Consider the following 72,089-nt stretch of genomic DNA (forward strand, 5'->3'; position numbering starts at 1 on the left):
AGGATTTGATAGGGTGAATAGAGGGAAACAATTTCCTCTCGTGGATGAGTCCAGAACAAGGGGGCATAACCGTAAAATTAGTTCTCGTCCGTTCAGGGCTGATGTCAGGAAGCATTTCTTCACACAAAGGGTAGTGGAAATCTGGAGCTCTCGCCCCAAAAGGCTGTTGAGGCTCGGGGTCAATTGAAAATTTCAAAGCTGAGATTGACAGATCGATGTTCGGCAAGGGTATTAAGGGTTAAGGAACTAAGGCGGGTAGATGGAGTTAATATACAGAGTAGGCATGATCTAATTGAATGACGGAACAGCTCGATGGGCTGATTTATCCTATTCTCATCAGAAAGATTGAACGAATCCATCCTGACAGATGCTGAACAGAGATTGTATAGTTATTTTATTAACCACACCCAAACTCTAAATGAAAAAGAGCCTGATTGAATTTGTTTAAACTAACAAGTTCTGCTGTTCCTACATCCCGCAGATGGGCAATCATCTTAAAATGTTTGAGAAGGAAGGCATGGCAAGCGTAAATATGAAAACATTTATTTGGTACAGTATGGGAGATGTAATGAAAACTCACTTACTTTACTTAAGTTCAACCCTCTAGTCGTGAATAAAATAAATAATAAACTACACAGTCCTGGTCAGTGGACGAAATGCACTCACGTTTAGCCCATCTTACATTGAAATAGACCAACTTTTCATGGGCTTGGGCAGCGCTGGTTTTACAATAGAATGCCAAGGTCTTTCATGCCTTTCATTCAGCAAATCATCCCAACTGACTGACCTTTAACATGTGTTGACTTCTCCTTTCTGTTACTTCTGACCACAGGAAATGTGTGAGGCTGTTCCTCTGATTTCTTCCCCATTTACAGGTTCACCAGTTCCCTTTCAGTAAAACCAATTACCTCTACCCCCAAGAGTGGATGCTTGGCAAACACGCCGTACTAGGCTTATTGTACATAGGCAAGAAAAACCCAACATGGTTTACAGGCAGAAGCTCAGTTTCCATGACCTCTCGGAGGAGCAGATCTTTAGGAGGCTTCGGATGACAGGGTAGGTGATCGCAGGTGCAGGGTGCCATAGATTGCACACACATGGCAATCAGAGCACCCCCCGAATAGTCAGGAGGGTTCGTGAACCCCAAGGGCTTCCACTTCATCAATGTTCAGCTTGTCTGCAACCAACGAAATAGGTTCTTGCAGGTCTGTGTATGATTCCCTGGATCTTGCCATGATGCCACCATGCTGTGGCAGTCGACTATCCCCACAATGTTTCTACCTGGGACCAAGCTGACAGGATGGCTGCTTGGGGACAATGGTTACCCTCTTCAACTGTGGCCCATGACACCTATGAGGATCCCCACCACTCAACCGCAGGAGAGGTACAACGCCAGACAAATCACCATGTGAAGCATTATTGAGCAAGCCATAGGAAGGCTGAAGTTAAGGTTCAGATGCCTTGACAGGTCTGGAGGTTCTCTAAATTTTTCGCCAGCCAGGGTGTCGCAGTTCATTGTTTCATGCTGCGTCCTACACAACATAGCGCAGACAAGGGGTCTGTAGGTTCAGGATCAAGATGGCATTTGTGACTCCTCATCGGATGAGAAGAACAATGATAATGGAGAAGATGGGGGTCCGAACGCACGGCCAGCAGAACATATTGCTGCCCAATACACAAGGGCTGCTTTAATAGCACGTAGGTTCAGTTAGACAAATGTCTACTGGACTGTCACCCTAGCAACCATACCCCCTTGCACAAGTTGTTCTGTGACCCTCATTGCACTGGTCCAAAATCCCCCAACTTGTGAGATTCAAAACACATCTCCACCTTCCACACCCATTAAATAAATACCTGACTGAGACATTTGTATTCAATCATGGGACACATGGGAGTGGTCTGAATTACAAAGGTTTAATGTGCTCAACAAATTAAAGGATCCAAACAAAAACTGGACACCCTTCTGTTAACCCTATGTGATCTGGATAGTCTGTCTCATTTTATGCCTGACACTTCTATGTAGTGCTGCCACTGTGGCTTCAGCAGAGATGGTGGAAGGATGCTGTACACCTTTCTCAGTCTCATGAGGTGTTCATGGCTGACAAGCTCTGATCTTTGGAGCCTGTGAGGACCCTGCCACTGACTGCTCCTCCTGCACTTGCTCAGGGCCCGTGTGGGCCAGTTGGAGTGGTGGCACCATTTTAGGTATTGGTTGAGAGGATGGCAATGGACAAGATGTGCAGACATTCTGAGAAAGGTCTGTACTTGCTTCTCCAGTTCCGTCATTCTCACTCCCCTGGGGCAGCAGGACATCAGTCCTCCCGGTCTGCGTGAGAGCAAAGTGGAGGACATCAGTGATGCCATTGGAAGCCCCGATCTAGTTTGGTTACAATCTTATCAAGACCAGTAGAGATATTCACAAGACAGAGACTGCGGAGCCGCCGTCTGAGCCTGCATGAAGGCCACAACGACTGACAGCATTGACTCATGTGAGTGCCTTGCTACAATTTCCATAGTGATCACCTCATGCTCCATGGTGGATTGCAGTGTTGAAAAACCAAGCGACATCACCCCACATATGCGAGACTCTTCCATTCTCTCTGGGTCTGTGGACAATGTGCCTGGCAGGCCTGCCGATATCTCACACTGTTGCAGCTGTGCCTCCAGCTTTCTTCTTTTCGGTGCTGGCCCCAGGGGTTCTACGTGTCTGTCCTGTTCAGCAGAGCTTGGAGTGGATGGAACCCTCCGGCACATAATCTCATCAGCTGTCCTTGCCACCAATATCTGCTCTTGCTCATTTGTGCCATGGGAGTAACCAAGTGCCGTCCCATCTACCTGACTAAGAGGTCCAAACGAGGTTCTGGTATCTGCACTGGTGCCTGAAACGCTTGTTTCCTGTGACGGTTCATCCTCAGCAGGTGTTAGTTCCTCTGAGGACTATCGATCCTCTCAAGGCAGGAGCTCTTGGTCTTTTTATGATGGACCTGGAGGAGAGAAGAAAGGGAAAGAGAAAACAGGGAACCATAGGCCAGATAGCCTGGCATCTGTAGTAGGGAAAATGCCAGAATTTATTATTAAGGATATAGTTACAGGGCAATTAGAAAATCATAATATGATAGGCAGAATTAACACAGTTTTACGAAAGGGAAATCGTGTTTGACAAATCTAATAGAATTTTTTGAGGGTGTAACTAGCAGGGTAGATAAGGGGGAACCACTGGATGCAGTATATTTGGATTTTCAAAAGGCATTTGATAAGGTGCCACACAAGAGATAGTTACATAAGATTAGGGTTCATGGGGTGGGGGGGTTATATAATAGCGTGGATAGAGGATTGATTAATGGGCAGAAAAGAAAGAGCAGGAAGGAATGGGTCATTTTCACGTTGGCAGGTTGTAACTTGTGGCGTGCCGCAGGGATCAGTGCTTGGACCTCAGCTATTTACAATACATATCAATGACTTAGATGAGGGGACCGAGTGTAACGTATCCAAGTTAACTGACAATACAAAGCTAGGTGGAACAGTGAGCTGTGAGGAGGATGCAAAGAGACTACAAAGGGATATGGACAGGTTAAGTGAGTGGGCGAGAAGATGGGGATTGAGTATAATGTGGGGAAAAGTGAAATTATCCACTTTGGTAGGAAGAATAGAAAAGCAGAATTTTTTTAAAGGGTGAGAGACTAAGAAATGTTGGTAGTCAGAGGGATTTGGGTGTCCTTGTACATGAATCACAGAAAGTTAACATGCAGGTACAGCATGAAATAATGAAGGCAAATGGTATGTTGGCCTTTATTGCAAGAGGTTTGGAGTGCAAGAGTAAGGAAGTCTTGCTGCAATTGTACAGGGCTTTGTTGAGACCACACATGGAGTGCTGCGTACAGTTTTAATCTCCTTCCCAAGAGGCAGTGCAACAAAGGTTCACTAGATTGATTCCTGGGATGAGAGTGTTCTCCTATGAGGAGAGATTGAGTGAATGAGCTTATATTCTCTGGAGTTTAGAAGAATGAGAGGTGATCTCATTGAAATGTGTAAAATCCTTAAAGGGCTTGACACGGTAGATGCTGAGAGGCTGTTTCCGTGGCTGGAGAGTCTAGACCTAGGGGTCATAGTCTCAAGATAAGGGGTCAGACATTTAGGAATGAGATGAGGAAAAATGTCTTCATTCAGAGGGTTGTGAATCTTTGGAATTTTCTACCCCGGAGGGCTGTGGATGCTCAGTTCTTGAGTATATTCAAGACTGAGATTGGTAGATTGTTGAGCACGAAGGGAATCAAGGGATATGGGGATAGGGCAGGAAAGTGGAGTTGAGTTTGAAGATCAGCCATGACCTTATTGAATGGTAGAGCATGCTTGAGGGGCCATATGGCCTACTCCTGCTCCTATTTCTTATGTTCTTATGTTCTTAAGTGATGGTACATTGAGAATATTGATCAACAATTCATCAGAGTTGCCAACGTTCTGAGATTCACAGAAGGTGAAATTGCTTTGTGGAAGATGCGGGTCTGAAAGATTAATGTTGTCACCCTTCTCCACTGGAACACCAGCCTTGCCATCACCAACGCTGAGGGAGCTTCAGCTGCCTCTTATCTCTAATACCTCTTCCTCTGCTGGGGAAAATTTAGGACTTGGTGTGGAATAGGATACGGGCATCTGAGCTATGGATGAGCTGAGGTTTAGAGAGGGTGTGGGAGGTTGACCAATAGAGTATTGCATTAGCCACGTCTGGGAGATGACAAAGGCATGGATGAGAGTTTGAGCAACAGATGGGCTAAGTCAGGGGCGGAGATGGGAGAAGTAGGAAGTCTTTGAGATGGAGATGGATGGAGCTTGGTGCTGAATCAGACGGTGCGGAACAGTTTGATTTAATTTGAGACAGTGGCCGTGGAGGGGGGTGGAATGGATGGCAAGAATATGTAGTTTGTGGCATGGACCAATGATGATGCTTTTCTCTTCCCAACGTTTGACTGGAGGAAATTGTGGCTCATCCAAGACTGGATGTCAGACAAACAGTCTGACAGCACACAGGCAGTGGAGGGGTTGAGGGAGGTGGTGAAGAGATAGAGCTAGGTGTTGTCAGTGTACATATGGACGCGCCCACTGTCATTTTTATGATGGCGGAAATCGTAATGTTCAAGTATCTCACTGTGGAGAGGCGGGATGTTCATTAACATTGGTAAATCAGGCTCCTTTAATGCTATTGGGAGCCCGATTTGGAATTAACGGCTGCTGCACGGGTTTCCCGACAGTGAAACGGGGTTGAGATTGCACGGCACTTTATCGGGTGGTTAAAGGTCAGGAGGCCAGTTCTTAATAAAGGTTCAGTGCTCACAGCTGCTTTCTCCGTTCCCTCTGGGACATGGTTTGTTGAGAGAACCTGATTTGAGAGAATCATTTGGCGAGTTTTGAGCAGTTCAGATAGAGAAGCTCATGATGGGTGGGCACCATGGCAGCTTTTAATTGGACTTCGGAAGAGGAGGAGAATGAGGATCAACAGCAGCAAGGTCATGCTGTGGAGGGAGCTGCAGGTGGCCAGCAGAGAAGGGAGCAACACAGGGCTCGAGCTCGCAGGAGGCACTACCCACCTAACAGGGACTACAGACAGAGGCTGAGCAATCTTGACCTGTCAGAGGAACAGTACTTCCTAAGGCTGAGATTGTCATGTCAGGTGGTCACAGACATCTGTAGCCTCCTAGAAGATGACTTGATGCCTGCTGGACCTGGTGGCCACGCATTACCGGTGGTTGTGAAAGTCACCACCGCCCTCAATTTCTTTTCCTCCGGTCCCTTCCGGGCCGCGAGTGGAGACATAGCAAGGGTCTCGCAGTCGGCTGTATGTAAATGCATAAGGCAGGCGGCTGATGAATTGCTTGCCAGGGCTGGGAGTAACATAAACTCCCCCTGTGATGACAATAGCCAGAATGAACGGGCATTGGGATTTGCGTATCTTGAAGGCTTCCCACAGGTACAGGGTGACATCAGCTGCACACACGTGGCAATCCAGGCACCTCCTGTAAAAAGAAGAGTCCGAGAGCGGGAGGAGAGTCCGAGAGGTGAGTGCAGTGTAAAAGGATAGTCCGAAAGCGGGAGGAGAGTCCAAGAGGTGAGTGCAGTGTAAAAGGAGTGTCCGAGAGTGGGAGGAGAGTCCGAGAGGTGAGCGCAGTGTGAAAGGAGAATCCGAGAGCAGGAGGAGAGTCCGAGATGTGAGCATTTTGTAAAAGGAGGGTCCGAGAGCGGGCGGAGAGTCCGAGTGGTGAGCGCAGTGTAAAAGGAGAGTCCGAGAGCGGGATGAGAGTCCGAGAGAGGGCGGAGAGTCCGAGAGGCGAGCGCAGTGTAAAGAGAGAGTCCGAGAGCGGGATGAGAGTCCGAGAGCGGGAGGAGAGTCCGAGAGGTGAGCGCAATTTAAAAGGAGAGTCCAAGAGCGGGAGGAGAGTCCGAGAGGTGAGCGCAATTTAAAAGGAGAGTTCCGAGAGGTGAGCGCAGTGTAAAAGGAGAGTCCTGAGAGCGGGAAGAAAGTCCGAGAGGTGAACGCAGTTTAAATCTAAGGCAATTCATGGAAGCAGAGCTGGCACCCGTGATATGCTCCTGCTGCACAATGTGGGAAGTCATGGACACTGCAGGTGTCCCGGGCGACCATGTGTGCAGGAAGTGTGTCCCGCTGCAGCTACTGGCTAACCGCATTTCGGAGCTGGAGCAGCGGGTGGATTCATTATGGAGCATCTGCAATGCTGAGATTATCGTGGATAGCACGTTCAGTGAGGTGGTCACACCACAGGTAAAGATAACGCAGGCAGAAACGAAATGGGTGACCGCCAGGCAGAGTAAAAGGACAAGGCAGGGAGAGTAGGATTACCCTGGGGCTATCTTCCTCTCAAACAGATATACTTCTCTGGATACTGTTGAGGGAGATGGCTTATCAGGGGAAAGCAGCAAGAGCCAAGTTCGTGGCACCACGGGTGGCTCTGCTGCACAGGAGGGGAGGAATAAGAGTGGCAGGGCTATATTGATGGAGGATTCAATTGTAGGGGAAACAGATAGGCGTTTCTGCAGACGCAAACGTGACTCCAGGATGGTATGTTGCCTCCCTGGTGCTAGGGTCAAGGATGTCACGGAACAGCTGCAGGGCATTCTGGAAGGAGAGGGTGAACACCCAGTAGTCGTGGTCCATATCGGTACGACGACATCGGTTAAAAAAAGGGATGAGGTCCTGCAAGGTGAAGTAAAGGAGTTAGGAGATAAATTAAAAAGCAGGACCTCAAAGTTAGTGATGTCAGAATTACTACCAGGGCCACATGCTGGTGAGTATAGGAACAGGAGAATAGACCAGAGGACTGCACTATGGCCCTGTTTTTTTATTGCTCTTGTTTTCTCTGCCTTCCACTTTTGCTTCTTCCCTTTCTGTCTTTTGTTTCCATCCTTGTTTTAGATTGTAGAGTGGAAACTTTGCGGATCTTTGGTTTTCTCCCGAGTTGTTTTTCTTTGGTCGCAGTGGCCCAATATTACCCGGTTGGTTGGTGGTAATATTCGGTTGGTTGTTTCGTAAGGCTCTTGTTGCCGCGAGGTGCCCGATGGTCATTGGGGCTGTTGCTCTGGTTTCTTCTTGTGTGTCGGCCTGCTTCTAGAGCTGCTGATCTTCCCTGTCGAACTGCCTTCCCTTCACCTTGTTGTTTGCTGGAAACTGCTCTTCTTTCCAGACACAGGCAGAACCAAGACAAGCAGCCCACCAGAGCCAGCAAGCCAGAGAGAGAGAGAGAGAGAGAGCGAGAGAGAGAGAGAGAGAGCGAGAGAGAGAGAGAGCGAGAGAGAGAGCGAGAGAGAGAAGAGAGAGCGAGAGAGAGAGAGAGAGAGCGAGAGAGAGAGAGAGAGAGAGGTTTCAAGTTTCCACTTGTGGATGTCTCCCTTACAATTGGTCTTCGACACTTTAAAAAAAACACTTCATGTCTGTTTAAACAGTTCTTACAAAGTCCTTGAGAATCTTTGATGGCTTTTTGATGGTCCCTCATCATGTTTGTAAACAATTTTACAACACCAAGTTACAGTCCAACAATTTTATTTGAAATTCACAAGCTTTCGGAGGCTTCCTCCTTCCTCAGGTGAATGTTGTTGGACTATAACTTGGTGTTGTAAAATTGTTTACAATTGTCAACCCCAGTCCATCACCGGCATCTCCACATCATCATGTTGCCATTGCTTCTCCCGATGGGTCATTGTTAATTCTGATTTACAGATCTCCTGGTATCCAACGTCCGAGGTGTTGATAGGTTTTGCATTAAAACAAAAACATGGCCCCACGATGTCTGGAGCAGTTGCCTCTTTCAATGGCTGACTGCCTTTTGAATTCGTGCTGAGTGTCGACCACCTGCTGTCGGTTTTGCATTAAAACAGAGTCATGTCTGAAGCATTAATTCTCCGAAGTTCCACGGTGTGTGTGTTGTTGATTTTGTCTGGTGACCGCTCAACTATCCTTCCATTTTAGGATTATAGTCAATGGCCAAAGTTTTCACATACTCAGGGTTTTTTAGGGTTTTTCTCCGGGTTTTGGGGGATCTGTGAATTTTGAGAATCTTACACAGAGCAGAACCGGGACCGATATCCTCGCGGGGGTGTTTGCTAGTGCTGTTGGGGAAGTTTTAAACTAGAATGACAGGGGGATGGGAAACTGAGCGGGGAGTCAGGGGAGGGGAAAACAAGGATGGAAACAAAAGACAGAAAGGGAAGAAGCAAAAGTGGAAGGCAGAGAAAACAAGAGCAATAAAAAAACAGGGCCAGAGTGCACAGATAGACATTAACAGTGATGATCTCGTTGCGATTACGGAGACATGGCTGCAGGGTGACCAAGGATGGGAACTGAACGACATGGCTGCAGGGTGACCAAGGATGGGAACTGAACATCCAGGGGTATTCAATATTTAGGAAGGACAAGCAATAAGGGAAAGGAGGTGGGTTGCATTGTTAATGAAGAAGGAAATCAATGCAATAGTGAGGAAGGATATTGGCTCGGAAAATCAAGATGTGGAATCTGTACGGGTGGAGCTAAGAAACACCAAGGGGCAGAAAACTTTGGTGGGGTTGTCCACAGGCCCCCAAACAGTAGTGGAGATGTAGGGGAGGGCATTAAACAGGAAATTAGAGACCCATGCAAGAAGGGTACAACTATAATCATGGGTGACTTTAATCTGCATATAGATTGGTCAAACCAAATTAGCAATAATACTGTGGGGGAGGAATTCCTGGAGTGTGTACGTGATGGTTTTCTAGACCAATACATTGAGGAACCAACTAGAGAACAGGCGATCTTCGATTGGGCATTGTGCAATGCAAAAGGATTAATTAACAATCTTGTTGTGTGGGGTCCGTTAGGGAAGAGCGACCATAACATGATAGAATTCCTCATTAAGATGGAGAGTGAAGTAGTTGAATCCAAAACTAGGGTCCTGAATCCAAATAAAGGAAATTACGAAAGTGAGTTGGCTATGATAGATTGGGGAACTCTACTAAAAGGGATGACGGTGGATAGGCAATGGCTAATATTTAAAGAATGTGTGCAGGAATTACAACAATTATTCATTCCTGTCTGGAACAAAAACAAAACAGGAACCGTGGCTCAAACGTGGCTTACAAAAGAAACTAGGGATAGTATTAAATCCAAAGAGGAGACATATAAAATTGCCAGAAAAAGCGGCAAGCCTGAGGATTGGAAACAGTTCAGAATTCAGCAAAGGAGGACAAAAAGATTGATTAAGAGGGAAAAAATAGAGTATGAGAGTAAACTAGCAGGGAACATAAAAACTAACTGTAAAAGCTTCTATAAATATGTCAAGAGAAAAAGATTAGTGAAGACAAATGTAAGTCCCTTACATTCAGAAATGGGGGAAATTATAATGGGGAACAAAGAAATGGCAGAACAATTAAACACATACTTTGGTTCTGTCTTCACAAAGGAGGACACAAATAACCTCCCAGAAATGTTAGGGAACCGAGGGTCTAGTGAGATGGAGGAACTGAAGGAAACCAGTATTAGTAAAAAAATAGTGCTAGGGAAAGTGAACATTCAGGTGCAGCAAGCAGTTAGGAAGGCGAATGGTATGTTGGCCTTCATTGCAAGAGGATTTGAGTACAGGAGCAGGGATGTCTTACTGCAGTTATACAGGGCCTTGGTGAGACCACATCTGGGGTATTGTGTGCAGTTTTGGTCTCCTTATCTGAGGAAGGATGTCCTTGCCATGGAGGGAGTGCAACAAAGGTTTACCAGACTGATTCCTGGGATGGCAGGACTGACGTATGAGGAGAGATTGGGTCGACTAGGCCTATATTCACTTGAGTTTAGGAGAATGAGAGGTGATCTCATTGAAACATCCAAACTTCTAACAGGACTAGACAGACCAGATGCTGTCTGACGAGATGTTCCCGGTGGCTGGGGAGTCCAGAACCAAGGGTCACAGTCTCAGGATACGGGGTATGCCGTTTAGAACCAAGATGAGGAGAAATTTCTTCACTCAGAGGATGGTGAACCTGTGGAATTCTCTGCCACAGAAGGCAGTGGAGGCCAAGTCATTTGATGTATTCAAGAAGGAGATAGATATATTTCTTAATGCTAAAGGGATCAAGGGATATGGGGAAAAAGCAGGAACAGGGTACTGAGTTTGACGATCAGCCATGATCATTTTGAATGGCAGAGAAGGCCCGAAGGGTTGAAAGGCCTACTCTTGCTCCTGTTTCCTATGTTTCTATGTTTCTCTGTACACAGTACTCCAGGTGTGATCTCACCAAAGCCCTGTACAGTTGCAGCAAGTCTTCCTTACTCTTGTATTCCAACCCCCTTGCAATTAAGATCAACATACAATTTATCTTCCTAATGCTTGCTGAACCTGCATGTTAACTTTCAGTGTTTTGTGTACAAGGACATCCAAATCCCCCTGAACACCAACATTTAATAGTTTCTCACCATTTAAAAAACATTCTGTTTTTCTATTCTTACGATCAAAGTGAATAACCTCACATTTCCCCACATTATACTCTAAATGCCTTCTTGCCCACTCACTTGACCTGTCTATATCCCTTTGCAGACTGTTTATGTCCTCCTCACAGCTTACTTTCCTACCTAGCTTTGTATTGTCAGCAAACTTGGATACATGACACTCGGTTCCTTCATCTAAGTCATCAATAGAGATTGTAAATAGCTGAGGCCCAAGTGCTGATCCTTGTGGCACCCCACTAGTTACAGTTTGCCAACCTGAAAATGACCCGTTTATTCCTACTCTCTGTTTTCGGTCAGTTGACTAATTCTCTATCCATGCTAATACATTACCCCCAACCCCATGAGCCCTTATCTTGTGTAACAACCTTTTATGCGGCACCTTATCAAATGCTTTTTGAAAATCCAAATATACTACATCCACTGGATATCTTTATCTACCCTGCAAGTTACACCCTCAATAAACTCTAATAGATTTGTCAAACATGATTTCCCTTTCATAAAACCATGCTGACTCTGCCTAATCATATTATGATTTTCTCAGTGACCCGTTATCACATCCTTAACAATGGATTCCAGCATTTTCTCTCCCTCCTTTCTTGAATAGCAGTGTTACATTTGCTACCTTTCAATCCACTGGGACCATTCTCGAATCCAGGGAATTTTGGAAGATCACAACTGATGCATCCACTATCTCTGTAGCCACTTCTTTTAGAACCTTTGGATGTCGGCCGTCAGGTCCAGGGGATTTGTCGGTTTTTAGTCCCATTAATTTCTCCACGACTGCTTCTTTACTAATATTAATTATTTTAAGTTCCTCACTCTCATTAGACCCTTGGTTCCCCACTATTTCTGGTTTGTTTTTTGTGTCTTCTGCTGTGAAGACAGTTCGGATTTGGAGCCTGGCTCCAAGCCGCCGATTCCGGGCTCCCCATTGACATGTCCAGGTGCGAGCGCACCTTCCGAATGCAATTAAAGCCAGTGGGATGATACTTTACACAGTTGTTCAGGTACTTTAAGTACTTGAGGTACATAATTTTCTCCACATTTTGGCAGGGGGACGATTTTGAAGCATCCTCAGCGTGTTTCCCGTGCTGTGGGATACACTCCATGTTGCAACAGACGTGTTTCAGCCAGCAGCCAGTGGGAGATTCAAATCCTTAATTGAAAGATGGGGAGAAAAGGTCACTTATTGCAGCAGGGCACTCAGCTCTTGCAGACAAAGTTTTGGCTGCAAGATCTTTGTGTTTGCACTGAAAATTCTTACTTTCCACTCAAAATTCTGTTGTTCAAACATATTTAATGACCCTCAAATTCACATTGTCAGGATGGGGACACCATGGCTGCATTCACCACCACATCTGAAAATGAGCAACATCACCAGTCTTGCCAGGCACGGCATCCACCTCCACCACGTGGAGCTCCACAACACAGTGCTGCACCACAGGCACCTGCACAAGATCAGAGAGGGCAACAACAGAGAGAACAACGTAGCAGGAGGCACTGCCCTCGCCACAGGGTCTACAGATCGAGGCTCAGTTTCCTGGATCTCTCTGAGGAGCAGTGCATATGGAGGCTCAGAGTCAGTCACCAGGTAGTCGCAGACATCTGCAGCCTCCTTCATGCTGAGATGCTCTCGGCTGAGTCGAGCAGCATCCCTTACCTGTCGCTGTCAAAGTCACCACTGCCCTCAACTTCTTCGCCTCCCGATCATTCCAGGGTGCCAACGGGGACATTGCCGTGGTCTCTCAGTCATCTGCGCACAAGTGCATAAGGCTGGTCACCGACGGCTTTTTTCACAGGGTCTCGCATTACATCAACTTCCCCATGGACAACCGCAGCCAGACGGAGAGGGCAGTGGGATTCCACTCTGTGGCTGGCTTCCCAAGGGTGCAGGGTGCAATGGACAGCACGCATATAGCAATACAAGCACCTCCACATGAGCCAGGACTGTTCTTCAACAGGAAGGGCTATCACTCCATCAACACTCAGCTCGTTTGTGACCACCGGAAAAGATTCCTTGACATGTGCCCCAGATTCCCTGGCAGCTGCTCCGATTCCTTCATCCTCCGAGAATCCAACATCCCGTCCCTCTTCCACGCACCGAGCACCCGCAAGGGCTGCCTCCTCGGGGACACGTGGCTCATGACACCTCTGAGGAACCCCACTACCGAGCAACAGCGTTGTTATAACGACAGCCACATTGCCACCAGGTGTACAATCGAGCGGGCTATAGGGCTGCTCAAGATGCAATTTAGGTTCCTTGATCTGGGGAAGCACTTCAATACGCACCAGACAGAGTGGGACGCATTATAGTCGTGTGTTGTGCCCTGCACAATATGGAACAACAGATAGGGGCGCTGCTTGAGGAGGCCCCATCCACATCTTCCACCCACGTTGAGGAGGAGAAGGCAGAGGAGGCGGAGGAGGAGGAGCAGCAACCCATGGGCAGAGCAATGGCTCACCTGGCTGCTCGTGAGGCCAGGGAGTCACTGATATGTGAATGTTTCTCTGAACATCAGACAGTGTGAAGAGTCCAGTCCTCACACCACCGCATAGAGCAGTGCCCACACCAGCAGCCCCCACCCCTTCCTGGACAAAACAGTCCTGCAAACACACATATACCCACTGCAGAGTGACCCAATGGGTGGCATCAAGTGTTGCTGCTTATGGTGAACCTCATGAAAGGGCCCTATTATAGAAGCCAGTCATGAATTGCCAAGACGTGGCAGTAATGATGACAATAATAATATTTAATATGAGTTTAACAAAAAGCAAAGATAATATAAACTAGGACCCACCGAAGTGTGTGTATCTGCGTTGGTGGATGGCTCATCAGATGTGACGATGCACCCTCAGAGGCCGGCAGGTCCTCGGAGGAATTGCCCTCTGCCGTCACAGCGGTCGCTAAAAACCCTCTCAGAGAACAGAAGGCAATATTAAGTGTAATCACAGATGTGTCATGTTGCGATGAGCATACTGAGGTGCTGAAGATGGCAAGGCGTGTTAACATCAATTCATATTGTGTGTGCTGAATGTTAAAGTTCCGTCACACGCCATTTGTCGGGTGCCAGTCTCGCGTCCTTGACGGACGGGCACGCGAGGGTTCTACTGAGTTCCAGCACCTCCTACTTTGCGTCTGCAAGGACGATGATTTATTGCACCCCCCCTCCTATCCTCGCCCACTTCCGTGCATTCTGGGCTCTCGTCTCCTATAAGGAGAGAAAGTACAGACGCGTGAGTGAGTGATGGTGACGTGGCCAACTGATGAATGCTTTGGTTTGGGTGTGGCTGATGGTGAAAGAGATGCATCAGAGGACTAGGAAGAGACAGAGCCATGACATTGTATGAGGATTGGTTTGAGTGGTAGAGGTGCAGTGACTAATGGGGAAGTGAGGAAGTGCTGAGGAACTGCAGGTAAGTTGAGGATGAGCCTTAAGTGGGTGTGGGGAGTGATGTGAAGAGTAGTGTTGGCAGTGCAGAATGAGATGGGGGGTAGGGACGGTGATGTGGAAGATGGAATGTAGGAGAATGAGTAAGTGTACTCACTTTGGCTGACCTAGTTAGGTCATTGAAGCACTTCCTGCACTGGACCCAGATGCGGGAGATGTTGCTGCCGCTGGTGACCTCCTCTGCCACCTCGAGCCAGGCCTTCTCGGTGGCAGAGGCAGGCCACTTCCTCCTGTTGCCGGGTAGAACACATCCCTCCTCCTCCTCACCCCATCCAGTAGCACTTGCTGAATCTTGGAGCAGCCTTTCCCCTGGGCTGCTCCATTGTGGTGTGTGGGTGTGTGCTCCAGGAGCAGCCATTGGAGGACTGCCCCTTTAAATAGAGCTCCTCCAGTTGACAGCCTGTGATGCGAGTGCGCAGTCCGCCCGCTGCGCAGCTTTCGGACGGCAAACCCGGAAGCCACGTTAACTGGCTCCACCTGGCTTGCGATCGCGTGGAAAACGGGCGTGTTTATTGGGCGGGTTACCCACGCACCCAATCACTGCCTTCCCCCGCCGCTGCAAACCTGCCTTCCCACTAATATCGGGGCCAAAATATTTGCTTAAAGTCTCTGCCATTTCCTTATTCCCCATTATATTTTCTCCTGTCTCAGCATCTAAGGGACCCATGTTTAGTTTTGCTGCTCTCTTCCTTTTTACATACTTGTAGAAGGTCTTACAATCTGTTTTTACATTTCTTGTTTGTTTCCTCTCATATTCTATTTTCTCCCTCTTCATCAATTTTTTGGTCATTCTTTGCTGGTTTCCAAAACTCTCCCAATCCTCAGGCTTCCGACTCTTCTTGGCAACATTATAAGCCTCTTCTTTTAATCTAATATTATCCTTAACTTCTTTATTTAGCCACGGAGGGATCACTTTTCCTGTGGAGTTTGTATTCCTCAATGGAATGTATATTTGTTGCGAGTTATGAAATATTTCTTTAAATGTTCGCTATTCCCTATTTAGAGCCATATCTATTATTTGAATTTCCCAATCTACCTTTGCCAACTCGCCCCTCATACCAGTGTAATTTGGCTTCATTTAAATTTAAGACCCTAGTTTCTGACTTAACGACATCACTCTCAAAATCAACATGAAATTCTATCATATTATGATCACTATACCGCAGAGGATCCTTTACTATAGGATTACTAATTAATCCTGTCACATTACACAAGACTAGATCTGAAACAGCTTGTTCCCTGGTTGGTTTCACAATGTATTGTTCCAGGAAACTGTCTCGAATGCATTCCATGAACTCGTCCTCCAAACTACTTTTGCCAATTTGATTTGCGCAGTCTGTATGAAGATTAAAATCCCCCACGATTATTGCATTACCTTTGTCACAAGCTCCTCTTATATCTTGAATAATACTCTGTCCAACAGTATAACTACTGTCAGGGGGCCGAGAAACTACTCCCACCAGTGTTTTCTGCCCCTTGTTATTTCTTATCTCCACCGGTACTGATTTTACTTACTGATCCTCCGAGCCGAGATCCTTTCTCGTAACTCTCTTTATGTCATCCTTTATTGTCAGGGTTACCCCTCCCCCCACCCAGCTCCTTTTCCATTTTTCTGTCTTTTCCAAAAGTCAATTTACCTGGAATATTTAGTCCCCAATCTTGGTCACCTTGCAACCACGTCTCAGTAATTACTATTAGATCAAACCCATTTATCTATATTTGTGTCATTAATTCATCTATCTTGTTGCGAATGCTTTGTGCATTCAGATAAAGCGCCTTTAATTTTAGCTTTTTACTATTTTTCCCTGATTTGACCCTTTTCACAGATGCACTTTTCCCATTAAACTATCTGTTCCTTCCTGGCACACTCTCGTTATCTTTACCCAAATCACTACACTGCTCTCTGGCCTTAACTTTACTCTTTCGATTTATAAATTTACCCTCCCCCTGCCTGAACCCTCCCCCTGCCTTTTTGGTTTAAAGCCCTATCAACCGCCCCAGTTATTCGATTCGCCTGGACAGTGGTCCCAGCTCGGTTTAAGAGGAGCCCATCCCAACGGAACAGCTCCCTCTTTTCCCAGTACTGGTGCCAGTGCCCCACGAATCAAAACCCCTGACTCCAACACCACTCTTTGAGCCATGCATTTATCTCTCTAATGTGTTTGTCTCTATGCCAATTTGGGCGTGGCTCAGGCCGTATTCCAGAGATTATTACCCTTGAGGTTCTGCTTATTATTTTGGACCCGAGCTCCTCAAACACCCTCAGCAGAACCTCATTCCTAGTTCTACCAATGTTGTTGGTTCCTACGTGGACCACCACATCTGGATCCTCCCCATCTCATGCTCCAAGTTCTTCTCCAGCTGCGACGTGATATCCTTAATCCTGGCACCGGGCAGGCAACACAGCCTATGGGACTCCCGGTCACGTCTGCAGAGAACAGTTTCCATCCCCCTGACTATACTATCCCCGACCACCAACACATTCCTTTTCACTCCCCCCATTTGAATGGCCTCCTGTACCATGGTGCCGTTGTCAAATTGCCCATCCTGCCTGCAGTCTTTGTTCTCATCAACACAGGCAGCAAGTACCTCGTATCTGTTGGACAAGGGCAAAGGCTGAGACTCCTCCATCACTGCATCCTGGGTCCCTATACCTGCCTGACTCACAGTCACATCCTCCTGACCCTGACCGCTGACCAAATCTAAACTACTACCTAACCTGAGGGGTGTGACTGCCTCCTGGATCAAAGTGTCCGGGTAACTCTCCCCCTCCCTCATGCATCGCAATGTCTGCAGCTCTGAGTCCAGCACAACAAATCTGAGCTGAAGTTGCTCGAGTTGCAGACACTTACTGCTCAGGATCTCACTGGTCTCCACCAACTCCCACATGCTGCAGTTACAAAACATCATCTGCCCTATCTAACCTTGTTTTATATATTTAATTAGTTAAAGCTTTTATTCACTTGATATTTTTAGATTAATAACTAATTAGATAATCTAGTTTAGAAGGGAAGTGAAAAGGGAAATAAGGGGAGCATAGAGCTGACATAAAAGTGAATCCAAATGTCTTCCACAGGCATATAAATAGGAAACACAATTTGCCTTTAACAAATCCTTGCTGGCTTTCCTTAATTAATCCACACTTGTCCAAGTGACTGCTAATTTTGTCCTGGATTATTGTTTCCAAAACTTCTCGACCACCGAGATTAAACTGTCTGGTCTGTAGTTCGGTTTATCCTTACACCCTTTTTTTGAACAAGTGTGTAAAATTTGCAATTCTCCAGTCTCTGTCAACGCCCCCATAGCTCAGCATGATTGGAAGATTATGGCCAGTACCTGCACAATTTCCACCATTACTTTCCCCAGCAACTGAGGATGCATCCCATCAGGACCCAGTGATATATCGACTTTAACTACAGTTAGCCTTTCTAGTTATTCCTCTTTATTAATTTTTAGGCCATCCAGTATCTCAACTACCTCCACTTTTACTGTGACTTTGGCAGCATCTTCTTCCTTGATAAAGATGGAGGCAAAGTAATCATTCAGTACCTCTGCTTCCATGGGTCGGTCTCCATTTTGGTCCTTAATTGGCCCTACTCCTCCTCTTACTACCTGTTTATTATTTATATTCCTGTAGAAGACTTTTGGTGTCCCTTTTACGTTAGTTGCCAGTCTTGTCTCGTATTTCACTTTGCCACTCTCCTTTACTTTTTCACTTCCCGTCTGAGCTTTCTATGTGTGAATAAGTAGAAAATATGTGAATAAATGTGAATAGATCATGAATAAGTTTGAGTAAAACAAGGTCAATAGATTTTTTACCTGTCAATTGAGCAGTAAAGGATTCTTTACAATAGTAATTGAGTTGTATCCCTCGGTTTGCAGGTTGTAAGTGCCTGTCCACAGGTTCAACTTACAGACTGGATTTTATATGAGAGCATGCAATGAGAGAAGGTCATCACTCCAGCCCATCCAGCCCGTTCTTCCCACAGACGATGTACAATTTGCTCCATCACAGACTACAACCAATTCTTTGGATTTCTTGAGAGAAGCTGAGAGGAGCCGAGCGGAGGGAGCGTCCGGTAAAAGGTGGGATTTCAGAGCGCTGAGAACAGCTGAGAGGAGCCGAGCCGAGCGGAGGGAGCGTCCGATAAAAGGCACGATTTCAGAGCGCTGAGAACAGCTGAGAGGAGCCAAGCGGAGCGGAGGGAGCGTCCGATAAAAGGCGGGATTTCAGAGCGCTGAGAACAGCTGAGAGGAGCCAAGCGGAGCGGAGGGAGCGTCCGATAAAAGGCGGAATTTCAGAGCGCTGAGAACAGCTGAGAGGAGCCGAGCGGAGCTGCGACCGAGTTCGAAGTGACGTCAGGAATCAGATCGGGACGCGACACAGGGGAGGCACCTGATTGGTGAGTAGGTTCAGGTGAGTATTTCTACTTATCCACAGTAACTAAAGTAAAAAGAAAGGGAAGGTCTGCAGGTCTTATAGGAAGTAGCGTTTATTTTTTAGTGAATCAAGGTCCCTAGTGTAGTTAACATTCTCTAAATTAAGAATAATTTAAGGAATAAACTCCTTAAAGGGAGTGGTAAGTAGTTTTTCTTTCCTTTTTTTTTCTCTTGACATTGTCGTTGTTGTTAAGCTAACTTAAGGGTTAAGTCAAGGCAGGAGATCCCACAGCCGTGTCATGTTCCTCTTGTGGGATGTGGGAATTCAGGGATCCTTCCTGTATCCCTGATTCCTTCACCTGCGGGAAGTGTGTCCAGCTGCAGCTACTGTTTGACCGCTTGACGGCTCTGGAGCTGCGGATGGACTCACTTTGGAGATTCCGCGATGCTGAGAAAGTCGTGGATAGCACGTTCAGTGCGGTCATCTCCCTCCAAAACAGGTATACCGTTTTGGATACTGTTGGGGGAGATGGCTCACCAGGGGAAGGTGGCAGTGGCCAGGTTCATGGCACCGTGGCTGGCTCTGCTGCACAGGAGGGCAGGAAAAAGAGTGGCAGAGCTATAGTGATAGGGGACTCGATTGTAAGGGGAATAGACAGGCGTTTCTGCGGACGCAACCGAGACTCCAGGATGGTATGTTGCCTCCCTGGTGCAAGGGTCAAGGATGTCTCGGAGCGGCTGCAGGACATTCTGGAGGGGGAGGTTGAACAGCCAGTTGTCGTGGTGCATATAGGCACCAACGATATAGGTAAAAAACAGGATGAGGTCCTACAAGCTGAATTTAGGGAGTTAGGAGTTAAACTAAAGAGTAGGACCTCAAGGGTAGTAATCTCAGGATTGCTACCAGTGCCACGGGCTAGTCAGAGTAGGAATGACAGGATAGCTAGGATGAATACGTGGCTTGAGAGATGGTGCAAGAGGGAGGGATTCAAATTCCTGGGACATTGGAACCGGTTCTGGGGGAGGTGGGACCAGTACAAATTGGACGGTCTGCATCTGGGCAGGACTGGAACCAATGTCCTAGGGGGAGTGTTTGCTAGTGCTGTTGGGGAGGGTTTAAACTAATATGGCAGGGGGATGGGAACCGATGCAGGAAGTCAGTGGGAAATAAAGTGGTGACAGAAACAAAAGGCAGTAAGGGAGAGTGTGCAGAACATGACCGGACAGATGGTCTGAGAAAGCAGGGCAAAGACCAAGGGAAGTCTAGATTAAACTGCATTTATTTCAATGCAAGAAGTCTGATGGGCAAGGCAGATGAACTCAGGGCATGGATGGGTACATGGGACTGGGATGTTATAGCTATTACTGAAACATGGCTAAGGGAGGGGCAGGACTGGCAGCTCAATGTTCCAGGGTACAGATGCTATAGGAAAGATAGAGCAGGAGGTAAGAGAGGAGGGGGAGTTGCGTTCTTGATTAGGGAGAACATCACGGCAGTAGTGAGAGGGGATATATCCGAGGGTTCGCCCACTGAGTCGATATGGGTAGAACTGAAAAATAAGAAGGGAGAGATCACTTTGATAGGATTGTACTACAGACCCCCAAATAGTCAACGGGAAATTGAGGAGCAAATATGTAAGGAGATTACAGACAGCTGCAAGAAAAATAGGGTGGTAATAGTAGGGGACTTTAACTTTCCCAACATTGACTGGGACAGCCATAGCATTAGGGGCTTGGATGGAGAGAAATTTGTTGAGTGTATTCAGGAGGAATTTCTCATTCAGTATGTGGATGGCCCGACTAGAGAGGGGGCAAAACTTGACCTCCTCTTGGGAAATAAGGAAGGGCAGGTGACAGAAGTGTTAGTGAGGGATCACTTTGGGACCAGTGATCATAATTCCATTAGTTTTAAGATAGCTATGGAGAAGGATAGGTCTGGCCCAAAAGTTAAAATTCTAAATTGGGGAAAGGCCAATTTTGATGGTATTAGACTGGAACTTTCAGAAGTTGATTGGGAGAGTCTGTTGGCAGGCAAAGGGACGTCTGGTAAGTGGGAGGCTTTCAACCAGGGTTCAGGGTAAGCACATTCCTTATAAAGTGAAGGGCAAGGCTGGTAGAAGTAGGGAACCTTGGATGACTCGGGAGATTGTGGCCCTTGTCAAAAAGAAGAAGGAGGCATATGACATGCATAGGCAACTGGGATCAAGTGGATCCCTTGAAGAGTATCGAGATTGCCGGAGCAGAGTTAAGAGAGAAATCAGGAGGGCAAAAAGGGGACATGAGATTGCTTTGGCAGATAAGGCAAAGGAGAATCCAAAGAGCTTCTACAAATACATAAAGGGCAAAAGAGTAACTAGGGAGAGAGTAGGGCCTCTTAAGGATCAACAAGGTCATCTATGTGCGGAACCACAAGAGATGGGTGAGATCCTGAATGAATATTTCGCATCGGTATTTACGGTTGAGAAAGGCATGGATGTTAGGGAACTTGGGGAAATAAATAGTGATGTCTTAAGGAGTGTGCATATTACAGAGAGGGAGGTGCTGGAAGTCTTAACGCGCATCAAGGTAGATAAATCTCCGGGACCTGATGAAATGTATCCCAGGACGTTATGGGAGGTTAGGGAGGAAATTGCGGGTCCCCTAGCAGAGATATTTGAATCATCCACCGCTACAGGTGAGGTGCCTGAAGATTGGAGGGTAGCAAATGTTGTGCCTTTGTTTAAGAAGGGCGGCAGGGAAAAGCCTGGGAACTACAGACCGGTGAGCCTGACATCTGTAGTGGGTAAGTTGTTAGAGGGTATTCTGAGGGACAGGATCTACAGGCATTTGGAGAGGCAGGGACTAATTAGGAACAGTCAGCATGGTTTTGTGAGAGGAAAATCATGTCTCACGAATTTGATTGAGTTTTTTGAAGGGGTAACCAAGAAGATAGATGAGGGCTGTGCAGTGGACGTGGTCTACATGGACTTCAGCAAAGCCTTTGACAAGGTACCGCATGGTAGGTTGTTGCATAAGGTTAAATCTCATGGGATCCAAGGTGAGGTAGCCAATTGGATACAAAATTGGCTTGACGACAGAAGACAGAGGGTGGTTGTAGAGGGTTGTTTTTCAAACTGGATGCCTGCGTCCAGCGGTGTGCCTCAGGGATCGGTGCTGGGTCCGCTGTTATTTGTTATTTATATTAATGATTTGGATGAGAATTTAGGAGGCATGGTTAGTAAGTTTGCAGATGACACCAAGATTGGTGGCATTGTGGACAGTGAAGAAGGTTATCTAGGATTGCAACGGGATCTTGATAAATTGGGCCAGTGGGCCGATGAATGGCAGATGGAGTTTAATTTAGATAAATGTGAGGTGGTGCATTTTGGGAGATCGAATCGGGCCAGGACCTACTCCGTTAATGGTAGGGCGTTGGGGAGAGTTATAGAACAAAGAGATCGAGGAGTACAGGTTCATAGCTCCTTGAAAGTGGAGTCACAGGTGGATAGGGTGGTGAAGAAGGCATTCGGCATGCTTGGTTTCATTGGTCAGAACATTGAATGCAGGAGTTGGGATGTCTTGTTGAAGTTGTACAGGGCATTGGTGAGGCCACACTTGGAGTACTGTGTAGAGTTCTGGTCACCCTATTATAGAAAGGATGTTATTAAACTAGAAAGAGTGCAGAAAAGATTTACTAGGATGCTACCGGGACTTGATGGTTTGACTTATAGGGAGAGGTTAGACAGACTGGGACTTTTTTCCCTGGAGAGTAGGAGGTTAAGGGGTGATCTTATAGAAGTCTATAAAATAATGAGGGGCATAGATAAGGTAGATAGTCATAATCTTTTCCCAAAGGTAGGGGAGTCTATAACAAGGGGGCATAGATTTAAGGTGAGAGGGGAGAGATACAAAAGGGTCCAGAGGGGCAATTTTTTCACTCAAAGGGTGGTGAGTGTCTGGAACGAGCTGCCAGAGGCAGTAGTAGAGGCGGGTACAATTTTGTCTTTTAAAAAGCATTTGGACAGTTACATGGGTAAGATGGGTATAGAGGGATATGGGCCAAGTGCAGGAAATTGGGACGAGCTTGGTGGTATAAACTGGGCGACATGGACATGTTGGGCCAAAGGGCCTGTTTCCATGTTGTAACTTCTATGATTCTATGATTCTATAAGTTGGATAACCAGAGGCAAAGTGTACAGGAGCAAAATAGCCTATGAAATTTCTCCCCAATGCTTTATGCTCAGCATTTAGTCAGGTGCTTTTGAATCGAATTAGATACTCATCCATTGTACAAATGTTTATTAGCAGTTGGAAACATTTGGGATTTTTGAACTGCAATTTGGTTCAATTCACAAGTCACAAAATATTCTTGAGTCTTTTCCTGTTGCCCCCTCTCAGTCTTAGTTCAAAAATCTTCTGAGCTCATGCAACCTTGTAAGAATGGTAGTTGAAGTACAAAAGTAAATTAAGGTCATATCGCAACTGCATTAAGGACCTATCGTGGGTTATGACGGCTTGATTTTGCACGCAGCTTTGTACAAGTTTTGAAAGCTGTAATATTGAATCAAAAATAACTTAGCATCTGGTTTAAGTCTGAATATTTCTATTCACCCCAACAGGAAAAAAACAGAGACAAGAAAAAACAAATCTGGATCTCTCCCCCGCAAAAAGCTATTGAGACTTGGAGAATTGAAAATTTCAAAACTGAGATTGACAGATTTTTGTTGGGTAAGGTTACTAAGAGGTCTGGAACGAAGGCAGGTGAATGGAGTTAAGATACTGATCAGCCATAATCTAATTGAATGGCAGACCAGGCTCGCGGGGCTGAATGGCCTACTCCTGCGCCTATGTTATGATAATCCATTGAAAATCCAGCGTAAGTTTTATCTTGGTTCAATTGGTAAAATTCTCACCTCTGAGTTAGAAGGTCGTGGGTTTAATACCCTGTCCAAGATTTGAGCATTTAATCCAGGCTGACACTTCGGAGCAGTACTGAGGGAATGCAGCACTGTCGGAGGTATTCATTATTGAATGAGACATTAAACTGAGGCCTTATTGGTTGTAAAAGATCCCATGGCACCATTCATCGAAGAGCAGGGAGTTTCCTGGTATCCTGCTCAATGTTTCTCCCTTAACACATACCACCACCAGCAAATACAGATTAACTGCTCACTCCTTTCATTTATTGTTTGTGGGATCTTGCTGTGTACAAAATGTGTTTGCATCAATAACAGTGGCTGCACTGCACCTCAAAAAAGTAATTTGTTGATTGTGAAGCTCTTTAGGAGGATGTGATATGATGCGATGTGAAATGCGAGCTCTTTCTTTCTTAACATTGCACTTGTACATAATTGAACCTTCCCTATATGGCATTTCCTGGTCCCAACACAGGAATATATTTAACGGTCATTTGCAACATGCTTCCATTATAGGAATGCCAGTCAAGACGAGTGATAGCTCCATTTTGCCTTTGCTTGTATTTCTTTGCGACAATCTTAACTCTAAATGGACAGCAATGTGGCATTTGGTTCATTTATATAAGAGCAGGAGCCCTGGTCTGTGAAGAGAATCTTTCTTTGCTCAAGAAATACCACAAAGTAGATGGATTATATTTTATTTACTCTAAATTTAGTGGGTTTTTTTGGGTTCTCCTTGTCCCATTTTCCAGATAGGTCATGGCGAAGATTCCAGCTGCACTGAAACTGTAGAGTCACCATAAGACGGTGTCTTTCACTTGGATTTTCCCACTCTCTCTATGGGCCGTGTCCCTTTGTTTCACCTTGAGAATTTGCTACCTCGGAAATTGAAGGTAGAAACCCATGATGTTGTGAGTCCATGGCCCTAATTTGCTGAGCTATCCCGTCTGGCTCTATCCACTTCATGCACCATTGGTGCTTGCTCCCAGGACCCAACAATACAACGCCTTACACCAAATCAATGGCACTTCCCACACAAATCAGGGGGGAAAACTCTCCAGTGGCTGGAGTCATAACTAGCACAAAGGAAGATGGTAGTGGTTGTTGGAGGTCAATCTTCTCAGCCCCAGGACATTGCTGCAGGAGTTCCTCAGGGCAGTGTTCTAGGCCCAACCATCATCAGCTGCTTCATCAATGACCTTCCCTCCATAATAAGGTCAGAAATGGGGATGGTTGCTGATGATTGCACAGTGTACAGTTCCATTCACAACCCCTCAGGTAATGAAGCAGTCCGAGCCTGCATGCAGCAAGACCTGGACAACATCTAGGCTTGGGCTGATAAGTGGCAAGTAACATTCACCCCAGACAAGTGCCAGGCAATGACCATCTCCAACAAGGGAGAGCCTAACCACCTCCCCTTGACATTCAAAGGCATTACCATCGCCAAATCCCCTGCCATCAACATCCTGGGGGTCACCATTGACCAGAAACATAATTGGACCAGCCATATAACTACTGTGGCTGCAAGAACAGGTCAGAGGCTGGGTATTCTGCGGTGAGTGACTCACCTCCTGACTCCACAAAGCCTTTCCATCATCTACAAGGCACAAGTCAGGAGTGTGATAGAATACTCTCCACTTGCCTGGATGAGTGCAGCTCCAACAACACTCAAGAAGCTTCACACCAACCAAGACAAAGAAGCCTGCTTGATTGGCACCCCATCCACCATCCTAAACATTCACTCCCTCCGCCACCGGCACTCTCTGGCTGCAGTGTGTACCATCCACAGGATGCACTGCAGCAACTCGCCAAGGCTTCTTCAACAGCACCTCCCAAACTCGCGACCTCTACCATCTAGAAGGACAAGAGCAGCAGGCACATGGGAACAACACCACCTGCACGTTCCCCTCCAAGTCACACACCATCCCGGCTTGGAAATATATCACCGTTCCTTCATTGTCACTGGGTCAAAATCCTGGAACTTCCTTCCTAGCAGCACTTTGGGAGAACCTTCACCGCACGCACTGCAATGATTCAAGAAGGCAGCTCACCACCACCTTCTCAAGGGCAATTAGGGATGGGCACTAAATGCTGGCCTTGCCAGCATCGCCCATATCCCATGAACGAAAAAAAAAGGAAGGAAGGGAGGGAATACCAAAGAGCCCCTTATCACGAGATCACTCTTGGAGTTCTGAGAGCAAGGGTGCTCACCTGACTGCCATCTCTACTTCCGGTGGTGTTTGGCTCAGAGAAACTTGGTGTGGAGGGCATAGAGAGAGAATAAACAAGAAATATTAAGTTGACAGAAAAGGTGCTTGTATTGTAACCAAAATTGCAGACCTCTTGGGGTGCCACACATTGAATGCTGTGGTCATTAAATACTACAGACCAATATGAATGCAAGTATTAAAAAAAATCATGGTGCATATACATTGAAGTATATATGGAATGATGCATGAATATTTTTTAACTTTCTTTTATTTCGTTACCAAGTATGATGTGGAGATGCCGGTGATGGACTGGGGTTGACAATTGTAAACAATTTTACAACACCAAGTTATAGTCCAGCAATTTTATTTTAAATTCACAAGCTTTCGGAGACTTCCTCCTTCCTCAGGTACATTTATAACTTGGTGTTGTAAAATTGTTTACAGTTACCAAGTATGACATTCTATATCCAATGGTTTTATTCATGGCGTTCTTGGTTTCCAAAATGGAGGCCATATGCTTAACCATCACTGTCTCCACCAACTATCTTCTCCCCTGACCCCCATACTTCATAACCCCCATTAATAACCCGAGCTTCTCCCACCATCTTCTCTTCCTTCTGGCCCTCCTCAGACTCATTTCCTTCATAACTCTCACCATCACTCCCTTGACCCCCCTTCCAATCCAGTTCCTGTAAACTTAACTTCCCTTTTGACCCCATATTTATTTATATCACTCTCCTCCTTAAAATGCCTGCCCTTGTCTCCTCTATCTCCGACTTGCCCTTTCCCTCAAGGCCCTTGGCCATGTCTTTTCCATCTCCCATGCGTTGATCTATCTCATCATTCCTTACTTGTGTTCCTCCAATCCAGCCTCTGATCAGCCCACGGCACTTAGGCTGTCCGAATTAAAGTGATAGCAGACATCCTACAAGACTACAACCATGGGTCCCTTCTCATGCTTCTCTAAATCACTGCTGCCTTCTCCATTGTTGGTCTTTCTGTTTTGTTCTATCCCCTCTCTTCCATGGTGCTTCACCACTCCGACATTACCCAACGCAATCATATCTCCTCAAATTAGCTGTCTTCCTAGTGTAAGATTCTCAAAATTCACAGATCCCCCAAAACTCGGAGAAAAACCCTAAAGAAATTCACCTTTTCCCTGAGTATGGAAAATCTTTTGCCATTGACTGAAATCCAAAGATGGAAGGATAGATGAGAGGTCACCAGACGAATCCACAACACACACATGGAATGTGGGAGAATTACTGCTTGAGACGTGTCTTTGTTTTAATGCAAAACCTACAGCAGGTGGTCGACACTCACAGGCCATTGAAAGAGGTAACTACTGCAGACATGGTGGGGCCATGCCTTTGTTTTAAAGCAAAACCCATCAACGCATCGGACGTTGGATACAAAAGGAAGCCTTGTGTGACAAGCTCTAAAAATCGGAATTAACAATGACCCATCAAGAGAAGCAATTGAAACATGATGAGGGACCATCAAAAAGCCATCAAAGATTCTTAAGGACTTTGTAAGAACGGTTTTAACAGACATGAAATGTTTTTTTTTAAAGCGATGAAGACCATTTGTAAGAGAGGGATATAAAAGTGGAAACTTGAAACCTCTCTCTCTCTCTCTCTGGTTCTTGCTGGCTGCTTGTCTTGTTCTGCCTGTCTCTGGAAGGAAGAGCAGCTTCCAGCGAACAACAAGGGAAGCAGTTCGACAGGGAAGGTCATCAGCTCTAGAAGCAGGCCGACACACAAGAAGAATCCAGAGCAACAGTCCCAGTGATCATCAGACACCTCGCGGCAACCAGGGCCTTACAATACAACCAACCGAATACTGCCACCAACCAGCTGGGTAATATTGGGCCACCGCGACCAAAGAAAACCAACTCAGGAGAAAATCGAAGATCCGCAAATTTTCCACTCTACAATCTATTTCTGACTTACCTCTGGGTGAATTACTGTCAAGGATTCGTTTGGTGAGCATTATCTCTGGCCATTTAGAGTCCAACTTAGCTAGTACAGTGGGATTGGGAGGGGTGAGGTATCTTTCTACTGTAATTTCCCTCGTGTGTACTGAAGTGTTCCCCATTTTATTAGAGTGTTAAGATTGTTGTGTTGTATTTTCTCTCTTGAATAAAGGTCAAAGTTTCTTGAACCAGAACCAGTTGTCCGCTGCACTTGGTCACAACCCCCAAATAAGTCCAAGGTCTGGAGCCCTGGCAGTGGGAGCGATTCGAACCCCTCAGAAGTCAGAGGCGAAGATGACACACACCACCACCCCCTACAGTGTACCTACACGTCACTTCCCATTCATCATCAATCTGCCACCACTCAGCAATATCATGCACAAACAGAGGGTCAGCTTTTACATATGTGTCAATGACACTCAAATCGATCTCACTGCCACCTACACTGAGACCAGGACTGTTGCTGTACCATCTAACTGTCAGACATGAAGTTCTGGATTCGGTCCAATTTTCTACAACTCAACATCAGCAAGGATGAAACCATCTTGTTTGGCTTTTGCCAGAACCGACGTGCATCTCGCACCAACCTCATCCAACTTTCCCTCACTGCTCGCTCAGCACAGTCTGGTGGTATGCTGCATCTGGTTTCTCTTTGACTCTGAGCTCAGCTCAGTCCCTTTCCAGAAACCTTTACTTTCACTTGTCGAACATTGCGGCCTGACCTCTCCTCCTCCTCTGAATTGGGGACTCAGTAATAAGGAGGCCGTAGTCAGAAAGTTATCACTGGAAGAAATTAGGAAAGCAAAGAGAGGGCATGAAAAAATATTGGCAAGTAAAATCAAGGAAAATTCAAAGATGTTTTATAAATATATTAAGAGCAATAGGATAACTAAGGAAAGAGTAGGGCCTATTAGAGACCAAAAAGGTAAGCTATGTTTGGAGGTGGAAGATGTTGGCATGGTTCTTAATGAATACTTTGTGTCTGTCTTCACAAAAGAGAGGGACGATGCAGACATTGCAGATAAGGAGGACGAGTGTGATATATTGGATGGGATAAACATAGTGAGAGAAATATTAAAGGGTTTAGCATCTTTGAAAGTAGATAAATCACCAAGCCTGGATGAAATGTATCCCAGGCTGTTAAAAGAAGCAAGGGAGGAAATATCAGAGGTTCTGACCATCAGTTTCCAATCCTCGATGGATACAGACATGGTGCCGGAGGATTGGAGGACTGCTAACATTGTACGGTTGTTTAAAAAGGGAGAGAGGGATAGACCGAGTAATTACAGGCCAGTCAGATTAACCTTGGTGGTGGGCAAATTATTGGAATCAATTCTGAGGGACAGGATAAACCATCACTAAGAAAGGCGCAGAGTAATCAATGACTGTCAGCATGGATTTGTTAAGGGAAGGTCGTGTCTGGCAAACTTGGTTGAATTTTTTGAGGCGGTAAGGGAGGGTCGATGAGGGGAGCGCATTTGACGTCGTCTGCATGGATTTTAGCAAGGCTATTGAAAAGGTAAAAAAAATACAAGCCCATGGGATCCAAGGAAAAGTTGCAAGTTGGATCCAAAATTGCCTGTGGCAAGAAGCAAAGAGTAATGACTGACAGGTGTTTTTGTGACTGGAAGGCTGTTTCCAGTGGGGTTCCACAGGGTTCGGTACTAGGTTCCTTGCTTTTTGTGGCATATATTAATGATTTGGACTTAAAATGTAGACGGCATGATTAAGAAGTTTGCAGATAATAAAAAGTTGGCCCTGTGTTTGATAGTGAGGAGGAAAGCAGTAGACTGCAGGAAGATATTAATGGACTGGTCAGGTGGGCAGAAAAGTGGCAAATGGAATTGAATCCAGAGAAGTGTGAGGTAATGCATTTGGGGAGGGCAAACAAGGCAAGGGAGTACACAATAAATGGGAGGATGCTGAGAGGTGCAGAGGAACAAAGGGACCTTGGAGTGCATGTCCACAGATTCCTGAAGGTAGCAGGACAGGTCGATAAGGTGGTTAAAAAGGCATACGGGATATTTTCCTTTTTTAGCCGAGGCATAAAATATAAGAGCCGGGAGGTTATGCTGGAAAGGTATAAAACATTGGTTTGGCCACAGCTTGCGTACTAAGTACAGTTCTGGTCACCACATTACAGGAAGGATGTAATTGCACTGGAGAGAGTACAGAGGAGATTCACGAGGATGTCATCAAGACTGGAGAATTTTCGCTCTGAGGAAAGATTGGATAGGCTGGGGTTGTTTTCTTTGGAACAAAGGAGGCTGAGGGGTGATTTAATTGAGATGTACAAAATTATGAGGGGCCTTGATAGAGTGAATAGGAAGGACCTATTTCCCTTAGCAGAGAGTTGAATAACCAGGGGGCAGAGGTTTAAAATTATTGGTAGAAGGATTAGAGGAGAGCCGATGAAAATGTTTTTCACTCAGAGGGTGGTGGGTGTCTGAAACTCACTGCCTGAAAGGGTGATAGAGGCAGAAACCCTCATCACATTTAAAAAGTACTTGGATATGCATCTGAAGTTCCATAACCTACAAAGCTACAGACCAAGTGCTGGAAAGTGGTATTTGGCTGGGTGGCTCATTTTCGGCAGGCGCAGACACGATGGGCTGAATGGCCTCCTTCTGTGCCGTAAATTTTCTCTGATTTTGTTATTCTATGATACAGTAAATTAAACAATTGGATTATTTCCTATTACTATTCTTTACTTTCGTTCCTCTTGGAATCTTTCCTAAGATTTTTCCGTCCTTTCCTAGAATAGTTATATCATTTGGAACACCTCCTTCCAATAGGCTTTCATTGGTCTTTTTCCTTTTTTCACTCCACTCTCGGGATGCACGATGCGATCCTTCCATGAAACCTGGAGTGTGAGTTCAAATTTTCCTTTATCTTTTCGCGAAATTTCAGTCATTTCTGCCAGGAAGCTACCCTGGATACTTTGACTGATTTTCGAGCGCTCTCTTATCTCCAAGGTGGGATTACCACTTTACTATGAATAAGTAATTCCTTCTATTCCTCAAATATTATATTTTTAATATTGTCTCATGATTTTAATTTTAAAGATACAAACCTATCTCGTGATCTTGAGTGACATGTCCATGTTTATCCACTTGTACCTAATGTAAGCAGCCATATGTATAATAACTGACTGTTTAGATGGACAGTCAACAAAAAAAAGTTTTGGAAAGAGGAAACTGGGACTGCATTGATCCCCAACACATCTGGGTTGCACCAACAGCCAGCCATTATTGCCTTATTTATTAACAGCATTACTCTCACCAGCTCCTGAGGAATTAGCCCTGTATCACTTTTCCCTTTCGTACTTTTGGTTCTCAACAGCCAAATTAATTATTCATACCCAAGCTCTGTTTCTTCGGAACAGGAGTAGGCCATTCACTACCTTGAGCCCTCTAAGCCTTGGTATCATTCTGGTGAATCTGCACTGCACCCTCTCCAAGGCCGAAATATCCTTTGTGACGTGCGGTGCCCAAAACTGAACGCAATACTCCAGATGGGGTCTGTCCAATGCAATATACAACTGAAACATAATTTGCTCCCTTTTTAATCCAGACCCCTTCAGATAAAGGCCAACACTCTATTAGCCTTGATTTTTGAACCCATCTACCGGCTTTAAATGATTTGTGTACTTGGACTCACAAATCTCTTTGTTCCTCTGCAGTTCGTAGTTTCTCACCTTTTGGAAAATACTCCGATTTATCTTTCTGAGGTCCAAAGTGGATGACCTCGCACTTGTCCACATTAAACTCGATCTGCCATAGTTTTGCCCACTCACTTAATGTGTCTATGTCCCTTTGCAACTTCCTGATCCCGTCTGCACTACTAACTGTCCCTCCTAATTTAGTATCATCTACAAACTTGGATATACAACTCTCTATTCATTCATCCAAGTCATAAATAAAAATGGTGATACGCTGAAACCCGAGAACAGATCCCTGGGGAACACCATTTTTCACCAATCTGACTACCGACCCTTTATCCCCACTCTCTGTCTCCTAACTCGAAATCAATTTCCAACACAAGTCAAAAGGCTATCTCCAATTCCGTGCAATCTCATTTTAGCCAATAATCTGTTGTGCTGAACTTTATTGAAGGCCTTCTGGCAGTTCCTATAGATAGTATCCAGAGACACTCCTTTCTCTACATTATTAGTTACAAATGTGCACATCTATAACATAAATCATATGAAGCAGGGCATCTACAGCACATTTTAGCGCTGAATATTTGTGGGATTCATTTCAGTTCCTTTTGTTTCTGAACTTTAATCTTTTTAGCTTGCATGAACTATATATATGTGTTGGAACAATCGGGTTTACCAGCATTTCTGCTGCCAACAATGACATGATTGTTATTTTTTTTTTGAAAATAAATAAACCCTGATTAACTTCAGTACAATCATCAATAGCAGTGTATTTAGTTCATTATTTAAAAAATGTTCCTTCCTCTTTATGTTTCACAGGAGCCCTTGAAGAAATATCTCAGCTCCACACCATGCTTTACCAGTACAAGGACTGTCTGTTTATCCTCACGATTGCAATTTGTAGTGTGCTGTACATATACTGTAAGACAGACACCAATCAGTATATTCAAAACTACATCTTCGAAATATCCCAGATGAAAAATAAAGCTGACCCAAATCTTTCAAATCCAATCACGAAATCTGGGATTATATTTGTGGAGACGACTGATAAAGTGGAGCCGACACCATTGGCGGTGTGTTCAGTGGAGTCTGCTGCTCGTTTAAACCCAGACAAACGTATTTATTACTTCATGATGGGATTCAGTGGCAACTTAACACAGTATCCACACCCTGAGTATTCAGGCATCCCTTTGCTTTCCTCAATGAGTAATGTCGTCCTTTTACCCTTGACTGTCTTTGCACTGTTTGAAGACACTCCATTGAAAGACTGGTATCAAAAGGTAACCAATTATTAGAAAACATTTTAATGAGTTGTTTGACTGTAATTATCTTTTTAAAACAGCAGTGTCTATATAAAATAAATATGAAAATGATGAGAATGGAAGCAATATTCTCTGAGAAGTGAAAGTAGTTTTGTTGTTTACTATTTCTGGGCTGCACAGTGGACATTTCCGTTTGTGAATAAATGACTGGTGGTGAATATTGGATTTTCTTAAGCAATGTGGTTCATCGTTGGTTTTGGAGTCCCAATTTGCAGTATTTGAAAATCAAAAGGTAAAACTGAGGATTGTAATTAAAGGGAAGTTGTTAGCCTTGTAGCATGCTATTCTATTCACGATATGCACAAAGTTTTGCTTGATATGAGACTTAGTTTGCTTGTGAAAATCTCCTTTTTGGTGTGAAACAAGTTTAAAGCATTGGCGAGAGGCCAATTGTTAATTGGAAGTACCAGTGTTAACTTTTCCATATTGCAGAAATTGCACGATCTTTCAAGTTTAAAAAGATCGAATGCTTTCAATAAATCTGGTTTTCTTCATTTGAATATTTCTGGTTTGTTATTCCTTCAAAACACTTTAGTTATCACCTGTTGTTCCATGTCGTGCAAAGGCACAGATTTATACCCATAATTATGCAGCAGGAGACCATTGGGGAGCAAATCAATTCAAATCCTCTTACAACCCTGGTTATTGAATGACTTGGGGAGATACCTGGAGCCCCTGCAAACTGGGTTTATTGACTGAGAAATGGGAGCCGATGTTAGCAGGCCTGCGGGTTCTCGGCGGGGGGGCTATCGGGCGCGTGGGTAACGCGCCCGGTGAAATTAGTGCGTCCCCCGCACGATCACAGGATAATTGAAGTCATTTACCTGTGGTTACGGGTTTTCCGCTGCTCAGCTGCGCGCCGGCGGCCTGCGCATGCGCAGTGACGTCTGAGTGATGGTGGAGCTCTATTTAAAGGGGCAGTCCACCAATGCTCCTCCTGCTGCAAACAAGAAGTAGCACACCATGGAGCACCCCAGGGGTAAGGCTGCCCCACGATTTTCTGACCACTCACTCCAGCTGCTGCTGGACGGGGTAAGGAGGAGGAGGGAGACGTTGTTCCCCAGTGATGGAAGGAAGTGCCCAGCCTCTGCCACCAGGAAGGCATGGGCGGAGGTGGCCGCGGAGGTTAGCAGCAGGGGCAACACCACAAGAACATGGATCCAGTGTCGGAAGAGATTCAACGATCTCACTAGGTCCGGCAAAGTGAGTACACTAACGCATTCTCCCACACTCCGTCTTCCACATCACCTCAAACACCTCACAACCCCTTCTGCACTGCCACCACAGTGCTCCCGCATCCATCCTCACAGCCACTCAACTATCATCCTCACCGTGCCTGCACGTACCCACCGTCCGTGTCCCCATTCGAACACTACCACACACCCCAATCCACATACAATGGGATGGGCATGTGGCACACGCATCCTCCCATCCATCTCCCACACGCTCAACCCACCCACACCAATGCTTGAAGCATCTCACAATGCAATCATCACTCAATCACGCATCTGTGTTTTGCCTTGACAGGAGAAGAGATGCAAGAATGCCCGGGAAAGGGCACGCACCGGAGGGGGCCCGCCACACGAGGTGGTTCTAACGCATGCAGAGCTGGACGCCTTGGAGATCAGCCACACGCTGCATTGCCTGTCCGTGCCGGATGGCGAGGCTGGGGCTGCAGAAACGTCCGGTAACGGAAAGCTGACACTCAGCACTCATGATCGCGAATGATCTTAGCATCACTTGGCATCTGCCGCACCTCAACATTTGTCCACATGCCTGATATTGCCCTATGTTCTCTTGCAGGGCCGTCTGCGAGCGCCGTGTCTGTGGAGGGCGATTCCTCAGAGGACATGCCGGTCTCTGAGGGTCGATCGTCACATATGAGCCAAGCATCCACCAGTGCAGATACACACACCTCGGTGGGTCCCCCTCCTCAATTATTTGGGATTGCACATGGTGAGTCACCGTGCACATGTGAGCATGAGCAGACCCTGGTGGCAGGGGCAGCCGCGTAGGGTCCGTGTCGGTGGGAGCACTCTTCTCCAGGCTCTGCTCAGCCGGACCCAGATGCTGAACCCAGGGGGCCACCAGTCAAAAGGAGAGTCGTCGAGGGGCACCAGCACATTGCCGAGGTACTGGAAGAGGTGCCACGCGCACTCTCCACAATCGCGCAGGTGATGGAGGAGTCCAACTCCTGCATGAGGGCAATGGTGGCACTAGTACAGGAGGGTATCGGCGAGATAGTGTCGCGGGTAGGTGCGGGAACGTCTGCGGTGGAGGAAAGGCTAGCCTCCCTCGAGCGTCACGCACAGCTCAACATTGAGTCCATCCAGGCCCTGACAACGGCTGTTCGGATTCAGGGTGAGCAACATTCTGCCGCCATAAACAGGCTGACAGATACATTAGAGGTGGCCTTGCAAGGTCTCACACAGGTCATCCAAACTGCCGTCCAGCAGGGTGGAAGGAGTGATGTGGGCCTAGGCAATGAGAGGGAAGATGGTGAACGTGGACATGCAAGTGGGGACGCTACTCAAAGTGCCCCCACGTCTCACCCGTTGCCCCCCTCTCAACCAGTACCCGCAATGGTGCCTCCTCTCCAGGTGGCCGCGTCTGCCCCTGCTCAGGTGCAGGAGGAGCAGTCTGTGGAGGTGCCCTCACGGGCACCAAAAACCAGGGGGCGTCGGCCGAAAGCATCTACCCGGTCAGGGCTCGAACAAGAGCAAACTGCCACTACCTCTGCTGGAGCCACAGGGGTAGCACCACGTAGGGGTTCCCGCAAACGTAAGGCTAGGGTGTTATGAACTCAAAGGGAATGCACCAGGGTGTATGACAATTTGTTATGTTTTTATTTATAGTCGTTTACTGCACATACACAATAAACACAATTGTTCTCACCACTACTGCCACCTCTTGTCCATTCTTGAGCGGCTTGTGCAATAGGTCCCTTTCGTGGGGCTCATCATGACGACGAACACCTGGTCCCACCCATTGGGTCACACTACAGTGGGTGCAGGAGTAATGGCACCACTCTTCTGTGGAGGGGGCTGGTATGGCCGCTCCTCTGTGCACGTGATGAGGTCTGGGCACCTCAGACAGTCTGATGTTAGGAGAACCGTTGACATATGAGTGCCTCCCTGGCCTGACGAGCATCCAGGTGAGCCGGTGTTCGGCCCATGGGTCCTTCCTCCTCCTCCTCCTCCTCCTGCTCCTCATCGTCGTCCTCAATATGGGTGGCGGATGTGCATGGGGCCTCCTCCAGCGGCACACCTCTCTGTGTGCCATGTTGTGCAGGGCACAGCAGACAACTATAATTCGTCCCACTCTGAGTGGCGTGTATTGGAGCGCTCCCCCAGAACCTGAAGCGCATCTTGAGCACCCCTATAGGCTGCTCAATTGCAGACCTGGTAGCAATGTGGCTGTCATTATATCGACGCTGCGGCTCGGTGATGGGGTTCCTCAGAGGTGTCATAAGCCACGTGTGCAGGGGATATCCCTTGTCGCCGAGGAGCCAGCCGTTGCCGGTGTTGGGTGAGTGGAAGAGGGGCGGGACGGTGGACTCCCTGAGGACGAAGGCATCGTGGTCGCTGCCAGGGTATCTGGCGCACATGTGTAGGAATCGCTGGCGGTGGTCACAGATGAGCTGGGCGTTCATGCAGTGATACCCCTTCCTGTTGATGAACAGTCCTGGCTCATGTGGAGGTGCCCGTATTGCTATGTGGGTGCAATCGATTGCACCCTGCACCCGTGGGAAGCCAGCCTCAGCATGGAATCCAACCGCCCTCTCCATCTGGCTGCGGTCATCCATGGTGAAGTTGATGTAGTGCGAGGCCCTGCGGAACAACCCATCGGTAACCTGTCTTATGCACTTGCGTGCCGACGACTGACAGACCCCGGTGATGTCCCCGGTGGCACCCTGGAAGGATCCGGAGGCGAAGAAGTTGAGGGCAGTGGTGACTTTGACGGCGACGGGTAAGGAGATGCTGCTTGGTCCATCCGGGAGCAGCTCGTCATTAAGGACGCTGCAGATGTCGGCGACTACCTGGAGACTGACTCTGAGCCTCCGTATGCACTGCTCCTCAGAGAGGTCCAGGAAGCTGAGCCTCACTTTGTAGACCCTGTGCGGAGGGTAGTGCCTCCTGCGACGCATCTCTCTCTGCGGTTGCCCTCCCTCCTGCTGTGCAGGTGGATGTGCCACAGAACCGTGTTGTGGGGCTCCACGTGTCTGAGGCGGATGGCGTGGCCTGCGAGGCTGCTGAGGCTGGTGATGCCGTTCATCCTCCGAGGATGTCAAGACGGCCCCCATCTGGAAGGTGTAGTTCTGAGGCATTCTGCAAGGTCGGTAAGTGTGTCCTCGCACCGGGGTTGTGGTTCCACGTTGGTGAATCTTCTTGATGGGAGGAGGGCGGTGGAGGGCAAGCGTTGCCCTGTGTGACGGAGTGGCCTCCTGCGTTGGTGAAGGGTCTCCCCACCCCCACCTGTGGAATGCACCTTGGCAGCTGCCACAGGCTGCTGGCTGCAACACGTCCGTTTGAAGTTAGAGTGTTTCCCCCAGTATGGGAAACAGTCTCAGTTCAAGGTAAAATCCCACCCTTCCTAATAAAACAGCTCAATCAGGCCAGTTAATGACCTGAAATAGCTAAATAAATACTGTCAAGTGGCATCCCGCTGGCTTTAATTGCCTGCGGGATTCCCACCAGCGGGGGCTGCGCGCTCACGCCGGCGCGTCCGTGGGGAACCCGGAAGTGGGCGGGATCGAGGCGGGATCCGGTCCCGCGCCGGGATTCCCCGATTTTCGGGGCCCCCCCGCCGAGAACGCAACCGATAGCGGGTGGTAAAATCAAGCCCGTGATGTGGAGATGCCGGTGATGGACTGGGGTGGACAAATGTAAGGAATCTTACAACACCAGGTTATAGTCCAACAGTTTTATTTGAAAATCACAAGCTTCCGGAGGCTTTCTCCTTCGTCAGGTGAGTGTGGGATTCCTTGAAGGTTACAGCATATATAGTCAGAGAACAATGCCTGTTGATTGCAGATAACCTTTCCAACTGCTACAATTACACACTACATGTAACCCCACCAGCGAAAAAAGAGTTATCAGTTTTTAATACAACTGTTCATTTTCTCTCTTTCTCTTCCTTTCGGATGTTTCTCTCTCTCTCTCTCTCTCTCTCTCTCTGTCTTTGGGTTCGGACCATTTGTATATTCAGTTGTCCTGCATGTACTGTCTCTCTGTCTGATTGCCTTGACAATTGGCAGTTGGAAAGATTATCGGTTATCACCAGGCATTGTTCTCTGACTTTATATGCGGTAATCTTCAAGGAATCCTACATTCACCTGATGAAGGAGAAAGCCTCCGAAAGCTTGTGATTTTCAAATAAAACTGTTGGACTATAACCTGGTGTTGTAAGATTCCTTACATTTATAAAAATACAGCCACCGGAGCCACTTAGGAACTTTTTCCTAGTCTTGCTTAGGCTAGTGTGAGTAGTCAAGGTGACACGTTTACAATACCCGATGAGTCTGTACCAATCTCATGATCTCTGCATGTCATGGGTTGTATCCATGTTTTGATCAATAAAATATGTTAATCAGACGTCTCAGTGTTTCCTGGTCTTTGAACTTGTACTAAGAGCAAGGTTTATCTTACAAACCCAACAAGCGGAACAAAATAAAAAACACACAACAACCACAGACACAGGAAAAGACATCGAATGACCTGTCAAGTGATCAGGGTGGAGATCAGAAAATGGTTAAAGCCCTGTAAATTTTTCCCTTTTCAGTAGAGACCCAAATCCCTTTTGAAAGTTACTGCCACCACCTTTTCAGGCAATGTGTTCCAGATCACAACAATTCATTGAGTAAAAACGTTTCTATCAACTGCCGCCCAGCTTTTGTGTGAATTATCTTGAATCTGTGACCTTTGGTTACCGACCCTCGTACCAGTGGAAACCGTTTCTCTCTATCTGTTCTTTCAAAACCCCTCATTATTTTGAACACCACTATTAAGTCTCCCCTTAACCTTCTCTGCTCTAAGGAGAACAATCCCAACTTCTCCAGTCTCTTCACAAAACTGAAACTCCTCATCCCTGGTACCATTCTAGTAAATCTCCTCTACATGCTTTCAAATGCCTTGATGTCCTTTCTAAAGTGTGGACAGAATAATCTCGCTGAGGTCTAACGAGTGGTTTATAAAGGTTTAGCATAACTCCCTTGCTTTTGTACTCTATGCCTCTATTTATAAAGCCAAGGATCCTGTATGCTTTTTTAACTGCTTTATCAACTTGTCCTGCCATCTTCAAAGATTTGTGTGCGTGTGAAACCCCAGGTCTCTCTGTTTCTGCACCCACTTTGAAATTGGACCACTCAGTTTATACTACACCGCGTCATTTTTCCTTGGAAAATTCAATACTTGTCACTTCTCTGCATTAAATTTCATCTGCCATGTGTCTGCCCATTTCACCAGTCTGTCTACATCCTCCTCACTCTTTATACATTTCCAAGCTTTGTGTCAGCTCCAAACATTTAAATTACGCCCTCTTTACCCACGTCCATTAATATATATAAAAAAGATCAGTAGCCCAAATACGGACCCCTGGGGGACAACACTGGATACTTCCCTCCAGTCCGAAAAACAACTGTTCACTCCTAGTTTCTGCTTCCTGCCTCACAGCCCGTTTTGTATCCATGCTTCCACTGCCCCTTTAATCCTATGGGCTTCAATTTTGCAAACAAGTCTACTATGTGCCACTTTACCAAAGGCCATATGCACCACATCAACTGCACTACCGTCATCAACTCTCTTCATTATTTCATTGAAGAACTCAATCAATATAACGGGTGCAAAACCCATAGCACCAGTTTTATGCCTGGATGACAAGTTGAAAATCTATCCAAAAATGTTCAAAATTTATCGAGATGTTTGAGGGTCTTTAGTGGTTTCTAACTTTGATCCAGTTTCCCTGAAAAAGACTGCTGTAAAAACACAAAAATGTCATCTTGCTTTCCTGCCTTGTTCGGGATGAGCTTAAATAAATAAGGCTCTCGGTAAATTCAGTTAAAACTCCAGCCTTCAGATGTGTTTGACACTCTAAGATCAGCTTGGCCCTTTTGATCTTGGAATATAACCGGCCCCCATCAGCTGACCTCAAGAGAGACTATTTGGAAAAACAGGAGAAGGTTAAAGCAGAAGATTTTAGGAGAAGACAATTCAATCAGACCAATTCTAAGGAGATTGATTAGAAAATAAATTTGCCAAATACTGCACTTCGGAGAAGTTTTGCCAAATACTGCACTTCAGAGAAAAGTGAAGTAAAAAGGTTTGAGGTTGTTAGAGCAGCATAGAAGTGTGGTCAACATAACCTAACAGGTAACTCAGTATAAATTAAAGAATACATGAAATATACAGTGATTCTTTTCATCACATACATGGTATGAATGAAAATACATCACAGGACAAGAAACGTGATCAACCAGATTCTCGACATCAGCAACAGCTCATTTCATTTATATTCTAAATGGCGTGAAGTTAGGAAGTGTGGAGGAGCAGAGAGATTTAGGGGTCCAAGTACAGAAATCACTAAAAGCTAGAGGACAGGTACAAAAAATAATTAAAAAGGCTAATGGAATGCTGGCCTTTTTATCAAGGGAGTGGGAATATAAAGGGGTGGAAGTTATGTTACAGTTTTATAAAGTTCTGATTAGATCCCATTTCATGCATTCAACTCTGGGCACCGCACTTCAGGAAGGATATATTGGCCTTTCAGAGGGTACAGCGCAAATTCAGCAGAATGAAACCGGGATTCAAACTTTAAATTTTGAGGAGAGGAGACTTGGCATGTATTCCCTTGAGTACAGAAGGTTAAGGGGTGATCTAATTGAGATATTTTAGGTGATTAAAGGATTTGATAGTGCAGATAGAAACTATTTGCTCTTGTGAGGGAGTCCAGAACAATGGGGCATAACCATAAAATTCGAGATAGGTCTTTCAGGGCTGATGTCAGGAAGCACTTCTTCAAACAAAGGGTAGTGGAAATCTGGAATTCTCTCCCCCAAAAAGCTGTTGAGGCTGGGGGTCAATTGAAAATTTCAGAGCTGAGATGAAATGAAAAGGTGACGCAGGAAATGAAAACCTGACTGAGACATTTGCATTCAATCATGGGACACATGGGAGTGGTCTGAATTACTACGGTTTAATATGCTCAACAAAGTAAAGGATCAAAACAAAAATGAGACACCCTTATGTTAACCCGATGTGATCTGTATAGCCTGTCTCTTTTTATGCCTGACACTTCTACGTAGTGCTGCCACTGTGGCTTCAGCAGAGATGGTGGAAGGCTGCTATGCACCTTTCTCAGTCTCGTGAGGTGTACGTGGTCGACAACCTCTGGGCTTTGGAGCCCGTCAGGAACCTGCCACTGACTGCACCTCCTGCACTTGTGCAGTGCCAATGTGGGCCAGCGGGAATGGTGGCACCATTTTGGGTATTGGTTGAGGGGGTGGCAATGGATGAGACATGCAGACATTCTGAGAAAGGTCTGCACTTGCCTCGCCCATTCCACCATTCTCACTCCCCTGGGGCAGGAGAACATCAGTCCTCCCGGTCTGCTGGAGAGCAGAGTGGAGGAGATTAGTGATGCCTTGGAAACCACGATCTAGTCTGTCTGCAATCTTATCAAGACCAGTAGAGACATTCGCGGCTAGAGACTGCAGAGCCACTATCTGAGCCTGCATGCAGGCCACAATGACCGACAGCATTGAATCACGTGAGTGCCTTGCTACAACTTCCATAGAGATCAGCACACACTCCATGGTGGATTGCAGAGTTGAAAAATCCTATGACATCACCCCACACATGCGAGAGTTGGACTCTCCCATCCTCTCTGGCTCTGTGGACAATGTGCCTGGCAGGTCTGTCGATATTTCACCCAGTTGCTGCTGTGACTCCAGCATTCTCCTTTTCAGTACTGACCCCACCTGGCGGCCTGTATACGGTGCTGAACTCAGCTTGCGCCACAGGCTCAACATCATGGAATCCCTGCACTAGCAGGGCCCCTTGTCGGGGTTTACTGCTTCAGTCCTGGTCTGATAACGCACATTATGCACCAATTTGCTCAGCGGGGAGAACACAAAATAAAGATTAGATGAGTTGGTGGACGAGAGGTGCAGGGGTCGAGGACACAGCTTCTTTAGGGTGTTCTGAGGGGAATTTGCACGTGTCCACCAGAGATATGAAGCTTCCAATTCATCAGCAGCCCACTTTGAAAAGCCTGTTTCCCCTAGCAACAGATTTTTATGACTTCAAATTGCCTTTGGGATCTGCCAATCGTAAAAAACATATCTCAGTCCTAAAGCACCTACTCGTCCCCCTCTCCAATCACTGTATTTAAAAGGCCAACACCTTTAAAATAAACTGTTACAGAGACAGACCATTCTTAGCTTATTTTTCTCTATCCTTTTAAGTACCACTGAGTTGTGAAAACTTGGAAAGCCCAAAGAACGGATGTCAGAGGTCAGATATGAATCATTAAGATGCTTTATTTTGTAGATATCTTGTGAACATACAGTAAGAAAGTCATGATCAAAACTCACTTACTTTACTAAACTTCAACCCTCGACTCGTGAATAAAATAAATAATAAACCACATTGTCCTGGTCAGTGGACAAAATGCACTCACTTTTAGGCCATCTTTGCATTGAAATAGACCAATTTTCAACGGGCTTGGGCAACGCTGGTTTTATAATAGAATGCCAAAGTCTTTCATGCCTTTCACTCAGCAAATCACCCCAACTGTCTGATCTTCAACTTGGGTTGAAATTTTGAAACATAGAAAATAGGAGCAGGAGTAGGCCATTTGGTCCTGCGAGCGTGCTCTATCATTCAATATGATCATGGCTGATCCTCTATCTCAATACCATATTCCCGCTCTCTCCCCAAACCCCTTGATGCCTTTTGTGTCTCGAAATCTATCCAGCTCCTTCTTAAATATATTCAGTGACTTGTTCTCCACAGCCTTCTGTGGTAGAAAATTCCACAGGTTCACCACCCTCTGAGTGAAGAAATTTCCCCTCATCTCAGTCCTAAATGTCCTACTCCTTATCCTGAGACTGTGACCCCTTGTTCTGGACCCCTCAGCCAGGGGAAACATCCTCCCTGCATCCAGGCTGTCTAGCCCTGTCAGAATTTTATATGTTTCAATGAAATCCCCTCTCATTCTTCTAAATTCGAGTGAATACAGGCTGAGTCGACCTAATCTCTCCTCATATGACAGTACTGCCATCCCAGGAATCAGTCTGGTGAACCTTCGCTGCACTCCCTCTATGGTAAGTGTATCCTTTCTTAGGTAAGGAGAACAAAACTGCACACAATACTCCAGGTGTGGTCTCACTAAGGCCCTGTAAAACTGCAGTAAGACATCCTTCCTCCTGTACTCAAATCCTCTTGCAATGAAGGGCAACATACCATTTGCCTTCCTAACTGCTTGCTGCACCTGCATGTTTGCTTTCAGTGACTGGTGTACAAGGACACCCAGGTCCCTTTGTACATCAACATTTCCCAAGCTGTCACCATTTAAATAATAATCTGCCTTTCTGTTTTTTCTTCCAAAGTGGATAACTTCACATTTATCCACATTATACTGCATCTGCCATGTATTTGCCCACTCACTCAACTTGTCTAAATCGCTTTGTAGCCTCTTTACATCCTCCTCACAACTCACAATCCCACCTAGTTTTGTGTCATCAGCAAGCTTGGAAATATTACATTTGGTTCCCTCATCCAAATCATTGATATATACTGTGAATAGCTGGGGCCCAAACATTGACTCCTTCAGTACCCCACTAATCACTGCCTGCCACCCTGAAAAAGACCCGTTTATTCCTACTCTCTGTTTCCTGTCTGTAAACTAATTTTCAATCCATGCCAGTAAATTTCCACTAATCCTATGAGCTTTAATTTTGCACACTAACCTCTTAAGTGGGACTTTTTCAAAGGCCTTCTGAAAATCCAAATAAACCACATGCACTGGATCTCCCTTATCTATTCTACCAGTTACATCCTCAACAAACTCCAGTAAGTTTGTCAAACATGATTTCCCTTTCATATATCCATGTTGATTTTGTCTGATCCTGTTGATATTTTCTAAGTGTCCTGTTATCACATCCTTTATAATAGACTCAAGCATTTTCCCTACTACTGATGTTAGGCTAACTGGTCTGTAATTCCCTGTTTTCTCTCTCCCTACTTTTTTAAATAGTGGGGTTACATTTGCCACCCTCCAATCTGCAGGAACTGTTCCATAATCTATCGAATTTTGGAATATGACAACTAATGCATCCACTATTTCCATGGCTACTTCTTTTAGTATTCTGGGATGCAGATTATCAGGCCCTGGGGATTTATTGACTTTCAGTCCCATTAATTTTTCCAGCACATTTTTTTATTAATACTAATTTCCTTTAATTCCTCCTTCTCACTGGTCCCTTGGTTCCTTAGCATTTCTGGGAAGTTTTTTGTGTCCTCTTCCGTGAAGACAGAACCAAAGTATTTGTTTAATTGCTCTGCCTTTTTCTTGTTCCTTATCATAAATTCTCCTGTTTCCGACTGTCAGGAACCTACATTTGTCTTCACTAATCTTTTTCTTTTTATATACTTGTAGAAGCTTTTACAATCCTCTTTTATGTTCCTTGCAAGTTTACTCTCATGCTCTATTTTTCCCATCTTAATTAATTTCTTGGTCCTTTTTTGCTGAATTCTAAACTGCCTCCAATCCTCAGGCTTGCTACTTTTTCTGTCTACTCTATGTGACTCCTCTTTGGATCTAATACTATCCTTACTATCTTTTGTCAGCCATGTTTGACCTCTCCTTCTTGTTATTTCTGACCACAGGAAGTGTGTGAGGCTGTCCCTCTGATTTCTTCCCATTCACGAGTTCGCTAATTTCCTTTGAGTAAAACCAATTACCTTTTTTTGTTGTTCGTTCATGGGATGTGGGTGTCGCTGGCGAGCCCAGCATTTATTGCCCGTCCCTATTTGACCTTGAGAAGGTGATGGTGAGCCGCCTTCTTGAACCGCTGCAGTCTGTGTGGTGAAGGTTCTCCCACAGTACTGTTAGGAAGGGAGTTCCAGGATTTTGACCCAGTGACGATGAAGGAACGGCGATATATTTTCAAGTCGGGATGGTGTGTGATTTGGAGGGGAACCTGCAGGTGGTGTTGTTCCCATGTGTCTGCTGCTCTTGTCCTTCTTAGTGGTAGAGGTCGCGGGTTTTAGAGGTGCTGTCGAAGAAGCCTTGGCGAGTTGCTGCAGTGCATCCTGTGGATGGTACACACTGCAGCCAGGATGCACTGGTGGTGAAGGGAGTGAATGTTCAGGGTGGTGGATGGGGTGCAAATCAAGTGGGCTGCTTTGTCCTGGATGGTGTTGAGCTTCTTGAGTGTTGTTGGAGCTGCACTCATCCAGGCACTTGGAGAGTATTCCATCACACTCCTGACTTGTGCCTTGTAGATGGTGAAAAGGCTCTGGGGAGTCAGGAGGTGAGTCACTCGCCGCAGAATACCCAGCCTCTGAACTGCTCTTATAGCCACAGTATTTATGTGGCTGGTCCAGTTAAGTTTCTGGTCAATGGTGAACCCCAGGATGTTGATGGTGGGGGATTCGGCGATGGTAATGCCATTGAATGTCAAGGGGAGGTGGTTAGACTCTCTCTTGTTGGAGATGGTCATTGCCTGGCACTTGTCTGTGGTGAATGTTACTTGCCACTTATCAGCCCAAGGCTGGATGTTGTCCAGGTCTTGCTGCATGAGGGCACGGACTGCTTCATTATCCAAGGGGTTGCGAATGGAACTGAACACTGTGCAATCATCAGCGAACATCCCCATTTCTGACCTTATGATGGAGGGAAGGTCATTGATGAAGCAGCTGAAGATGGTTGAGCCGAGGACACTGCCCTGAGGAACTCATGCAGCAATATCCTGGGGCTGAGATGATTGGCCTCCAACAACCACTACCATCTTCCTTTCTGCTAGGTATGATTCCAGCCACTGAAGAGTTTTCCCCTTGATTCCCATTGACTTCAATTTGACTCGGGCTCCTTGGTGCCACACTCGGTCAAATGCTGCCTTGATGTCAAGGGCAGTCACTCTCACCTCACCTCTGGAATTCAGCTCTTTTGTCCATGTTTGGACCAAGGCTGTAATGAGGTCTGGAGCCGAATGGCCCTGACGGAACCCAAACTAAGCATCGGTGAGCATGTTATTGGTGAGTAAGTGCCACTTGATAGCACTGTCGACGGCACCTTCCATCACTTTGCTGATGATTAAGAGTAGACTGATGGGGCGGTAATTGGCCGGATTGGATTTGTCCTGCTTTTTGTGGACAGGACATATCTGGGCAATTTTCCACATTGTCGGGTAGATGCCAGTGTTGTAGCTGTACTGGAACAGCTTGGCGAGAGGCGCAGCTAATTCTGGAGCACAAGTCTTCAGCACTACAGCCGGGATCTTGTCAGGGCCCATGGCCAGTGCACTCAGCCATTTCTTGATATCACGTGGAGTGAATCGAATTGGCTGAAGACTGGCTTCTTTGATGGTGGGGGTATCGGGAGGAGGCCAAGATGGATCATCCACTTGGCACTTCTGGCTGAAGATCGTTGCAAATGCTTCAGCCTTGTCTTTTGCACTCACGTGCTGGACTCCGCCATCATTGAGGATGGGGATGTTTACAGAGCCTCCTCCTCCCGTTAGTTGTTTCATTGCCCACCTCCATGCACGACTGGATGTGGCAGGACTGCAGAGCTTTGATCTGATCTGTTGGTTGTGGAATCGCTTAGCTCTGTCTGTAGCATGTTGCTTCTGCTGTTTAGCATGCATGTAGTCCTGAGTTGTAGCTTCACCAGGTTGGCACCTCATTTTTAGGTTCGCCTGGTGCTGCTCCAGGCATGCTCTTCTACACTCCTCATTGAGCCAGCGTTGATCCCCTGGCTTGTTGGTAATGGTAGAGTGAGGAATATGCTGGGCCATGAGGTTACAGATTGTGCTGGAATACAATTCTGCTGCTCGCTGATTGTCCACAGCATCTCATGGATGCCCAGTTTTGAGCCGCTAGATCTGTTCTGAATCTGTCCCATTTAGTCAGCTGATGGTGCCCTCTAGTGCCAAGACAGGATTTCGTTCCCATGAGGACTGTGCTGGTGGTCACTCCTATCAATACTGTCATGGACAGATGCATTTGCGACAGGTAGATTGGTGAGAACGAGGTCAAGTAAGTTTTTCCCTCATGTTGGTTTGCTCACCTCCTTACTGCAGGTCCAGTCTGGCAGCCATGTCCTTCAGGAATGAGCCAGCTCAGAACAGTAGTGGTGCTACCAGAGCCACTCTTGGTGATGGACATTGAAATCCCCCACCCAGAGTACATTCTGTGCCCTTGCTACCCCTCAGTGCTTCCTCCAAGTGCTGTTCAACATGGAGGAGGACTGATTCATCAGCTGAGGGAAGGCTGTCGGTGGAAATCAACAGGGGATTTCCTTGTCCCTGTTTGACCTGATACCATGAGATTTCATGGGGCCCAGAGTCAATTTTGAGGACTCCCAGGGCCACTCCCTCCTGACTGTATATCACTGTGTCGCCACTTCTGGTTGGTCTGTCCTACCGTTGGTTCAGGACATACGCAGGGATGGTGATGGGAGAGTCTGGGACGTTGGCTGAAAGGTGAGTACGACTATGTCAGGCTGTTGCTTGACTAGTCTGTGGGACAGCTCTCTCTAGCACAAGTCCCCAGCTGTTAGGGAGGAGGACTTTGCAGGGTCGACTGGGTTTGGTTTGCCTTTGTCGTGTCTGGTGCCCAGTGGTCCATCCGGTTTTATTCTTATTATGAATTTTTTAGCAAGATTGTACAACTGATTGGCTTGCTAGGCCACAATCAACCACATTGCTGTGAGTCTGGAGTCACATATAGGCCAGACGGCAGGTTTCCTTCCCAAAAGGGCATGAGTGAACCAGATGGGTTTTTGCGACAATCTAGTAGTTTCATGGCTAACATTACTGGTACAAGTATTTTAATTCCAGATGTTTATTTAATTGAATTTAAATCCCCCAGCTGCCGCAGCGGGATGTGATTTTATGACTCCGGATTATTAGTTCAGACCTCTGAATTACAAATCTAGTAACATAACCACTATGCTATACTCCCTCTACCCCAAGAGTGGCTTCTTGGCAAACATGCCATACTGGACTTATTGAACTTAGACAAAAAAAGATCCAGGGGGTCATTTGAAGTCAATTTTATCATGCATCTCCCACTGTATTTAAAACCCTTGGTCACTCTGCCAGGAGTGAGTGACAGTGATTTACTTTGATGTCTCCATTTATTCACAGATGGGCGGACACCGACTCTGGATCCAGACACATCACGGCCTCGATATTAACAGACTCCAACCATCCCCGGTTAAAATGTAGAAATCGGCCAACCCGCTCCAACCTGACACAGACACGGTCCCCACTATTTTTACGGCGGCTGTTAGCTGGTCTGATGAGTGTCCTGCTATGGAGAGACGGGAGGCTCGTGAACATATTTAAATTGATGTCCTACGACACAACAAGGAGACTGAATTGAAATTAACTTCTGGAGCACAGGTTTCCTGCAGGTCGGCAAGGTCACCAGGGAAACGGAGGCAAGATTGGCAGGATGTTTATTAGGGTGCTTAAAGTAAATGAGGTGCCCTGTGAAAGCTTCTGCACTCACAGGTGCTTCCTCAGTTCCTTGTGCGTGAGTTTTGTTGAAGGACTTGGCTCAGATAGTGATTTTGAGACTCTAGAGTTGGCGAGGGAGAAGTCCATTGTCATTGCTGCAGTGTTCTGGATTGATGAAGAGGAGGAGGAGGAGCAGCAGCAGCAAGAGCGAGCTGAGGAGGGAGCTGCAGATGGGCAGCAGAGCAGGCATCAACATAGGGCCCGTGCTGGCAGAAGGCCATACCCACCCAACATGGTTTACAGGCAGAGGCTCAGTTTCCGTGACCTCTCGGAGGAGCAGTTCTTTAGGAGGCTCCGGATGACAGGGCAGGTGATCGCAGGTGCAGGGTGCAATAGATTGCACGTACGTGGCAATCAGAGCAACCCCTGAACAGATAGGAGAGTTCGTGAACCCCAAGGGCTTCCACTCCATCAATGTTCAGCTTCTCTGCAACCAACAAAAGAGGTTCATGCAGGTCTGTTTACGATTCCCTGGATGCTGCCATGATGCCATCATATTGTGGTAGTCGAATATCCCCACAATGTTTCTACCTGGGACCAAGCTGACAGAATGTCTCTGAACTGTTTGAAGACACTGCTTTGAAGGACTGGTATCAAAAGGCAACCAAATATTAGAAATAATTTTAATGAGTTGTTTGACTGTAATTTTCTTTTTAAAACAGCAGTATCGATATAATATAAATGTGAAAATGATGAGAATGGAAGCAATATTCTCTGAGAAGTGAAAGTGGTTTTGTTGTTTACTGTTTCTGGGCTGTACAGTGGACATTTCCATATGTAAATGAATGAGTGGTGGTGAATTTTCGATTTGCTTAATCGATATGATTCATAGTTGGTTTTGGAATCCCAATTTGCATGAATTTGAAAATCAAAAGGTAAAACTGAGGAGCACAAGACACCAATTGTTCTTACCCAGTTCATTAATATGAATATTGACCACTCTGTAAAGCAGTTTCACCATTGTACATACGAACAGACGAATTAAGAGCAGGAGTAGGCCATTCGGCCCCTCGAAACTGCTCTGCCATTTGATAAGATCATGGCTGATTTGATTATGACCTCAACCCTACTTTCCCGTCTACCTACCATAACCTTTGACTCCCTTGTTAATCAGGAATCTATCTAACTCAGCCTTAAAAATATTCAATGACCCTGCCTCCACCGCTCTCTGGGGAAGGGAGTTCCACAGACTCACGACCCTCTGAGAGAACAAATTTCTCCTCATCGCGTCTTAAATGGGAGACCCCGTATTTTTAAACTGTGGCCCCGAGTACTAGTCTCTCCCACAAGGGGAAACATCCCCTCAGCATCTACCCCTTCTTGCCCCCTCAGGATCTTATATGTTTCAATAAGATCACCTCTCATTCTTCTAAACTCCAGTGTATACAGGCCCAACTTGTCGAACCTTTCCTCATAAGGTAACCCCCTGATCCCAGGAATCAGTCGAGTGAACCTTCTCTGAAGTGCACATTGTGAAGAAAATGAGTATGAACAGCCATCATTGTCAAACCAGTTAGGTTGGATTCCACTTGGACTAGAATGCAACCAGCCTCTCCCCAGCGCAGGGAATTACAGTGAAGGGAAAAGTATCTTTAGGTGCAACCGATCGACGAAATCTGGTTTAAAACTGGGATATAACAGGTACACGATGCTGCTCTTACATTGTAGTGATGCCGAAAAGTTAAGGAAATTCAGGGCCACAGCACCTTTCATAGAACCAAAGAATCATAGAAAGTTACGGCATAGAAGAACGCCATTCAGCCCATCATGTCTGTGCTGGCCAAAAAAGAGCTCGCCAGCTTAATCCCACCTTCCAGCACTTGGTCCGTAGCCCTGTAGGTTACGACACTTCAAGTGCACATCCAAGTTCTTTTTAAATGAGTTTAGGGTCTCTGCCTCTACCACCCTTTCAGGCAGTAAGTTCGAGACCCCCACCACCGTCTGGGTGAAAAAAAATTTCCTAAATTTTACTTGCCAGTATTTTTTCATGCCCTCTCTTTACTTTCCTAATTTCCTTTTAATTTCAACTCTGCACTTTCTATACTCCTCTCAGCTTTCTGCAGTATTGAGCTTTTGGTGTCTGATAGAAGCTTCCCTTTTTTTGCCTTGTCTTACCCTGTTTGCTCTTTGTCATCCAGGGGGCTCTAGATCTGGCAGTCCCACCCTTTTTCTTTGTGGGAACATATTTACTCTGAACCCTTTGAATCGCCCCCTTGAATGCCTCCCATTGCTCTGACACTGATTTACCTTTAAGTAGCTGTTTCCAGTCCACTTTTGCTAAATCACTTCTCAGCTTAGTATAATTGGCCTTTCCCCAATTTAGAAATTTTACTCCTGTTCTATCTCTGTCCTTTTCCATAACTGTGCTAAATCTAACTGAATTATGATCACTACCACCAAAATGGTTTCCCACTGATCCTCCTTCCACCTGCCCAGCTTCATTCCCAAAAACTAAATCAAGAACTGCCCACCCACTCTTGTTGGGCTTGCTCCGTACTGGCTAAAAAATCTTTCCTCATGTTAATTTGATATACCTATTTGTTTAAAAAAAAAACAAGTTTAATTTTGAAAGCAAACAAATCTTCTTTGAGGGAAACAGATAGACAAGTAGGTTACAAGGTGTGGAAGAGAGGAAGTAAACAGGTTGAGGATGAGGGACCCTCTCGCACCTGCCCTTGGTGGGGGTGAGTAGCAATGGGGTGGGAGTGAATAGAAGATTAAAGGTGAAGTGAATAACATCAAATCAAGTGGGAGGGGAGGATACAGGGGTCGAGTGGATAGTTCGTAGGGGATGAAGTATTTGTACTGATGGGAATGAGGGGCTGAAAGAAAGGAGATGGGAAGGTTAAAGAGTTGGAAATCTGCAATGGCACAGCCAGCACCCTCTAATAATTTTAGCCTGAAAATAATGATGTGACATTGTGTTATTTACCACCTTTCACAATAAACAGATGAGCACAGTGGGTATCCTCTGTGGCCTCTGGTGTTTTATATTGTAAATAAAGGGAAGTTGTTAGCCTTGTAGCTTGCTGTTCTATTCATGACATGCACAAAGTTTCACTTTACATGAGACTTGGTCTGCTTAAATCTCCTTTTTGGTGTGAAACAAGTTTAAAGATTTGGCGAGAGGCCAATTGAAAAGAGCAAGTCCCAGTGTTACCTTTTCCATATTGCAGAAATTACACTATCTTTGAAATTTAAAAAAATCTTCTGCTTTGAATATTTCTGGTTTTCTTCATTGGTTTGTTGTTCCTTCAAATCACTTTAGTTATCACCTGTTATGCTAATTGTAAACAATTTTACAACACCAAGTTATAGTCCAGCAATTTTATTTTAAATTCACAAGCTTTCGGAGGCTACCTCCTTCCTCAGGTGAACGATGTGCCACATCGTTCACCTGAGGAAGGAGGTAGCCTCCGAAAGCTTGTGAATTTAAAATAAAATTGCTGGACTATAACTTGGTGTTGTAAAATTGTTTACAATTGTCAACCCCAGTCCATCACCGGCATCTCCACATCATGACTGTTATGCTATGTACAGGGAAGGCAAAGATTCATACCCATAATTCTGCAGGGAGTGATCATTACGAAACAAATCAATTCAAACACTCTTACAACCCTGGTTATAGAGCGGCATTGGAGATACCTGGAGCCCTGCAAACTGGGTTTCTTGGCTGAGGAATGGTCTTTAGATTAAGGAGGAGTCACAAATACTTGAAAAGAAATAACTTTAAAGATGGTGAAAATGACCATTATAGGTTATATTTTACTCTGTTCATTATATCACAAGTAAATCCAGATTTGGAAAGATTTTGGATCCATGTGCTTGCTGATAGTTGCAGGTTAGCACTGCTATGGAAATACAGTGGCATCTACTTGGATAGTGACATTATTTCAATGAAGCCTTTGCCATTTGCCAATTTTACCTGTGGAGAACATATAGACTATACCAGTAATGAAGCAATGGGATTTTATGAAAGCCATCCTTTTTGTGGAACTGCATGGAAGATCTTGTGGCCCATTATATTGGACACATTTGGGGTCAACAAGGACCTCGACAGGTAACCCGTGCTCCGAGGCGGTGGTGCCAGTCGAATAACTTGGCTGACATCACTGGAAAAGAATGCAATGCCATCTCTTTATGGATCACAAGGCAGTTCTATCCAATCCCATATCCAAGCTGGGAAAATGACTATGCTCCCTGGAAGAAGGAGCACATAGAGAGCTTCTTCTCACGTACATACGGAGCACATGTCTGGAACTATATGAATTCTTATAAGAAAAGGAAAGTACTTCCTGGAAGTGGATCATTAATGGAATATCTTTTTCAGGCGTATTGTCCAACTACATACAGAAATTTAATTCAATCTAGAAGTAGTCCAGAGTCTCCGATTCCCTTATATTTATGAGTACAAAGGTCATTAAAAAATGTTATGCTAAAAAATAAAATTATGAACAATATAAAATAGGAAATAAATCTAACCATATTTTAGCGTAAGATGATTAAGCACAATGGTAATCTTTAAGTCATTCATTACAATACCTGGTTTCGTAACCAACTGCTCTTACAATCAGGATACACTCTGCTTCACTTGCTGGCATTTTACTTCTTTTTGTCTAGTCCCAAGTACTGCTGGTGAGTGGAGCATATCTTGACATTAAGATCAGCTGGTTATTGTAGCAGCTGGCAAATTGCTCCATTGTCAACTTAGTGGAGAGAGAAAGAAATCACCAACACTTCACACACGCTGTTGGTTAAAGTGAAGATGTGGTGACAGTGGAGACCTTCGGGAGCATCAGGGAGTGGGATTTGGGAGCAATTAGTAATTCTGAAGTTTTACTGCTCTGAGGTTCGGTGATTGGGGATTCATAGTTTTTGATTTTTGCCAAAAACAAATCAAAACAGTAACTTGTTTTCATGTTCACATTCCAACCAGTCCTTCAACACCCCAACCATCCATTGTAGACAAAAGAGCAAAATGCCACACATGGCCAAGGTCCAAAATAAACACAGAAAATGCTGCACATACGCAGCAGGTCAGGCAGCATTTGTCAAGAAAACACAAATCAATTGACATTTCAGGTGTAAACCCTTGGTCAGACTGAAGGATATTACCGATGAACAGCATTTATAAAGGAACAGAACAAGGGAAAGGGAGGGATGTAAGAGTAGGCACGTTAGTTGGAATAGCCATTTAAGGTCATAAAAACATGAAACTAATTCTGTAGTAGTTGTAGGGGTTAATAAGGAAAAGGTCAGTCTCTGAGTGCAATGACAGTCAGGACTCAACAACAGACTGTGGGAAGAGATGAGAAAGGAATGTTAACGAACATGGATGGTGCCAGATAGACTGGATTTAAGAAAAGACTAAGTTATGAACAGAGCTCACTGTGGAATACATCATGTGGAGATGCCGGTGATGGACTGGGGTTGACAATTGTAAACAATTTTACAACACCAAGTTATAGTCCAACAATTTTATTTTAAAATCCACAAGCTTTCGGAGGCTTCCTCCTTCCTCACGTGAATGTTCCACATTCACCTGAGGAAGGAGGAAGCCTCCGAAAGCTCGTGGATTTTAAAATAAAATTGTTGGACTATAACTTGGTGTTGTAAAATTGTTTACAATTGGAATACATCAAGAAGAGATAATAGAGTGAAGGTCATGTCTGACAGCGAAGGTTATTCGTGCAGAAAGAACAATAAACAGAGATTGATGGCATTGTGCAGACGTGTTTGAGGGAAGAATATAGGAATGTCATTTGATGTAGTGACGTGTTAGGTAAATGTTCTCACCTATTCATTAGGTGTAAATAGGACTCGCTGATGTAATAGCATCATATTAGGGAGATGTAATTAACCCTATAAAAATACAGCCACTGGGGCCACTTCGGAACTTTTTCCTCGTCTTGCTTAGGCTAGTGTGAGTAGTCAAGGCGACACGTTTACAATCCCCAATGAATCTGTACCAATCTCATGGTCTCTGTATGTCATTGGTTGTAGCCATGTTTTGATCAATAAAAGATATTAATCCGACGTCTCAGTGTTTCCTGGTCTTTGAACTTGTACTTTATCCTACAAACCCAACAAGCGGAAAAAAATAAAAAACACACAACAACCACAGACACAGGAAAAGACATCGAATGACCTGTCAAGTGATAAGGGTGGAGATCAGAAAATGGTTAAAGTCCTGTAAATTTTTCCTTTTTAAGTAGAGACCCAAATCCCTGTTGAAAGTTACTGTTGAATCAGCTCCCACCACCTTTTCAGGCAATGTATTCCAGGTCATAATAACTCACTGAGTAAAAACTTTTCTATCATCACCCCGATTTTTTTTGCGAATTATCTTGAATCTGTGTCCTCTGTTTACTGACACTCCGACCAGTGGAAAAAGTTTCTCCCTATTTATTCCTTCAAACCCCTTATTATTTTGAGCACCTCTATTAAATCTACCTTTAACTTTCTCTGCTCCAAGTAGAACTATCCCAGCTTCTCTAGTCTCTCCACAAAACTGAAACTCCTCATCCCTGGTACCATTCTAGTAAATCTCCTCTACATGCTCTCCAATGCCTTGACATCCTTTCTAAAGTGTGGACACAATACTCTAGCTGAGGTCTAACCAGTGGTTTATAAAGATTCAACATAACTCCCTTGCTTTTGTACTCTGTGCCTCTATTTATAAAGCCAAGGAACCCGTAAGCTTTTTTAACTGCTTTATCAACTTGTCCTGTCATCTTCAAAGATTTGTGTGTGTGAACCCCCAGGTTTCTCTATTTCTGCACCCATTTTAAAATTGTACCATTTAGTTTATGCTGCTTCTCATCATTTTCCTTCAAAAATGCATCACTTCTCATTCTCTGCATTGAATGTCATCTTGCCTTCCTGCCTTGTTTGGGATGAGCTTAAATAAATAAGGCTCTACGTTAATTTAGTTAGAACTCCAGCCTTCAGATGTGTTTAACACTCTAAGATTAGTTTGACCTATTTGATCTTGGAGTAAATCCGGCCACCATCAGCTGACCTCAAGAGAGACTATTTGGAAAGCAAAACAGGAGAAGGTGATAACAGGAGATTTCAGGAGAAGTCAGATCAGTCAGACCAATTCTAAGGAGATTGGTTAGAAAATAAATTTAGCCAAATAATGCACTTTGGAGAAAAAGGTTTGATGTTGTTAGAGGAGCAAAGAAGTGTGGTCAACATAAGCTAACAGGTAACTCAGTGCAAATTAAAGAATACATGAAATATACAGTGATTTTTTCATCACGTACATGGTATGAATGAAAATACATCACAGGACAAGAGACTTGATCAACCAGATTCTAGACATCAGCAACAGCTCATTTCATTTATTTTCGAAATGGCGAGAAGCTAGGAAGTGTGGAGGATCAGAGAGATTTAAGGGTCCAAGTACAGAAATCACTAAAAGCCAGAGGACAGGTACAAAACATAATTTAAAAGGCTAATGGAATGTTGGCCTATATCTCAAGGGGACTGGAATATAAAGGGGTTTAAGTTATGTTAAAGTTATATACAGCTCTGATTAGACCCCATTTAGTGCATTCAGTTCTGGGCCCCGCACCTCAGGAAGGAAATGTTGGCCTTGGAGAGGGTGCAGTGCAGATTCAACAGAATGATACCGGGGCTAAAAGGGTTAAATTAAAAGGCGCTGTTGCATAGACGAGGCTCGTATTCCCTTGAGTATAGAAGATTAAGGGGTGATCTAATTGAGGTGTTTAAGATGGTTAAAGGATTTGATAGGGTAAATAGAGAGAAACTATTTCCTCTCGTGGGTGAGTCCAGAACAAGGGGGCATAATCATAAAATTAGCTCTCGGCCGTTCAGGGCTGATGTCAGGAAGCATTTCTTCACACAAAGGGTAGTGGAAATCTGGAGCTCTCGCCCCCAAAAGGCAGTTGAGGCTCGGGGTCAATTGAAAATTTCAAAGCTGAGATTGACAGATCGATGTTAGGCAAGGGTATTAAGGGTTAAGGAACTAAGGCGGGTAGATGGTGTTAATATACAGAGTCGCCATGATCTAACTGAATGACAGAACAGGCTCGACGAGCTGATTCATCAGAAAGATTGAACTAATCCACCCTCACAGATGCTGAACAGAGATTGTATCGTTATTTTGATAACCGCACCCAAACTCTAAATGAAAATGAGCCGGATTTAATTTGTTTAAACTAACAAGTTCTGCTGTTCCGACATCCCGCAGATGGGCAATCATCTTAAAATGTTTGAGAACGAAGGCATGGCAAGCGCAAATATGAAAAAATTCAGTACAGTATGGGAGATTTAATGAAAACTCACTTACTTCACTTAACTTCAACTCTCTACTCGTCAATAAAATAAATAATAAACTCCACAGTCCTGGTCAGTGGACTAAACGCACTCACTTTTTGTCCATCTTAGCATTGAAATCGACCAACTTTACATGGGCTTGGGCAGCGCTGGTTTTACAATAGAATGCCAAGGTCTTTCATGACTTTCATTCAGTAAATCATTCCAACTGACTGACCTTTAACATGTGTTGACCTCTCCTTTCTGTTTCTTCTGACCACAGGAAATGTGTGAGGCTGTTCCTCTGATTTCTTCCCCATTTACAGGTTCACCAGTTCCCTTTCAGTAAAACCAATTACCTCTACCCCCAAGAGTGGATCCTTGGCAAACACGCCGTACTAGGCTTATTGTACATAGGCAAGAAAAACCCAACATGGTTTACAGGCAGAAGCTCAGTTTCCATGACGTCTCGGAGGAGCAGATCTTTAGGAGGCTTCGGATGACAGGGTAGGTGATCGCAGGTGCAGGGTGCCATAGATTGCACACACGTGGCAATCAGAGCACCCCCCGAATAGTCAGGAGGGTTCGTGAACCCCAAGGGCTTCCACTCCATCAATGTTCAGCTTGTTTGCAACCAACGAAAGAGGTGTGTGTACGATTTCCTGGATGCTGCCATGATGCCAACATGCTGTGGCAGTCGACTATCCCCACAATGTTTCTACCTGGGACCAAGCTGACAGGATGGCTGCTTGGGGACAATGGTTACCCTCTTCAACTGTGACTCATGACACCTCTGGGGAACCCCACGACTCAACCGCAGGAGAAGTACAACTCCAGAAAAATCACCATGTGAAGCATTATCGAGCAAGCCGTAGAAAGGCTGAAGTTAAGGTTCAGATGCCTTCACAGGTCTGGAGATTCAATAAATTTTTCGCCAGCCTGGGTGTCGCAGTTCATTGTTTCATGCTGCGTCCTACACAACATAGCGCAGACAAGGGGTCTGTAGGTTCAGGATCAAGATGGCATTTGTGACTCCTCATCGGATGAGAAGAACAATGATAATGGAGAAGATGGGGGCCCGAACGCACGGCCAGCAGAACATATTGCCTGTGACGCAAGGGTTGCTTTAATAGCACGTAGGTCCAGTTAGACAAATGTCTACTGGACCATTGCTGCCCGACTAACCATACCCCCTTGCAAAAGCTGTTCTGTGACCCTCAGTGCACTGGTCCAAAATCCCCCAACTTGTGAGATTCAAAACACATCTCCACCTTCCACACCCATTAAATGAAAACCTGACTGAGACATTTGCATTCAATCAAGGGACACATAGGAGTGGTCTGAATTACAAAGGTTTAATGTGCTCAACAAATTAAAGGATCAAAACAAAAACTAGACAACCTTATGTTAGCCCCATGTGATTTGTATAGCCTGTCTCGTTTTATGCCTGACATTTCTATGTAGTGCTGCCACTGTGGCTTCAGCAGAGATGGTGGAAAGCTGCTGTGCACCTTTCTCAGTCTCATGAGGTATTCGTGGCCTGTGAGGACCCTGCCACTGTCTGCTCCTCCTGCACTTATTCAGGGCCAGTGTGGGCCAGTTGGAGTGGTGGCACCATTTTGGGTATTGGTTGAGAGGATGACAATGGACAAGATGTGCAGACATTCTGAGAAAGGTCTGTACTTGCTTCTATAGTTCTGCCATTCTCACTCCCCTGGGGCAGCAGGACATCAGTCCTCCCGGTCTGCGTGAGAGCAAAGTGGAGGACATCAGTGACGCCTTGGAAGCCCCGATCTAGTCTGTCTACAATCTTATCAAGACCAGTAGAGATATTCACAAGACAGAGACTGCGGAGCCACCGTCTGAGCCTGCATGAAGGCCACAATGACTGACAGCATTGACTCATGTGATTGCTCTGCTACAATTTCCATAGTGATCACCTCACGCTCCATGGTGGATTGCAGTGTTGAAAAACCAAGTGACATCACCTCACATATGCGAGACTCTTCCATTCTCTCTGGGTCTGTGGACAATGTGCCTGGCAGGCCTGCCGATATCTCACACTGTTGCAGCTGTGCCTCCAGCTTTCTTCTTTTCAGTGTTTCCCCAGGGGTTCTACGTGTCTGTCCTGTTCAGCAGAGCTTGGAGTGGATGGAACCCTCCGGCACATAATCTCATCAGCTGTCCTTGCCACCAATATCTGCTCTTGCTCATTTGTGCCATGGGAGTAACCAAGTGCCGTCCCATCTACCTGACTAAGAGGTCCAAACGAGGTTCTGGTATCTGCACTGGTGCCTGAAACGCTTGTTTCCTGTGATGGTTCATCCTCAGCAGGTGTTAGTTCCTCTGAGGACTATCGATCCTCTCAAGGCAGGAGCTCTTGGTCTTTATATGATGGACCTGGAGGAGAGAAGAAAGGGAAAGAGAAAACAGGGAACCATAGGCCAGATAGCCTGGCATCTGTAGTAAGGAAAATGCCAGAATTTAATATTAAGGATGTAGTTAGAGGGCATTTCGAAAATCATATTATGATAGGCAGAATTAACACGGTTTTACGAAAGGGAAATCATGTTTCACAAATCTAATAGAATTTTTTGAGGGTGTATCTAGCAGGGTAGATAAGGGGGAACCACTGGATGCAGTATATTTGGATTTTCAAAAGGCATTTGATAAGGTGCCACACAAGAGATAGTTACATAAGATTAGGGTTCATGGGGTGGGGGGTTATATAATAGCGTGGATAGAGGATTGATTAACTGGCAGAAAAGAGAGAGTTGGATGGAAAGGGTCATTTTCGCGTTGGCAGGTTGTAACTTGTGGCGTGCCGCAGGGATCAGTGCTTGGACCTCAGCTGTTTAAAATGCATATCAATGACTTTGATGAGGGGACCGAGTGTAACGTATCCAAGTTAACTGACAATACAAAGCTAGGTGGAACAGTGAGCTGTGAGGAGGACGCAAAGAAACTGCAAAGGGATACGGACAGGTTAATGACTGGGTGAGAAGATGGGAGATGGAGTATAATGTGGGGAAAAGTGAAATTATCCACTTTGGTAGGAAGAATAGAAAAGCAGAATATTTTTTAATGGGTGAGAGACTAAGAAATGTTGGTAGTCAGATGGATTTGAGTGTCTTTATACGTGAATCACAGAAAGTTAACATGCAGGTACAGCATGAAATAAGGAAGGAAAATGGTATGTTGGCCTTTATTGCAAGAGTACAAGAGTAAGGAAGTCTTGCTGCAATTGTACAGGGCGTTGTTGAGACCATACATGGAGTGCTGTGTACAGTTTTGATCTCCTTACCTAAGGAAAGATATACTTGCCTTAGAAACAGTGCAACAAAGGTTCACTAGATTGATTCCTGGGATGAGAGGGTTCTCCTATGAGGAGAGATTGAGTGAATGAGCTTATATCCTCTGGAGTTTAGAAGAATGAGAGGTGATCTCATTGAAATGTGTAAAATCCTTAAAGGGCTTGACACGGTAAATGCTGAGAAGCTGTTTCCCTGGCTGGAGAGTCTAGACCTAGGGGTCATATTCTCAAGATAAGGGGTCAGACATTTAGGAATGAGATGAGGAAAAGCTTCTTCATTCAGAGGGTTGCGAATCTTTGGAATTCTCTACCCCGGAGGGCTGTGGATGCTCAGTCATTGAGTATATTCAAGACTGAGTTTGATAGATTGTTGAGCACTAAGTGGAATCAAGGGATATGGGGATAGGGCAGGAAAGTGGAGTTGAGTTTGAAGATCTACCATGACCTTATTGAATGGTAGAGCATGCTTGAGGGGCCATATGGCCTACTCCTGCTCCTATTTCTTATGTTCTTATGATCTTAAGTGATGGTACTTTGAGAATGTTGACCTGCACATGAAACAGTTCATCAGAGTTGTAAACGTTCTGAGATCCACAGAAGGTGAAATTGCTTTGTGGGAAGGGGTAAGGGGCCTATTCGCAGCGGTACAGGGATTTATTCTACCCTTCTTTGTGCTGTTCCAGTAAATCCGCTCGACTGGGATCGAATTCCCCCCTGTAAAGAGTGACTCCTCGTGTTCTCACTCAGCGAGTACTGTTTGTGACCCACCTGTGTCTATAATAAAATCTGTGTGGTGGCCTCCAACCTAATCCACACACACCGTCTTCTGTAACGGTCAAGCTGTAGCGAGCACATGCTTCCCGAGGACGGACTCCATCATAATTGTGGCGGTGGTGATCAGCCCAATTCCCCATGTCAATTATTGAGATTAAACCCATGCTCCACTTGGTAGCTTTTTTGTGCTGTCTTCTCACCAGTAGGGAATGGCTGCAGCAGTGTGTGGATGGCTGAGCCCTCTAAAGGTGACTTTTTATTCTTGATAAAAGTGCTGTAATGCAAATATATCATATGGGATTGCTTGTCAAATGGCTCCCCCATTCTGCTTTTACATTCTGCCTTATTATGCTAAGAACAGGTGTTTTTTAAAATTTATACCTGGAATGTGGGTGTCGTTGGAAAGGCCAGCATTTATTGCCCATTCCTTATCGCCCTTGAGATGGTGGTGGTGAACCGCCTTCTTGAAACGCTGCAGTCCATGTGGTGAAGGATGTTTTAGCTTTTGCAATTGTCAGTCTGAAATGTCTCTCTATGCTCTCAAAAGTGGAAAGCAACATTCCTTTACTTTTACCTGGTAATTACTTTACCTGACACATCATTTTAAGGCGGAGCTTCCTGTCGATCCACCTAATGTTGATATCTGTTCCAGTGCTCCCTGAATGTAATAACAAACAATTCCTGCACCTGCCGTCACTGCATGCAGCACAGGTTCTCTGGATCGTGAGTGCATTTCAACAGGTGGGTGATGACGATTTTTAAAATGCTTCCTTTATAACATTGTTAGGATTTTCTTATCATGTTAGAAATGGTCTTAGTTATGTCACATCCCATTGTTTCCTTTAAACACTATTACTGGAGCTGGGGTTGTTCTCCTTAGAGCAGAGAAGGTTGAGAGGAGATTTGTTCGAAGTGTTCAAAATCATGATGGGTTTAGATAAAGTAAATAAAGAGAAACTGTTCCCATTGGATGAAGGGTCGAGAACCAGGGGATACAGATTTAAGGTGATTGGCAAAAGAACCAAAGGCGATGTGAGGAAAAACTTTTTTCGCGGCGAGTAGTAATGATCGGGAATGCACTGCCTGAAAGGATGGTGGAGGCAGATTTCATCGTGGCTTTCAACAAGGAATTGGATAAATATTTGGAGAGAAAAAATTTGCAGGGCCACGGGGAAAGAACGGGGCAATGGGACTAACTGGATTGCTCTGACGAAGAGCCGGCACGGGATCAATGGGCCGAATGGTCACCTTCTGTGCTGTAACGATTCTCTGATTCTATGATTCTACTAGGAGAGCAGTATTTAGAATGATACAAAATAAACATGTTCAGCACAGATAAAAAATGTTCTGCACCCTCAGTCCTGTTACTCGCATTTGTTCTTTCAGTGATTCTTAGATATAAATAGTGTGAATATGTAGGACAGGTCAACATTAATCAGAAAATAATAATGTTGTATGTTGAAGCACAGTAAAATAAAGTTCAGAATTTATGTGATTTCATGAAGAGTGAAACGTATGTTTCAATGTGATTCCATTTAAAACTAAACCATTAGTTTATCTCTGAGGCGATCAGCTGAGTCAGGCAGACAAGAAACGACTGGCACTATTCCCTTTTCTGATTCATTTTTATATATGTGTAATAGTGCCTCTGCTATCTCTTCCCTAACTTCTTTTAATATGCGCAGATGAAATGTCTTTATACCTTCTTTGATCTGCTCTTTTCGAATGTCATTCCCATCTTGTTGTCTCCCTGGTAAATACTGAGGCAAAGTAACTATGCAATATTTCTGCAACTTTGCTGTCATAACCTGTGAGTTTATTTTGTGCATCCCTTCGTGGCCCAATCCCTATCCTGATTTTTCTTTTGTTATTTATGTGTCTGCAGAATACATTACTTTTTTTTATATCACTTGGATAATTTAATTTCATAGTTCCTCTTTGCTTTGTTAATTGTTTTTTACATCTTTCCTAACATCTTCATATTCCTTTTTGTCATCCTCTCCTTTATTGAGTATGTATTTAGGCTTTGCCTTTTCCTTTAGTTTCAATTTTACCCATCTCTTTATTCATCCATGGTGTTTCATTATTGGCTAGTTTGTTCTTGTTTTTATGAGGAATATATTTCTCCTGAAATCTATTGATCACTGTTTTAAATATTTCCCACTGCTGCTCACATCTTTGTCTGTCCAAATATTTTTCCAGTTTACCTTCCCTAATTCATTTCTCAGCCCCTCAAAATTAGCTTTTTTCCAATTTATTACTTTGATTTTTGTCTTACTTATGCCTTACTTAATCATTATTTTAAACCATATTATGTTATGATCACTATTGCCTCGACGTTCACCTATGCTTACTTCTCTTATCTGCTCCGGTCCATTTCCCATTACTAGATTCAGCAGTGATTGCTTCCTTGTTGGGTAAGAAAGGAGTCATGCACATATTGTAAAAACTCCATTCCCCTTTCCCACCTCTTCTTGAGAGAAAACTCTCATGAATATTATTTGATGTTTTTCACTGCTTTCATAGATTTGTCTGCATATTTCTACCTTCAATTCCCTTCCACTATTAGGTGGTCGGTAGAGTATATCTACTAAAATGATCAATCACTTCACATCCTTTGGCTCAATCCATATGGATTCTGTTTCTAACCCAATATTACTTAAGTCCTTTTTTTCTATTTCCATTATGTTGTCTCCAATTATTACAGCTACTCCACCAGCACTCTCATCTCCTATTTCTTTTTCTTCAGACTTACGTTATTTTCACCAGATCCCTCCCCCCATCCTACTTGTTTAAATTCCTATTGACAGCCCTATTTATCTTTTCCACTAGGACACTGGTCCCATTCCAGTTCAGGTGGAGCCTGACCCAGCGGTACAGCTCCTTCCTGTTCCAGTACTGGGGCCAATGTTCAATGAAATGGAACCCCTTCCTCCTACACCAGTCCATCAGCCACACATTCACCTTTCTGATCTGCCTATCCCTATGCCAATTAGCGCGTGGCTCATGTAGTAATTCCGAGATTACCACCCGTGAGGTCATTTTTTAAATTTAGTCCCTAATTTCTGATATTCCCTTATTAGGACCTCCTCCCATCTCTTCCCGATGTCATTGGTCCCAACATGGACCATGACAACTGAATCTTCTCTTTTCCTTTACAAGTTCCTCTCCAGCTGCTCCAAGATCCTTTACCTTTGCACCAGGTAGGCAATTCATCCTTCTGGACTCTTGGTCGTGACTGCAGAGCACGCTATCTATCTTCCTAATTATTGAATCCCCTATGACTGCAACCTTTTTATTCTTCTCTTCCTTCTCTTGGACTGCCTCCTGCTCCATGGTGCCACTTTTAGCATTCTGGCTGTCCATCCCGCAGCCTGCATCCTTATCCTGAGAGGTAGCAAGTGCATTGGGTAGGACGAGTATCCTTGGGACCTCCTTCTCTATCTCACCTTTGTCCTCTTACCCTGCTAACAGTCACACTGTCTCCTTCCTGTACCTGTCCTTTCCTCTGAGGTGTGACTGTACTCTAATGAAAACTATCCAAAAATTCCTCCCCTTCCCTTATGTGTCGTCGTGTCTCTAACTTGCACTCCAGCTCAAAGACTCTGAGCCAGAGTACCTCAAGCCAATGGCATTTACTGCAGATGTGGCACTCTGGGACAGCCTCACTGTCCACAAACTCCCACATATTACAGTCCCGACACATAGCCTGCACTGCCATTTCTCGTTTTTATTTATTTATTTATTTATTAGTATTAATTTAGTTCTAAATAAAATACAATTACTTGAAATCTAGATTACATTTAGTGCATGGATTTAGCTTGATTTCAGATTAATTTGTTGCTCCTTCGCCTTGTTTTTGTTTATTAACATCATTATATTATTATTTTGTTAACTCCTATTTATTTATATATAATAGATTTTAATTTATTGAAATTCGGAACTCTTTAATGTAAGTATTCATTAGTTCATTCATTTAAATTTTATCCCCTTAGATCTGATTAATTAAACACTTTGCTTCATTATATAATTAATTAAACACTTAGCTTAATTATATAGTAAATTAAACACTTGACTTATTTCCTATTACTATCCTTTACTTTTGTTCCCCTCGGAATCTTTCCTAAGGTTTTTCCATCCTTTCCTAGAATAGTTATATCATTTGGAACATCTTCTTCCAAGAGGCTTTGATTGGTCTTTTTCCTTTTTTCACCATTCTCGGGATGCACGATGCGATCCTTCCATGAGACCTGGAGTGTTAGTTTGGAATTTTCCCTTTTCTTGTGGTGAAGGTTCATTCATTTCTGCCGGGGAGCTACTTTGGATACTTTGACCGATTTTCGTGGGCTCTCTTATCTCCTAGGTGGGATTACCACATCACTGGGGATAAGTGATCCCTTCCAATCCTCAAGTATTATATTTGTAATCTTGTCTCATGGTTTTAATTTTAAGATGCAAACCTATCTCGTGATCTTGAGTGACATGTCCATATTTATCCACTTTTACGTAATGTAAGCAGCCATATGTATAATAACTGACTGCTTAGATGCACAGTCAACAAAAAAAAGTGTTGGAAAGAGGAAACTGGGACTGCATTGATCCCCAACACATCTGGGTTGCACCAACAGCCAGCAATAATTGCCTTATTTATTAACACCATTACTGACACCAGCTCCTGAGGAATTAGCCCTGTATCACTTTTCCCTTTTGCACTTTTGGTTCCCATCACCCAAATTAATTATTCATACCCAAGCTCTGTTTCATAGGAACAGGAGTAGGCCATTCACTACCTTGAGCCCTCTTAGTCTTGGTATCATCCTGGTGAATCTGCACTGTACTCCGTCCAAGGCCAACATATCGTTCGTGACGTGTGGTTCCCAAAACTGAACGCAATACTCCAGATGGGTTCTGTCCAATGCTCTAAACAACTGAAACATAACTTCTGCCCTTTTGTAATCCAGCCACCTTCTGATAAAGGCCAACATTCCATTAGCCTTTCTAATTGATTTTTGAATCATAAGAACATAAGAACATAAGAAATAGGAGCAGGTGTAGGCCAATCGGCCCTTCGAGCCTGCTCCGCCATTCAATAAGATCATGGCTGATCTGATCCTAACCTCAAATCTAAATTCATGTCTGTCTACTAGCTTTAAATGATTTGTGCACTTGGATTCTTTACTCCTCCAAAGTTCGTAGTTTCTCATCATTTGGAAAATATTCCAATTTATCTTTCTGAGGTCCAAAGTGGATGACTTTGCACTTGTCCACATTAAACTCGATCTGCCATAGTTTTGCCCACTCACTTAATCTGTCTATGTCCCTTTACAACTTCATGATCCCGTCTGCACTGCTAACTGTCCCTCTTAATTTTGTTATCACCTACAAACTCTCTATTCCTTCATCCAAGTCATTAATAAAAATGGTGATGAGCTGAGGACCTTGAACAGATCCCTGGGGAACACCACTTTTCACATCTTACCAATCTGACTACCTACCCTTTATCCTTACTCTCTGTCTCCGACCTCAAAATCAATTTCCAACACAAGTCAAAAGGCTACCTCCAACTCCGTGCGATCTCATTTTAGCCAATAATCTGTTGTGTGGAACTTTATTGAATGCCTTCTGGCAGTCCATATAGATAGCATCCATAGACACTCCTTTCTCTACATTATTAGTTACAAATGTGCACATCTATAACATAAATCACATGATTCAGGGCATCTACAGCACATTTTAGCACCGAATATTTGTAGGATTCATTTCAGTTTCTATTGTTTCTGAACTTTAATCTTTTTCGATGCATATGAAAAACGTATATGTCTTGGAAGAGTATGACTTTCCAGCAGTTTTGCTGCCAACAATGATGTAATTGTTATATGTTTTTTATGAAAATAAATAAACTCTGATTAACTTCAGTACAATCATCAATAGCAGTGTATTTAGTTCATTATTAAAAAAAATGTTCCTTCCTCTTTATGTTTCACAGGAGCCCTTGAAGAAATATCTCAGCTCCACACCATGCTTTACCAGTACAAGGGCTGTCTGCTGATCCTCACGTTTGCATTTTGTAGTGTGCTGTACATATACTGTGAGGCGGACACCTATCAGTATATTCAAAACTACATCTTCAAAATATCCCAGATGAAAAATAAAGCTGACCCAAATCTTTCAAATCCAACCACGAAATCTGGGATTATATTTGTGGAGACGACTGATAAAGTGGAGCCGACACCATTGGCGGTGTGTTCAGTGGAGTCTGCTGCTCGTTTAAACCCAGACAAACGTATTTATTACTTCATGAAGGGATTCAGTGGCAACTTAACACAGTATCCACACCCTGAGTATTCAGGCATCCCTTTGCTTTCCTCAATGAGTAATGTCGTCCTTTTACCCTTGAATGTCTTTGCACTGTTTGAAGACACTCCTTTGAAAGACTGGTATCAAAAGGTAACCAATTATTAGAAATAATTTTAATGAGTAAATTAGTTGTTTGACTGTAATTTTCTTTTTAAAACAGCAGTATCTATATAATATTAATGTGAAAATGATGAGAATGGAAGCAATATCCTCTGAGAAGTGAAAGTGGTTTTGTGTTTACTATTTCTGGGCTGTACGGTGGACATTTCTGTTTGTAATTAAATGAATGGTGGTGAATATTGGATTTGCTTAAGGAGTGTGGTTCATAGTTGATTTTGGAGTCCCAATTTGCAGTATGTGAAAATTAAAAGGTAAAACTGAAGACCACAAGACACCAGGGGGGTTATATTGGATAACCCCCGAAAACGGGCGCTGGGATCGTGGTGCATGATTAACCCGCCCCCTTTTGTTGCGATGCAGGCAGCACGTAACATTTGTGCTGCCTGATGTTTTAAATGATTGCTGCGTGCAGCCAGTGCTACCCATGCTGTGGATTGCCTGCACGCATCAGCAGGTGCCCCGATATCGGGAGTGGCCAGCGCTACTTAAAGGCAGCCTGCACCTCTTAAAGGGGAGGTGCACTGTGGCTGCAGGAAGTGCTGGAAGTCAATTGGGAAGTAAATCTGTGCTGGAATAGAGTGAAGAATGGCAGCGCCTGCGAGAGAGCGTGCACCAAGGTTCTCGGATGATGCACTAGAGGCATTGGTGCAAGAGGTGGACAGAAGGAGGGGCATCCTATATCCACAGAGGGCAGAAGGCCCTCCAAACATATGCTCAAGCAGCAGTGGGAGCAAATAGCAGACAAGGTCAATGACAGGAGCATTGTGCCAAGAACATGGATGCAGTGCAGGGAGAAGTTCAATGATTTGATACGTGTGGTCAAGGTGAGTGAGTTCAACTGTCAGGTGGCATCTCCTACCAACTGCATCACTAGCCCCATCCACTGCTCCAGGCACTACACCCCCACCGCCGCCCCCCCCGCCCCCATTCAACCACCTACCAACAAACTCTTCCAATCAGTATGCAACTCTTCAAATCAGATGCTTCATCTCTCCCTCACACATTACCACTGTTGCAAGCCGCACATCCACAACTCACAGGCAGCTATTCAATCATGACAGCCACATCACCCAAACATCTTGCAGGACACTCACTGACACACTTCCCTCTTTCTTGCAGGAGAAGTTGGCACATAACAGGAGGGGGCAAGAAAGAACTGGAAAAGGACAGTCGCGCCTACACGTCCTAACTCCCATGAGGAGGCAGTGCTGACCATCATTGGAAGGGCCATCACTCAGTCCGTGGCCACTGGTGGTGCTGGAGGTACCGATGGTGAGGGTCTCTGCATAACTAATCCTCCTTCTCACTTCCGACTTCTCCCTCATCCTACAATCTTTTCTAACTCACGTGCTGCAGATTCACGCACGTCTTACTTTCTCCTCTCCCTTCACCACAACTCAACCCGTGTCCCTTCGTCATTTCAGATTCTGAAGAACTGGAACCTGTCCAGTCAGAGAAGGCAGAGGAAGACGACAGTGATAATGAAGACACACCGTCACTTCATCTTACACTTGCAGCCAACAGCTCAGAGACTGACACTGTGCATAATTTAGAGGATAGGATAAGGAGGGATCTGCACGTGGTGAGACACCGAGCACAAGTATGCAGGAACCAGGGCAGGGGGAGCGGATACTGCAGGTGCCAGCTTGCTGGAGGGCGAGGTCGCACACTAATTCTGCTGCTGAGGAGTCAGACGATGACTTTGATGGGCTAGGTTACAGAAGAAGGCTGATGGTCATACACAACCTAATGCTTGGTGCACTGGAAAGCCTGAAAGAAAGCCTTCACACAATGTCAAGGGGTATGGGGGAGTCCAGCTCCAATTTGTCTCAGGGCTTTGTGCAGAGTATAGAGCCCATCCTACTCACATTGAACGGGTGGTCACCTCCATCAGCACACCTGTGGAACCCACCATGATACAGTGTCTGATGACCGATGTCACAGCTTCCATTGCAGCACAAACATCTGCCAACAAAGGCCTGACAGCTGCATTTGGAGCTCAGACTGCTGCCTTGGAAACTCAGACTGCTGCTTACAAGCTCAGACTGCTGCTATCGTGGCTCTGGGTACCATTGTTTGAAAGGGGCTTCTAGGGTGTCACAGCAGTCCAGCAATCTGTTCTCCAGCAGATCACCAGGATTGCTGAAGTGCCGCCCCGGGAGAGTGGCAGTGGTGCCACGGAAGATGAACCTTCTGTTCTCCCTCAGGATGACAGTATTCCTGCTCCCATCCCTGGCCACTCCGCTAGTGCCCTTGCTGTTGCCTGTCAGCCATCCAGCTCAGACTGCTGTAACCCAGGCCGTGATGGTAATGTGTGAAGCCCGGCCCTCTAGGCCCAGAGCTGCTTGTGGTCATCCTCCAAGGCCATCTGCAGTCTCCTCAATTGAAGGTCAGCAGCCTTCCACAATCCATGCTCCAGCCATTTGGGATGCACTTCATAGGAACATTAGGAACAGTAAAGGCACACGAACGACAGACGCTAAGGGAATGCACAAGGGTGAATAGTCGCATTTTGATTGAATCATTTCATGTGTTAATTTATATATGTGGATTTGAATTTGCATTTGGTGGTCGTTTGTATTTCTGCGATGAGCTGAAGGAGGAAGCAATGTGTAATCATAAGGAGGACGATGTGATGGTAATGTGAAGGAGGAAAGGTAAGGAGTGTGGGACTGTTGGTGAATGCGGAGGTGTCATTGAAGTGACTGGTGTTGCTCATTAATAATCTGATCAAACAGAGCCCTCGCAGACAGGGCCTGTTTACCTGTAGCCTTCCTGCCTCTTCCTCCACTTCCTGCTTCACTTCCTTCTCCTCCAGTTTCTCCTCCATCTCTTCCCCCTCTTCCTCCTCCTCCTCCACCTCTTCCTCCTCTTCCTCTACCTCTTGCTCAGGTTCTCTCCGGGTGGCTGGTGGCAAGGGCTGTTCCCTCATAATGGCGAGGTTGTGCAGCATGCAGCATACAACGACAAATCTTGATACCCACTCAGCTGAGTACTGCAGGGCTCCTCCAGAGCGGTCCAGTCAGAGGAAGTGTTGCTTGAGGATGCCTATGATGTGATCGATGATGTTCCATGTGGCAGCATTGCTCTTGTTTTAGGCCTGCTGAGCACGTGTGCATGCATTTATACCAGAATCATGAGCCATTTCATGAGGGATAACCCTTGTTGCCCTGTAGCCAGCCTTTGACTTGCTGTGCTGGTTGAAATATAAGTAATAATGAGGACTGCCGCGGGATTAAGGAATCATGACTGCTGCCAGGATAGCGGGCATTGATCTATATGATGCACTGCGTGTGGCTGCACATTGAGGGAATGGAACCCCTTTTTGTTAATGAATATGGCTGAGATTCCACTTGGACTGTAATGCTACCAGCCTCTCCCAGGAAGGCTGAAAGGGCAGGAAATTAAGATGACTGATCGAAGTGAAGGGGAAGAGAACGTTAGGTGTCGACATGAGTTTGCAGAAAAGTGACAGAGTAGCCCAGTTCCCAACTCACTGCTGAAGTCGAGGTGATGCTGTGAGGAAGGTTGCCCCATGCCATTCCATAGCATCATATTGCACATGACTGCAAGGAAGTGCAGCCAACTGTCAGGCAACAGCTGCCTGTTAATGACCCAGCAGATTTGCAAGTGCTCTGCTGCATGGTAACTGCAAGTGTCCATGCAGCTGACATAGACCCTGAGAAGACTGGTGCTCACATCGTTCCCAGGAATGTTTACGAGGACCAATTTCAGGGACAAATGTTCTCTGCCCCAAGGATACCTGAAAGATGTCCAACTGAATGTTGGGTCAGGCTATTCTTCAGGTTTCCCTGACGGCCACCTGAAACAGGCATTATGCCCCTTACATATGTAAATGTTGGTGGCCGCTGAAGAATCCTGAGCAGAGTAGGCCCGGGAAAGGGGCCATATTGGATGCTTGGGCGTGTTCACAACCATCTTCAGCCAGAAGTGCTGAGTGGATGGTCCTTCTCGACCTCCTCCTGTGGTTCTCACCATCACGGATGCCAGTCTTCAGCCAATTCGTTTCACTCCACATGACATCAAGAAATGGCTGAGCCCACTGGATACAGTGAAGGCTATGGGCCCAGACAATATCCTGGCTGTGCTGCTGAAAACCTGTGCTCCAGAACTAGCTAAGCTGTTCCAGTATAGTTACAATACTGGCATCTACCCGACTATGTGGAAAATTGCCCAGGTATGCCCTGTCCACAAAATGTAGGATAAATCCAACCCGGCCAATTATCACCACATCAGCCAACTCCCAATCGTCAGCTAATTGATAGAAGAAGTAGTCAACAGTGCTATTGAGTGACACTTACTCACCAATAACCTGCTCATTGATGCTCAGTTTGGGTTTGGACAGAAACACTTGGCTCCAGACTTCATTACAGCTTTGTTGCGATCATGGACACAAGAGATGAATTCCAGAGATGAGATGAGAGTGACTGTCCTTGACATCAAGGCAGCATTGAACCAATTGTGGCACTAATAAGCCCTGGTAAAAGTGAAATCAAACGGGATCGGGGAAAAACTCTCTAGTGGCTTGAGTCATACTTGGCACAAAAGAAGTTGTTTGTGGTCATTCTCTACCATCTACAAGGCATAATTCAGGAATGTGAAGCAATAC

General features: G+C 45.2%; 2 protein-coding genes across 3 annotated transcripts in view; both read left to right on the plus strand.

Moving 5' to 3' along the window:
* The first annotated feature begins 5,443 nt into the window (after positions 1 to 5,443).
* On the plus strand, positions 5,444 to 53,020 carry LOC137331157 (lactosylceramide 4-alpha-galactosyltransferase-like). The gene is given in 5 exon segments (XM_067994760.1): positions 5,444 to 6,050; positions 11,857 to 11,919; positions 32,365 to 32,821; positions 52,397 to 52,593; positions 52,596 to 53,020. Coding segments are annotated over 5 exon segments (1,749 nt in total).
* Positions 53,021 to 66,991: 13,971 nt separating this feature from the next.
* LOC137331185 (alpha-1,4-N-acetylglucosaminyltransferase-like) overlaps positions 66,992 to 72,089 on the plus strand; it is a 15,797-nt gene continuing 10,699 nt past the window's right edge. For both annotated transcript variants that reach the window (XM_067994798.1, XM_067994797.1), the window contains exon 1: positions 66,992 to 67,429. In XM_067994798.1, the coding sequence (XP_067850899.1) occupies positions 67,001 to 67,429 (429 nt within the window). In that variant the 5' untranslated portion in view covers positions 66,992 to 67,000. The remainder of the gene's footprint in view (positions 67,430 to 72,089) is intronic.

This window comes from Heptranchias perlo, chromosome 13 (assembly GCF_035084215.1).
Source record: "Heptranchias perlo isolate sHepPer1 chromosome 13, sHepPer1.hap1, whole genome shotgun sequence".
NCBI classification, from domain to species: Eukaryota; Metazoa; Chordata; class Chondrichthyes; order Hexanchiformes; family Hexanchidae; genus Heptranchias; species Heptranchias perlo.